This window comes from Aquarana catesbeiana, linkage group LG01 (assembly GCF_042186555.1).
Source record: "Aquarana catesbeiana isolate 2022-GZ linkage group LG01, ASM4218655v1, whole genome shotgun sequence".
NCBI lineage: Eukaryota > Metazoa > Chordata > Amphibia > Anura > Ranidae > Aquarana > Aquarana catesbeiana.
Window position 1 is genome coordinate 960,282,679 of NC_133324.1, and position 72,089 is coordinate 960,354,767.

Consider the following 72,089-nt stretch of genomic DNA (forward strand, 5'->3'; position numbering starts at 1 on the left):
TTTTCTTTTCTCCATTTTCTCTTCCCTTTAGAGCCCTTTCACACTGAAAGCGCGGCACTTTTCCGTTATTTTAGAGGTACTTTTTGGCCACTAGCGGCGCACTTTTAACCCCCGCTAGCGGCCGAATAAAGGGTTAAAAGCGCCGCTACCACGGCACTTTGCAGGGTGCTTCGGCGCACTGCCCATTGATTTCAATGGGCAGGGGCCCTTTAGGAGTGATGTATACATTGCTCCTAAAGTGCCCCAAATATATGCTGCTTGCAGGACTTTTTTGAACATCCTGCCAGTGCAGTGCCCCAGTGTAAAAGCACTCGGGCGTTTGCACTGGGACTGCAGATGAGGCACTTTTCAGGCGCTTTACAGTCGCTATTTTTAGCGCTAAAGTACTTGAAAAACGCCTCCAGTGTGAAAGGGGTCTTATTAAATCTTTATTTCTAGTGAATGGTATTGTGAAAACCTCTTCTGGGTAAAAGAAAAAAAAAAAAAACACCAAGGTCCTGCAAGGCCTATATGAAATATAAATTGCTTGTGAAATAAACAATTCTGTAATTCCCCCTGTACAATAATATTGTGGGTTACTGTAGATGTGAGATTCATAGGGAGGTCGAATAAGATAGAAGAGGAGGCAATATAAATTGAAATCCCAGTCTACAGTATAAGGCCAATGAACACATAGCCACTCTGCATCCAAATGACCACACACAAATTAAAAATAAATAAATAAAAAGAGTAAAGGTGGTGGGTAGTGATGAACCAACCACACCTGGGGGGTGGTTGAACAGGGTTCAGTGAACAGGTTTGTGTGCCTAATTTGAACCCCTTTGCAGTCAATGGGAGCCGAATGTTAAAAATACATTTCTGGACATTTCCTGACCTAATAGGCAAGAGAATTCAAACAAATGAGATGGGGGTTGGGCACTGACCTTGGAGACATGTACCAAAGCAATTTTTTTAATGCCATTAGTTGCAGAACTGGGCACTGCCCTTAGAGACATATAGCAAAGAAAAAAAATCTAAAAATTCAATTTGGTTGGGAAGAGCTTTAATAAACGCTTATTTAAACATTAAAAATGCGACCCCCCCCATCATCATGTCTGGAGTTGTGTTGCCACAGCATCCCTTAAATCCAGGACACATATTAATTAAACAGGTTCTGAGGCTGATTTAATGCAGATAAGGCACCAAATGAGTTTAATTACCACCTTAACCACTTCCCGCCCAGCCCATAGCAGATGATGGCCGGGCGGTGGTTCAGTTATCCTGACTGGGCGTCATATGACGTCCAGCAGGATAACATGCACCGCGGCGATCGGTGTGTCAGTCTGACACACTGCTACACCAATCTTGGTAAAGAGCCTCCGGCAGAGGCTCTTTACCACGTGATCAGCCGTGTCCAATCACGGCTGATCACGATGTCAATTGGAAGAGCCGTTGATCGGCTCTTCCTCACTCGCGTCTGACAGACGCGAGTAGAGGAGAGCCGATCGGTGGCTCTCCTGGCAGGGGGGGTCTGCACTGATTGTTTATCAGCGCAGCACCCCATCAGATCACCACACTGGACCACCAGGGATCGCCACTAGGACCACCAGGGAAGGGGCAACATGTGGATGGCCAGGTATGTACCCCATGGCCATCCACATGTGCCAAGTCAATGTCCAATCTGTGCCAATCAGTGCCCACAAATGGGCACTGATTGGTACCATTATATAGCACTGATGCCCAGCAATGCCACCCTTAGGGGCATCAGTGTCATCAGTGCCCATCCGTGCCACCTGTCAGTGCCCATCCGTGCCACCTGTCAGTGCCCATCCTTGCCACCTGTCAGTGCCAACTATCAGTGCCACCTATCAGTGCCGCCTATCAGTGCCCGTCAGTGCTACCTCATCTGTGCCCATCAGTGCCCGTCAGTGCAGCCATATCAGTGCCCATCAGTGCAGCCATATCAGTGCCCGTCATTGAAGAAGAAAACATAGTTATTTACAAACATTTTTAACAGAAACAAAGAAAAACTTGTTTTTTTTTTCAAAATTTTCAGTCTTTTTTTATTTGTTGCACAAAAAATAAAAACCGCAGAGGTGATCAAATACCTCCAAAAGAAAGCTTTATTTGTGGAAACAAAATGATAAAAAATTTGTTTGGGTACAGTGTTGCATGACTGCGCAATTGTCATTCAAATTGCGACAGCGCTGAAAGCTGAAAATTGGCCTGGGCGGGAGGGTGTCTAAGTGCCCGGTATTGAAGTGGTTAATCAACAACAGAACCTGTGTAATTAATGTGTGTCCTGGATTAAAAGGATGATGTGGCAACCCTAGTCTGGGGGTGACCTGACCCTGCTTGTGAAGTGTTGTATCTGTACAATGTACGCAACCTACTACAGGAACACCGACATTTACAAAAAATAAAGCACATTTTAATTGCAGCAAAAAATGATCGTTCCCAGCAGCTTTGTTCTGTTTTCAACCACTTTGTACCCGGAGCAATTCTGACACTGACATGCTAGAAAATTACTCAAGACCCCCAAACATTTTATATATATATATATTTTTTTTTTGGAAAAAACACTTTTATGAATTAAAAAAAAAAAAAAAAAAAAAACCTCTAAAGTTAGCCTTTTTTGTGAAAGGTTATGCTAGGCTGAGTAAATAGATACTTAACATAAATAGATACCTAACATGTCACAATTTAAAATTGCGCACACTCCTGAAATGGCACCAAACTTTTCTACTTAAAAATCTCCATCGGCTACGCTTTAAAATATTTTACAGCTTACAAGTTTAGAGTCCCAGAGAAGGTCTAGAGCTAGAAATATTGCTTTAATTCTAATGTTTGCAGCGTTACCTCACGTGTGAGGTTTGAATGTAGTTTAAGTGTACGGGTGCAACCTACGTATGCGTTTGTTTCTGTGTGCGAGCACACAGGGACGGAGGGTTTTTTGGTTTTTTTTGTTTTTTTTTGTTTTTATTTTTACATTTTCCTTTTAATTTTTAAATTTTTGGTCACTTATTTTTATTACAAGGATAGTAAACATCCTTTATAAAAGGAATAGTGCATGACAGGTCCTCTTTATGGAGAAATGTGGGGTCTATAGGACCCCACATCTCTCCTCTAGGCTGGAAAGCCTGAGATTTAAAAAAAAAAAAAATCTCAGGCTTTTTTAACAAAAAAAAGACAGTGTTTACATCTGCTGGCGCCGGAAGTGACATCATAGCATTGCTTCCATCCCCTGAGAGTCATAGAGATGACGGGGCACCATGTGGTCTTTGGTCAGCTCTATGGTAAACTTCCACAACTGGCCGGTTCATTCTCTGGCTCGTCCATCGCACGGGCGAGACGAAGAAGCACCAGAAGGCGGTGGGGGGGACGTCCCCTGCCACCACCTGTAGAAACAATCAAGCGGCGACACAGCTGCTATGAATGTTTCTATTGTGCAGAGGATCGCCTGCTGAAAAGAATAGCTGGATGATGCCTGCAGCTGCACCCATCATTCAGATATCGCCACTTCAAGTCCCCAACGTCATATGACGTAAACCCGGGTGAAGTAATTAAACAACTGGGGATTCCAGTCATCTATACCAGACCCTATATTAGGATGGAGATGTTAATGGGAAACCCCACAAAAAACACATAGGGCCCCCCCCAATTTATAGCAGACCCTTTAGTTCCTGTCTCTGGGATATACATAAAGTGCCGCAGCGGCGCTGTCATTTACTAAGGAAAACTGTTGCTCAAACCAGCAAATGATATGTCATTGACCTCTTCATTGTGTTAAAGCATAATGACCCCTCCAAGGGTCTGCTGTGTATTTTAGGAGGCTTGTTTGAGTTGTCTGTGTGCTCTGTGTGGGTTTTGTTTGTTTTTTTTTTAAATAAGCTGCCAATAAATGTCCTTTGTTGGAAATTTAAACGGTATGATGTATTCTTTGTAAATTTCTTTGTAAATAGCACATCCTACAAAGAGAATGAAACAAAAAACAATGCCTAGGACCCCCCCAAAGAACAAAAATGCATAATCGCTTTGAATCTGATATGAGTTTTAAGGGGAAGCATACACAAAATCCCAAAAAGGTGAAAGGTCCCCCTAAAAAAAAAACAAAAAACTACCAGACCAGTAATTCAAGTGCTCAGCCTGACTGGCCAGGAAGGGGGATAAGCTTGTAACCCCCCCAAATCATACTCTCAACAAAGGGGGCCATGCTAGGGGCACATTATCCACAAGTTGATAAGAGCAAGGGCCTCTTCCCCATAACACTGGCTGGTGGTTGTAGGGGATGTATCAATATTTTGAAAACCCCCTTTAATAATTTAGGGGCCCCATTGATATCGGCCGAAGTGCCCCTTATCATCCACAAAAAAAGTTCCAACCAAGATATAAAGACACACAAACATTTTCCAAGTCCTCTATTTAAAAAAAAAATACACTCAAAATGTTTCCAATTTAAATCTATTGTCAATTGATCTCGATGGTACATGTAGCTGAATGACAGCTCCCCAAACTATCATCAGCTATATGTTTAATTAGTTTCAGTATAAATCACACAAATAGGAAACATGAAGGGAACACAAAGACACTGAATTTCAAAAAGAGCCAACTTCCCTAAACTACAAACCTTGCTAAAAGGCATAAATTGGGATAAAATATTAGGAACAAAGAATACGGAGGAGAGATGGGTTTGCTTTAAGAGCATATTAAATAAGGGCATTAGCCAATGTATCCCATTGGGTAATAAATTTAAGAGAGCGAACAAAAATCCTGGATGACTTAACTCCAATGTTAAAATGCATATAAAAACAAAGGAGAAGGCCTTCAAAAAATACAAGGTTGAGGGATCATCCTCAGCAATCAGACTTTATAAAGAATGCAACAAGAAATGTAAGGGTGCAATTAGCACGGCTAAGATAGAACATGAAAGACACATAGCGGAGGAGAGCAAAAAAAATCCCAAGAAATTCTTTAAGTATGTAAAGAGTAAAAAAGGGAGGACAGACCATATTGGCCCCATAAAGAATGAGGAAAGACATCTGGTTACAAAGGATGGGGAGATGGCAAAGGTATTGAATTTATTCTTCTCCTCAGTCTTCACAAGTGAATCGGGGGGCTTCAGTAACCAAAACTGCAGTGTTTATCCTCATGACACAACACAGGAAGCACCTCCATGGTTAACAGAGGACGGAATTAAAATTAGACTTGAGAAACTTAACATTAATAAATCACCGGGACCAGATGGCTTGCATCCGAGGGTACTTAGGGAACTCAGTCAGGTGATTGCCAGACCGTTGTTCCTAATTTTTACAGACAGCCTATTGACTGGAATGGTACCAGCTGATTGGAGAAAAGCCAATGTAGCACCAATATTTAAAAAGGGCCCAAAAAACATCCCTGGGAATTACAGACCAGTTAGCCTAACATAAATAGTATGTAAACTCTTGGAGGGGATGATAAGGGACTATATACAAGATTTTAGTAATAAGAACGATATCATTAGCAGTAATCAGCATGGATTCATGAAGAATCGTTCTTGCCAAACCAATCTATTAACCTTCTATGAGGAGGTGAGTTGCCATCTAGATAAAGGAAGGCCCGTAGACGTGGTGTATCTGGATTTTGCAAAAGCATTTGACACAGTTCCCCATAAACCTTTAAATATAACAAAAAGCACAGCGCTGGATATAAATGCAAAAATACAACAAAAATTGATATTACTATTAAAGCACCAACAACTTTCATATGTGATAAAAGAAAAAAATAGAAATGAACAATAACATGAATGCTTCACTATAGTGATATATATGCATGAACAATAACATGAATGCTATAGTGATATATATGCATGAACAATAACATGAATGCTTCACTATAGTGATATATATGCGTGACTATTCCCAGTTTTTTATCCACACATTTAAAAAAAGTCCAAAGATGCAAAAATTATGTCAAAACAAATGTCCAAAAAAGCAATTAAACGTGACTTTGAATAATAAATCCGTGACTGTCACCGTGTTGAAATCCCGTCACCTGGTATAGATTGAAGGCTTACCAGATAGCCTCTGATCAGAGGCATAGAGCTAACAGCTTGGGGTTTGCCCTCCACAGCGGCTGGAACTTTAGCTGGGATGATGGATGTAGATCCACAAACGATCGCCACAGGCTTCCAGACAGCGGTACAATCAGGGAAGAGAGCTCTCACCGATATGGAAGCGTTTAAAAGAAAAGAGAAAACTCCAATGGTGTAGAACGTTTTATCTCTTGTTTATTAAAAAGTCGCCTCACTGGCATCCATAAAAACACTTTTCCTTGCAAGGAACCAATACAGCTTTAAAACAAAAACTCCGCGCATGCGCCGTCGGTATGAGCGTGTCTATCCTTTACCTTTACTGTACAAAATAAGGTCCGTTGGCATGGACCGTAGGGTGAGTACATGGATTGAAAACTGGCTACAAGGGCGAGTTCAGAGGGTGGTGATAAATTGGGAGTACTCAGAATGGTCAGGGGTGGGTAGTGGGGTTCCCCAGGGTTCTGTGCTGGGACCAATCCTATTTAATTTGTTTATAAACGACCTGGGGGATGGGATAAACAGTTCAATCTCTGTATTTGCAGACGATACTAAGCTAAGCAGGGCAATAACTTCTCGGCAGGATGTGGAAACCTTGCAAAAAGACCTGAACAAATTAATGGGGTGGGCGACTACATGGCAAATGAGGTTCAATGTAGAAAAATGTAAAATAATGCATTTGGGTGGCAAAAATATGAATGCAATCTATACACTGGGGGGAGAACCTCTGGGGGAATCTAGGATGGAAAAGGACCTGGGGGTCCTAGTAGATGATAGGCTCAGCAATGGCATGCAATGCCAAGCTGCTGTTAATAAAGCAAACAGAATATTGGCATGAATTAAAAGGGGGATCAACTCCAGAGATAAAACAATAATTCTCCCGCTCTACAAGACTCTGGTCCGGCCGCACCTAGAGTATGCTGTCCAGTTCTGGGCACCAATCCTCAGGAAGGATGTACTGGAAATGGAGCGAGTACAAAGAAGGGCAACAAAGCTAATAAAGGGTCTAGAGGATCTTAGTTATGAGGAAAGGTTGCGAGCGCTGAACTTATTCTCTCTGGAGAGGAGACGCTTGAGAGGGGATATGATTTCAATTTACAAATACTGTACTGGTGACCCCACAATAGGGATAAAACTTTTTCGCAGAAGAGAGTTTAATAAGACTCGTGGCCACTCATTACAACTAGAAGAAAAGAGGTTTAACCTTCAACTACGTAGAGGGTTCTTTACTGTAAGAGCGGCAAGGATGTGGAATTCCCTTCCACAGGCGGTGGTCTCAGCGGGGAGCATTGATAGCTTCAAGAAACTATTAGATAATCACCTGAATGACCGCAACATACAGGGATATGTAATGTAATACTGACACATAATCACACACATAGGTTGGACTTGATGGACTTGTGTCTTTTTTCAACCTCACCTACTATGTAACTATATATTGTATGTGTCTGATTCTGAAGAAGGACACTATCGGTAAAGCCCGAAACCGTTATGCTTTTAACACTGAATGGAATTTGAATTGATATATTTTTCTAATACATTTTAAGTGCATCAATCCCATCTGATTATATATATGTATACTGATAGTTTCTGGGCCAGGAGCTGGAGGAAGTGGTCAATATAGATAGAAAAAAAAAACTGGTGACGCTTTCCTTGGCTGCAACAATGGGACAACAGCTGGTGGGGGATTTTGAAGACTTTTGTGGATTTTGGGTAGGTGGTAAATATAATGCCCTGTACACGGATCGTGTGTACACAATTCCGACGCACAAAGTTCCACTCATGCTCGGACTCAAGCAGTAGAGCCGCACTGGCTATTGAACTTAATTTTTCTCGGCTTGTCGTACGTGTTGTACGTCACCGCGTTCTTGACGTTCGGAATTTCCGACAAGATTTGTCTGACTGTGTGTATGCAAGACAAGTTTGAGCCAACATCCGTCGGAAAAAATCCATGGATTTTGTTGTCGGAATGTGCGATCGTGTGTACGGGGCATATGGCATACTATAGCGTTCTATTTTCAAAAAACAGGCTCCTGCTTTGTTGATGATGTCCTCACTTGGTGCATTGTTGACCAATGTTTATGCTTCCTCACTATACTGGGATAGGGTATCATATTGTAGTCAAATATAGTTGTTGGTATCCGATATTAGATTATATGTGCTTCTTCAGGGTTTGATCCCTGTCTTGTACAACAATCCCTCCACTTTTGTCAGCTGGTTAGATAATGATACTGAAATGATTAGATAGACTGTTGAGAGCTAGTTTTTCTTTTGGGGTGAGATTGGAATATGCAGGAGAGTGGGTAGAGGTTTGTTTGCACATCTGTAGGATCTCAGAGTAGACCATGTGGTAGAAATTTTGCATGTAAGGTCCCTTCACATGCATAGGGCTAAAGATAGATTTAGTTCTAAATGCTGTGTGTTGTACTGGAGGAGAGGTGTGAGTAAGGCTACATACACGTAATTGTCATCTGTGTAAAGGTCCTCCAAGTGCACTAGTAGGCACGTAGAATCTCGTGAATTGTCATGTGTAATATCAGTAGTGATTAGGTCTATACCAGGATTTGGCTTCTTTGTTATCAATCTTCTTTTTATTATTTTTTTTTTTTTAAAAGACAAGTATTACATATCATACCATCTTCAAAAATACATATATTAAAAATTCCTTTTACATAATAAATAATCTTAATGATACCCACTTCCTCCTGTTTCTATAGAACCATCTAACTAAATTCCTATTACTCATACATACCTCAAAACATGCATTTCCTATTGCTCATACATACATCCAAACATTCAAAAAAAAATTTCCTCCCCTTCCTTTTTTTTTTCTTTTTCCTTTCCTCCCCCTTCTTCCTTCCCTCCCCCTTCTTACTTCCTTCTTACTTCCCTTTCATCCCATATCCTTCCCATTCCCCTCCAATTTTAAATACTCCATCAATCTATTCGATGACCGAAATTCCTCCCATTTTTGCCATATTTCTGGCATCTGACCCCCTACATACCCTTCTTCTCTTATCTGTTTTTCCATATATTCAATTTTGTTCATTTCACATATCCATTCCAACACAGTTGGCTTAATTGTTTTTTTTTTTCCAATTTTGCGCTATAATTGTTCTAGCTGCAGTTGTCATGTGGTGAAGAATATCTATTTTGATTACCCTTATTGTATCTGATGTAAGGGAAATCAACGAGGTGCTTATATTTGGACTCCTTTCTACTCCTGACACTTTCTGATATATCTCAAATATTTTGTCCCAGAAGCTCCTCACTCCTTGACAACTGTACCATACATAATCCATAGTCCCTCTTTCTACCTCACATCTCCAACACGTTCCTGTATTAACTTTGTTAACTATATTTAAAGCTACTGGGCTCCAATACCATCTCGTTGCGATCTTATCATTTCTTTCTTAATATTTATTTGCTATAGATGATTTATGTATTATTTCAAAGATGTTCTCCCATTCCTCCTCTGATATAGGATTTTCTATTTCCTTTTCCCATTTCTTCATTCCTATTAATTCTCTAAGGGAACCGGAGGGGAGTAATAAGTTCTGCTAATATTTTTTTTCAAATTTTGTTTTTGGTCTATTTAACAAAGGTATTTTGAACTCAATGAATGTGTTTAATTGATAATATTGTAACCATTTGCCCAAGTCCTGCAATTTTGGTAGTTTACCATCCACTAGGATCTGTTCCACCCTTGCGTTCTCCAAAATATTCCATGTTAAGTAATTTGTGGTTTCTAAAGCTGGCGGAAATTCAGGGTTGGAGAACAAAGGTGTCATAGGACTCGTCATAGTGGAAAGTTTCCCCCTTTTTATTATAGTATCCCATATTTTTAATGTAGCATTTACAAAAATTGTTAATTCTTTTTTCTTTGGTCTTAAATGGGGTTTAATCCAAGGCAGGAACCTAAGTTGTGGTCCTATAAATTCCTCTTCTAGATTTACCTATTGTTTAGTTTCCTTATTAAGATGCCAATCAATAATGCTAGTTAATGATGCTGCTTGTAAGTATTTTGTAAAATCTGGTAATGCTAAACCTCCATTTTTTTTTATTTCTAATTAAAATTTCTCTCTTTATTTGAGGGGTTTTATGTGCCCAAATAAAGCTCACTATTGCTTTTCTCAGTTCCATCATCAGTTTCTTAGGAGGGACTAGGTGAACTATTTGAAAAATGTATAATATTTTTGGTAATATATCCATTTTTATTATGTTAATTCTTCCCATCCATGAATATGTTATTTTATCACATTTTTGTAATAGTTTAATTACTTTTCGGATCGTTGCATTGTAATTCAACTCCTGTAGTTGATTCAGGTCCTCAGGAATAAATATTCCTAGATATTTAATTGCTTCTTAATTCCATTTAAATCGAAAATCTTTTTTTGCAAAAGTGTGTATGTTTTTTTTCTTGATAATGATATATTTAGTACCTCTGATTCATCATAATTTAACTTTAAAGTTACTCAATTCCCCAAATCTTTTAAATTCTTTTATTAAGTTTGGAATTGTTATGATAGGATTAGTTACATATATTAACAAATTGTCTGCACATATGGCTGTCTTAAATTCTATATCTTTGATCTTTATCCCATTAATATCCTTATTTTTTCTTATTGCCGTGATAAGATGTTCCATTACCAATATATATATATATATATATATATATATAATGAAGGGGAAAGAGGACATCCCTGTCGGGTTCCATTTGATATTTTTATATATTCTGATAATATTCAATTTACTCTTACCTTAGCTCTTGAGTTGGAGTACAATGCAAGGATCCTACTAAGCATTTTGGGAACCATTCCTATCTGGATTAGTGTTTCCTCCAAGAACCGCCATCCCACTCTGTCAAATGCTTTTTCCGCATCAACGGCCAGAAGACATGGCGGTTCTCTGAACATATTCCACCAAAGTGCAAGTTTTTATTATATTATCCCTAGTCTCTCTTCCCTTCGTGAACCCAGTTTGATCTAGGATTTGGATTCTTTGATATTGTAATAACGTTACAATATCAAAACAAACAACTTAATATTTTTTGCTAGAAAATTGCTTAAAACTCCAAAACATGATACAATGGAGGTCCCTTCCTATTCTGAGATTATCATGCAAATTTGGCATTTCCTGAGGGTCACAGATGGACCCCACCAGTCCCAACAATGCAGATTGGCTGCCATAAACATGATCATTGTGATGGAAACCGTAGTGGCAGCCACACCTAAGCCAGGTATTCTACCTCCTCTTTAACATATCAATTTACAAGCCCATGACCATTGAGATGATCCTTTGTGTCCAGGGTGTGACAGTTCTCTCTATATTCTGTGGATAGTCATTGTCAGATAGTTTAAGCAAAACTAAAATTCTATTTTTAGTGAATAACACAATCTCAGTTGTATTTTTTTAATTATCCAAATGTTTAAATGGTTGCCGGTTTATATTTTTCACTACATTTTAGATTTTCAGGTTCTTCTTTTAGTGGCCATCTCCATGCAGTCGGCATTTCTGATGAACAACATGTGACATAAAGGGGAAGCTACACAGCAAGTGTATTGCTTTTATACAGTCTATTCAGGCTGGTAAAACTTTGAGGTGAGAAGAAGTAAAACAAAATATGACAATTTGGAATCAGATTCTCTATATAGAATGAGTCATTGTGACTCCCTTCTTGTAAATATCAGCATTTTTATTCTACTTGAAGCAAAGCTAAACACCTTTGTTTGAAAAATAAATGCTAGCAGGTAGGTTTTAATGTCAGAAGAGACACCATATAGCTCTTGCGCTACGGAAGCTCTTTCTTTGTCTACTAGATTTATGTTCTGAATTGTACATGGACTGCCATACAGAACAACTCAACAAGCAATCTCTGCATAGCAGGAATAGGTGCCAAAACAAAGTTACATCAAACCCAGCCGCTAAAGACTCTGGACCCAGAAGACGGAAGAAGGTGGCAATAGAGCGACTAGGTGCAGCATGGACATCATATTTTTTCTATAATGTGCTAAAATAATGTGCTTACATGACGTGCTACATTATAACAATAGCCATGTGGTCCCTTATGTTTAGTTTTATTTTAAACTGATCACATATAATGTATGTTTCTCCTATATAAATGTATAAATACATTTTTGGATTATCCAAACCATCCTTTCTCAAACTCTTCAAAATGGAGGAACCCCTGAGATTACCGTATTTATCGGCGTATAACACGCACTTTTTTCCCCTTAAAATCAGGGGAAAATCGCGGGTGCGTGTTATACGCCGATCCCCTGCGATCCTGACCTGTCAGAATTAAAAAATCGCTGACCGCGATTTGAAAATGGCACCGCCGGCGCCGAAATACACAGTGCCGGTCCTCGGCTCTTCTCGGCGGCTTTCGGTTTCACTCGAGCGCCGCCCGAACCTAGCCGAGTATACTCGGCTAGTTTCGGATAGCTCCGCTCACCGTCCGAGTGGAACCGAAAGTAAACGAGAGCCGCTGAGAAGAGCCGAGGACCGGCTCTGTGTATTTCGGCGCCGGCGGCGCCATTTTCAAATCGCGGTCGGCGATTTTGAAGCTCACAGGCTTCAGCAAGACTGCACTGGGGCAAGGCTGGACTGGGGCAAGGCTGGACTGGACACTGGGGAAGGCTGCACTGACATGGCTGCACTGACATGGCTGCACTGACATGGCTGCACTAGCAAGGCTGCACTGACATGGCTGCACTGATGTGGCTGCACTAGCAAGGCTGCACTGACATGGCTGCACTGACATGGCTGCACTAGCAAGGCTGCACTGACATGGCTGCACTGGCAAGGCTGCACTGGCAAGGCTGCACTGGCAAGGCTGCACTGACATGGCTGCACTGACATGGCTGCACTGACATGGCTGCACTGGCAAGGCTGCACTGACATGGCTGCACTGACAAGGCTGCACTGACAAGGCTGCACTGGGCAAGGCTGGACTGGGGCAAGGCTGCACTGAGAAGGCTGCAATGATGGGCATTTAAATGTAAGTTTTTTTCCCTTCAACTTCCCTCCTAAAAGTTTTTTTTCCTTAAAATTCCCTCCTAAATTGAGGTGCGTGTTATATGCCGGTGCGTGTTATACGCCGATAAATACGGTACTTTTCAAATCTCAGAGATCCCCTTCTAAAGACTATTATATCCAAAGCTCTGTGTACATTAGTGTGATGGTTGGTGGAATAAATGTTCCCTATATTTGTGATCAGTGAGAAAAATCTTCCTTACAGATATCTAGAAAGATCAATGGTGTTGGTTGCTACTTATCATCAAAGTAGAAATTCCATTTTGGTCAAGGAACCCTTAGCAACCTCTGGAGGAACCTTATATATACATGGAACCCTGGACATGAAAAGCTGATCTAGACTAATTCTCTTCTCGTGGGAATTAAGTTTCCAGCAGTTAAAGAAATTCATAGTTTTTGCCAATGAGTTCATTCTGTAGTGAAACTATGATTTAAGGCTTCCTAATGCCATGGCAAACTCTACTGTTGTGTTAATGGTTAGAATAGTTATGTACAAACCTTTTTTTTTTTTTTTTTTTAATGGGTATTCAGAAGCAGCAGCATTTTTAAAAGGTTGTTGCTTTTGAAGGCGCTAGCTAACGATTTTTTCCATCCTTGTCTCGATACTTGTCATTCACCCAGAACATCATGTCAGTATGATATTTTCTATTCCTAGATATACCCATAATTGTTCGAGGTCGGTGACTAACCAAGTAATGAAGACATAATCAGGATGTTTGGAGATGAATCTCTAGAAAAATGCCCAGACATGGCAGCTCCAATAGTCCAATCCTGACAGGTCCTTTTAATCTTCATAACTATATTTTTATATTGATATAGCAATTTTTATTTTTTATTTTTTTCAATAAAGTCCCTTTTTAACTAAACTTATTGGTGTACAATATTATTAGAAATAAGACATAATGGTACAAAATAACCCGCAAGAACCTATACAGCCAATGTTACATTTTTTTCTCAATAAATATCTGGTTAGTACGCCATCATGTATTAGTTACTCAAACTAGAATTAGATAAAAAAAAATATATAAAACCAAAAATTACCATTTTCTAGTTAATATGGTGGAAAGTTTAAATTTAAAACTCAAAAACTAAAAATTTAAACGTTTTAAAAAAAATTTGGTTTCAGCGTGTTTAATTTTATCACCTGTTCTGTAGAAAACCTGTTTATATGCAAATTGGCAAAAACAATGTGGAGTTATTTACACAGCATTTCCATTAGAAGTCAGCCAATGGAACTCCTTCATTCTCTGCCTTCCCCGCCCATCTCCCTTATATAAAGCGGAACTCTCCCTTCTCTGATCAGTGACTCTACATTCAGAGATTCCCGTATACTGATCTATTACAGCCTAGCTGGAGATTTGGTTGTCCGGTGTTGAACTGCAGAGGAACAGAATTTTCAGAAAAATTAACCCGACTATATCACCGCTGAATACCCATCACATTAAGGTAAGGAACTTTCTAACCAATCATTGGATATTTATTATTTATTGAACATTTTGATAGCAATTCTCCAGAGATGTATGAGGTGTATGTGAAAAAATATATAAAAAACTATATATGAATTCCTGAGAAAATGGGCAATGGGTTGAGGTTCAGGATAAGATAATATGTAATACAATGTATACAGAAGACAGGATAGACATTGGAGGCTTGCCATGATCACCCTGATGAAAAAGTTGTTAGTAATATGGAATATGTAATAAAAATTGAGGATGTAATTTGTGTGATGCAATACAATGGGAAACAGATGAGTTTTGTGGCCAAGTAATGTATAATTTATATAAGGCTCCTCTTACAAGTATATTCCAATCTGTACAAAAAAAATGCCTTGAAAATGATTAAGGGTGCCTGAAAATTGAGGGATGTGGAAATTGAGTGTTTGGTTATTGTGGGTCATTCTAGGACTTTAACGTTATGAGGAGAATGATTTAAGTAAGTGTCAGTAATATCGTCTGATGGCCTTTAGCATGGCCTCTGCTGTCTTCTATTGAGTACAAAAGGTGAAGCAACCATTTCCATATTTTACATGATAGTTCTGATGAAAATTACACTTCCTATCTGGCTGAGCTCTGTGTTCATCCTCCTGACTTTCTGTAATGAAACTGAAACTCTGCATAGCTATTTGGCAACAAGAAAGCAGGGTATCTTTTGTAGGTCATCCTTATGGTATGTTTAGTGTTTTAATGACCGAATCTGCCAAAAATATGAAGGTCACCAAGCTGCATCTGGCAGCAGATACACCACATGTTTCCTGAAGGACACTTCAAGATAAAATTAGTCTTTTGACCCAGTTCTAGAGAGCCCCCTCCTCCCCACACACACACACATACACAATTGAACTGGAAGCTACTGGATATATCCTGCTATTTATTTATGTATTATATGTCTTGGGTTTTCCTTTTGTTTTTGGTACTTGCTCAAGGTCCTTTAGCTGTACTAAATATATTTCTGTTGTGTTCAATCTCTATATTTAGTGTCCAACTTGTATTCCCAAATATTATACATGTAGATATGGTGGTCTACTACGCATTTTGTTTTTATAGGTTTATAACTGCAGGTAACAGTATTTTATATTTGACACATTTCTAAAGTTTCTTTTCAAAGGTTTTTTTCTTGCTTATTAATGTAACAAGTTTTAATGTTTTACTCTGCAGGACACTATGGCCTCTGCTGACCATAATGTGGAAGGTCTTCTGGATAGAATGGTGTCTTTCTATGCACAAGAACTACAGCAGATCGACTTTGAAGAGTACTTCCTCATTGAGGAGGAGCTTGGAAAAGGCAGCTATGGAAATGTATTCTTGGTGAACGACAAGCAAACAGGTGAGTGAATTAATCTAGCCGCTATTTCAGTAACCTCTGTATATATGGATGTAAATTCAATCTGCAATATACAGGCTTTTTCCAGAGGTCACTAGCTGTAGACTTTGTTTAAAATAAAAGGAGTAATAAAGTATATTCACTGTGCAACACTCGTAATAAAGAATAGCAGGTAAATGCAGTGAGCAAATATGGCCCATTACATGAAATTATTACATCGTTATGAATAGAAAATGTTTCAAATATTAATGTTGGAAAAATTATTTAGAGACTAAATTATTGGGCTGTTTCTTGGGAGGAGTTATGCAAATATCAAAATGTCTTGATGGGTACATATCTGTCTGGAAGAGTGGGCTTTCCTAGATGGACTGTATTTGTATGCAGAACACCATAGATTATGATCACATGTGATGTTAAGTCCAATGAATAAAAGGAAGGGGTTGGGAACAGTCAGACTGGGGATCATATGATGCTGGATGTCCTCTAGTCAAGAAATGAGGTGGGCTCTATCTGGAGAAGTTCTTGTACAGCTGATTGCTGGTAAGGCAGTAGTTTAGCTTCCAATGAAGCATGGTACAGTCTCAATCTGGCATGAACATATCTTCTTAAAATATTGAATATTTTCAAGTTAAAGATATAAAAATTACCAATTGAACATTTCTAGTTCTTGATCTAAGTTATTTCATTTTTTCACAGGTCAAAGAATGGCAATGAAGGTTATGGATAAGGACAAAACCAGTCAGCGGTCTTTCCTCCATAAATTCAGTATTTCATATTTACTGTCTTCTCATCAAAATATCATCGGATGTTTTGGCTTCTTCTTCTCCACCATTGACTATTTTGTGATTGCCCAGGAACTGGCACCTGTTGGAGATCTGTTCTCCATGATCTTTCCAAATGTAAGTACATTAAGTTGTAGGAATGGCCAATTCTTTATTAAATCCTTTTAAAAAAAAGTTAAAACTAATAATTTGAATTTCCCATCACTTTTTCTAAATGTCTTGGTGACCACTGAAAATTAAGACAAAGCAAATCTCCCTGGGGGTGACACGTTGAACAATAAAATCCATCCCTAGCCTAAAATAAATAAATGAAAACCTTTATGGCCATACATGTATGCTTTTAACTGATTCTTTATTCATCCTTATATTCTCCCCTACTGTATTTAACATGTATTATGTTTTTGGATTTTTTCTAGGTGGGAATTCCAGAAGACGCAGCAAAGAGGTGTGCTGTGCAGATTTCCAGTGCTCTGGAATTTATATCTGAGAGAGGTTTTGTACACATGGACCTCAAACCAGAAAATGTTCTTGTTTTTGACCAGGACTGCCATTGTGTCAAGATCACGGACTTTGGACTCACTAAGGTCACAGGGACAGTTATTAGAGCAAGATGTGGAAGCAAATCTTACATGGCCCCAGAGATGTTTAACCTGAACATTTCAGATGGACTGGCTGTAGATGGCAGCCTTGATGTGTGGGCATTTGGTGTTGTCATTTACTGCCTAGTCACAGGAGAGTTTCCATGGCGGGTGGCCATGCTTGATGATGAATCATATAAACAGTATGTTGACTGGCAAAATGATTTCCGGGAGGTTAATCCTCCAGAAACATGGGAAAAGGTTCCTGCTGGCATACAAAGAATGTTTTTGGATCTTTTGGCAATTGATCGCGCCAAAAGAAGTAAAACTTCAGTAGTCTTAAAATACCTGGGTGAAAGCTGGAAAGAAGAAACTCCAGAGTTGACTTTAACCAATTACCAAACCGGCCAATTCTGACCCTTCACTCCTACATGTAAAGATCATCATTTTTTTTGCTAGAAAATTACACAGAACCCCCAAACATTATATATGCTTTTTTAGCAGAGACCCTAGAAAATACAATGGCAGTCATTGCAACCTTTTATCTTGCACGGTAGCAATTTTTCAAACGCGTTTTTTTTTTTTGGAAATGCTTTAAAAAAAATAAACAGTAAAGTTAGCCCAATTTTTTTGCATAATGTGAAAGATGAATTTGCGCCGAGTAAATAGAAATCTAACATGTCATGCTTCAAAATTGCACACGCTCATGAAATGGTGCCAAACTTCGGTACTTAAAAATCCCCATAGGCAATGCTTTAAAATTTCTAACTGCTTACATGTTTTGAGTTACAGAGGAGGTCTAGGGCTAGAATTATTGCTCTTTCTCTAACATTCGTGGCGACACCTCACATGTGTGGTTTCAACACCGTTTTCATATGTGGGCGAGACTTATGTATGCGTTCGCTTCTGCGTGCGACACTTTTTGAAAAAAAAAAAATTTGATCACTTTTATTCCTATTACAAGGAGTGTAAATATCCCTTGTAATATGAATATGGCATGACAGGACCTCTTTACAGTGAGATATGGGGTCAATAAGACCCCACATCTCACCTCTAGGCTGGGAAGCCTAAAAGCAAAAGAAAAATAAAACGATCACAGATTCCCAGCCAAAGCGGCACTGTTTTTTTGAATGCAGAGGCTGGGCGTGACATTATAGCATCGCGCCCGGCCTCCGACAATCATAGAGACTCTGGCGACCATCTGGTCTGCCGGAAATCTCTATGGTGGACATCCGATGCCGGTGGATCCGTTCTCCGACTCACCGATTGCAGAGGTGAGTCGGTAGAAGCATCGCAGGGCGGCAGAAGGGGGGGACATCCCCTCTCGCTGCTCGTAAGAACGACCAAGCGGCTGACCCGCTGCTATGATCATTCCTATGGTGTAGGGAATCGCCGGCTGAAAACGACAATATCTGAATGATGTCTCTAGCTGCAGGCATCATTCAGATATACCCCCCACAAACCCAGGACGTCCTACGGTCAGCAAGTGGTTAATACAAGAGGAGGGGGATTCCATTGAAAGGATTTCTTCAGTCCAGTCTGAGCTGACATTGGCTTCCCACCTGAACACGTCACAGAGCAGTGTATCCATCTCATTAACTATCAGCACCTTGTCTTAGCTTCTGACCACAAACCCCTCTGGATCTCAGTCTGAGATGATTCCAGAGCCACAGAAGGACAACATGTCAGAGGCACCAATTTATGTTTGATGAGGAATATTGGTGAGTGATGGCTCATCTAAAACATCATCACATAGGTTCAACTTTTATCAGGTATGTGACTTTCTTGGTGAAATAATTTGATCATAACATTCTATATGTATTTTATAGTCCACTCCAACTTTTAGGACCATGTCACACTAGCAGTTCTTCAATAAGTGTGTAGTCACTACTCTTATCTATATCCCCACTAATATTCCTGTGTTACTAAAGGCATGGAATCTTCATCCAAAGCATATAGTGAGATTACTTCTTTTTTTGGAAATAGATCCCTCTGACCTCCTCAGTTGTCCCTCTTCTGCTGTACAGATCTCCAAAGAAATGTACTATTTCACTACCAATAATGTTGTGGCGGAGTAAATCTTTCATCCAGCGATTAAACTATTGCGAACATGGCACTGGCACATTTTATACGTACATACTTTGTGCTATTTGTCCTTCCCTTTCATCTCAGAAAGTTGGGAGATATTGCAATGACACATATAACTTTTGTTAGCCATTCTCAGAGTGGTGGGGCTAAGCCTTGCAGTTAAGATTATTAAAGCAAAACTAGAATCAAGTAGGTTGATATAAAAGGTCTTCTAGCTTACAATGGTAATAGCAGGACTCTTGTTGGGTATGTTCTGATCATTTTGTGATTAATTATTTTAAATGATTTACTGATTAATTTTAATATGACATTGCCAAGAACATTTTTTACATATTTGGTGGAGTAATTCATAGGAACCTGAGTTTGTTTTTTATCAATCTAGAAGAGTAGAACTAGTAAAGGATCGTTTCTTTTTGGATGATTTAGGTCTCTATTCCTTTTGTTTATTGTCTCATTAACTAAGATTAGCTATTCCAGGGCTGTTTTCTAATTTACACAAAACACCTATGTAGTCAGTGTCTGTAACCTTATAAATGTTTAGCATTTCATATATCATTATTTACTGCAGGATAATCAGTCATTCTATAAGGAAGAAATCTTTCAGAACTGACCATGTGCATTTTTTTATTATTAATTCTATATTCATGTTTGCTGTTCACAGATCATTTTCTTTATTTTACTCCAACAATATTTCTTTATATTTTTTAGATGACAAGTCTGGACTATTTCCAGGGGTTGAACAAGACCCCTGCCTGGTACATGGGGGATGTAACTTGTACATATATAAGTAGTTACTCCTCCTGTACACTGGGTGGTGCTCTTGAATTTTCTCCATACACAAAAATACCTGTTGATCCTGCCAGAAATCCAGCGAACCCCTAAATTCCTGTTTGAACTGACAACCCTGGAGGAGTTATGCAATTAGGAAAATGTCTTGATGGGTGGATGTCAGTCTGGAGGAGTGGGTATAATTATTATTATTATTAATTTTTTTTAAGTACATTGAGAAGATAGTGTGTTTTTCTTTTCTCCCTTTTCTCTTTCCTTTAGAGCTCTTTCATACTGACAGCGCGGCACTTTTCCTTTATTTTAGAGGTACTTTTCAGCCACTAGCGGCGCGCTTTTAACCCCCGCTAGCGGCTGAATAAAGGGTTAAAAGTGCTGCTACCACGGCACTTTGCAGGGCGCTTCGGCGCGCTGCCCATTGATTTCAATGGGCAGGGGTCCTTTAGGAGTGGTGTGTACATTGCTCCTAAAGTGCCCTAAAGATATGCTGCTTGCAGGACTTTTTTGAACGTCCTGCCAGTGCAGCGCCCCAGTGTAAAAGCACTCGGGCTTTCGCACTGGGACTGCAGATGAGGCAATTTTCAGGCGCTTTACAGTCACTATTTTTAGCGCTAAAGTACTTGAAAAACGCCTCCAGTGTGAAAGGGGTCTTATTAAATCTTTTTTTCTAGTGAATGGTATTGTGAAAACCTCTTCTGGGTAAAAGAAAAAAAAAAAAAAACACCAAGGTCCTGCAAGGCCTATATGAAATATAAATTGCTTGTGAAATAAACAATTCTGTAATTCCCCCTGTACAATAATATTGTGGGTTACTGTAGATGTGAGATTCATAGGGAGGTCGAATAAGATAGAAGAGGATGCACTATAAATTGAAATCCCAGTCTACAGTATAAGGCCAATGAACATAAAGCCACTCTGCATCCAAATGACCACCCACAAATTAAAAATAAATAAATAAAAAGAGTAAAGGTGGTGGGTAGTGATGAACCAACCACACCTGGGGGGTGGTTGAACAGGGTTCGGTGAACAGGTTTGCGTGCCTAATTTGAACCCCTTTGAAGTCAATGGGAGCCAAATGTTAAAAATACATTTCTGGATATTTCCTGACCTAATAGGCAAGCGAATGTCAAATAAATTAAACGCTACGAGGTGCCGCGGTGCACGGAGAAGCCCAGAAAGAAAACACAGGAACTGAATCCACTGGATGTGACGTTGGCAACCCGGAACTCGAGCTGACGCTGAACCCGGCTGTGAAGGAGGGCTATATAGCCCCGGACTCCTCCCACAGATCCAGGCTGGCCTGCGGCCAGCCTTTCTGCGTAGTGCACCCCCTTAGGAGCCACAGATAAACTGGAACCCCCCACTCCTGCACAGCCAGGCACACTGAATTTCACAGGCACTCCCAGGCAGATTCAGAGAAGAGTCTGTGACTTTGTTTTTGTTAATTATTAAGGGTTAATAACTTGGATAGGGATGGGAGATTATGGGATACCCACTTGAATTCAACAACAAAACTTAAGGGACATTCTTATTTTATACATGTCTCTATATACAGCTCCAACTTCTTTCTTCAACACACACTTGCTTGTTCCAGCTATGTCACTTTATGATGATCTGACAGCCTCCAGTCAAATGTAACCACAGCCCCTTACAGGCAGGGACTCGCAGCCCCTATGAGTGTAGAACAGTGGAGTGACACAGCTTATACTTTCACATCAATTCCTTTCTGTGGTCACTGATCCCAGCACCACCGCTTCAGGTACTGCCAACCCACCTGGCTGCATCTGCCTCTTTCATTAGCCCTCCAGGCTAACTTCTCCACAGCAGCCTACCAAACTGACTCTCACCAGCCCACCCAGCTGACTCTCAGGAGATCTCCTAGGAAAGGTTGAAGACTTAAGCACAGCACAGTCTTCAGGCAGAACTGTCTAGATGTGGCAGTCTTCCCTCTTATTAGCCCCCAGTAGTGGTGACCTACTCACGCTCTCCTCTTTCCTGCTCCCGTGTCTCCAGGAAGGGCTTCCTCAGAGTGTTATGGCAAGATACTTCCAGCACCTGAGCCCCAGCCCAAGGTCACCCCCCCAGACTAGGGAGTACCCCTCAGGGCCTCCGACAGCCTTCACAGCACTATATCTTTCACCCGACTCTCCTGCTGGCATGGCCCATGTCTATTTAGGAGGTTGATGTTAAGTGAAGATTGTTTACCCCTAGAAGCAGTGTATGCTTCATGTACTAAAGGTGTGGGATATCATTTAACTTTTGTTTCAGGAGGTGACCTTGTGTCAAGTATTTGTTACGTGTACAATTATGTTTAAGTCAATGAAATTGACTTTTTGGGATGTTGGCTGTCCACATAGAATGGTAGTAGCTATGGAATTGTAGAAAATAATTGTCTGTGGTTGTTTTAACAATTGTTTGCATATATAGTCTGCTTCGCATGGCACAATTTTAAATCCAAAAAGGTCAGATTGGATCGCATACAGATGTAAATGAGAGGCCTAGGGTGTTTGGAGTTCCAATATGTAACAGATTTCTCTACCAAGAATCGCAGGCCATCTCAAATGAAGATATCATCAATAGAACAACCAAAAAAAAGACTATATTTCTTGAATAGGGGTTGTTGTTCCAGATAGACTGGTGTTCCTATAGGCCCATGGTCAAATTTGCATAGCTAGGGGCAACATTTGCCCCCATAGCTGTGCCCTGTATTTGTAAAAAAATAGTCACCTTATAAGGCAAAATAGTTGTGTGTAAAAACACACAAAAAGATAAGTGGCATCCATTACAAATTGGGCTTGGCTGAGATTTGAGTGGGTCTTGGATGAGAAAGTATTGCTCTGCTCTAAGTCTGAACTCATGGGTGATTGAGGTATATAGGGAATTAACATTTAGGGATATCCACAGTTTTCAAGGTGTCTATAAGGTGGATACCATCATATGTGTCTGTGTGTGTTCTACACACACACACACACACACACACACACTATAACAAGTGTTGAGGCTGGAGTGCACATGATCCAATGTAGCAGTGCTAAGCAATCAGACCCTTCCACAGGCCATATATAGAAAGAAAATCAGATGGGATTGCTGCACTTAAACGTTATTAGAAAAATATATAAATTCAAATTCCATTCAGTGTTAAAAACATGATAGTTTTGGGCTATACAGATAGCGCCCTTCAGAATAAGACACATGCAATGATAGTGGTCTTTACAAGTCTATCTATCAATATATATATATATCTATATATCTATATATCTATATATAGATATATAGATATATAGATCTATATAGATATATATTGTGGGAAGATTTAGCTCGTGGGGATCACCTTTTCTGAAGGACAGTCACCAAACAGGCATTTTCTTAAAAATCTGGCGGATGCCAGGTTTATTTACAAGGATGTTTGCAAAATAAAAATTATCAAAACAGTAAAGTAAATCCTTGCTGTCCGGCGCTAACTAAACAGTCTCCTCTCTAGACAGTGCAGGGCTGGTCCGGTCAACCACAAAATATGCGGTAAAGCAAACCTTATAGTCCAATAGCCAGAGCTCCTCTTACTCAGGTTCCTTCCTGAGACTCAAAACCAGAGCCCTGTTGAGCTCTCTTCCTGGTTATTTAAAGTCCACCTGGGTTTGGGCTCAAGTGGACCAGAACATCCAGACCGGAACCTAGCCTGCCACATAGGCTGGAAAAACCCGGGCCGGATTCTGATTCAATCCCTTACAACAGAATGAATGTGAGGTGAAATATAGCGATTATCCACTATATCGCCTTACATACCGTCACAATATATATATATATATAAATACACACTCTTCTCTCATATGGGATTAAACATTCAAAGCCAGTAAGGGTAATTAACAAATCGAAAAAACATGTAGACATATATGGAATCATGGGTCATCCAGGTGCTATCAAACACATATAGTGAATGTATGTGTGTGTGTATGTGTGTATATATATATATATATATATATATATATATATATATATATATATATATATTCTTAAGATCATTGTATGTGTCTGATTCTGAAGGACACTATCGGTGAAGCCCGAAACCGTTATGCTTTTAACACTGAATGGAATTTGAATTGATATATTTTTCTAATACATTTTAAGTGCATCAATCCCATCTGATTATATATATGTATACTGATAGGTTCTGGGCCAGGAGCTGGAGGAAGTGGTCAATATAGATAGAAAAAAAAGCTAGTGACGCTTTCCTTGGCTGCAACAATGGGACAACAGCTGGGGGGGGTTTTGAAGACTTTTGTGGATTTTGGGTAGGTGGTAAATATAATGCCCTGTACACGGATCATGTGTACGCAATTCCGACACACAAAGTTCCACGCATGCTCAGAATCAAGCAGAAGAGCCGCACTGGCTATTGAACTTAATTTTTCTCGGCTCGTCGTACGTGTTGTATGTCACCGCATTCTTGACATTGGGAATTTCCGACAAGATTTTTCTGACTGCGTGTATGCAAGACAAGTTTGAGCCAACATCCGTCGGAAAAAATCCATGGATTTTGTTGTCGGAATGTGTGATCGTGTGTACGGGGCATATGGCATACTATAGCATTCTATTTTCAAAAAAGAGGCTCCTGCCTTGTTGATGATGCCCTCACTTGGTGCATTGTTGACCAATGTTTATGCTTCCTCACTATACTGGGATAGGGTATCATATTGTAGTCAAATATAGTTGTTGGTATCCAATATTATATTATATGTGCTTCTTCAGGGTTTGATCCCTGTCTTGTACAACAATCCCTCCACTTTTGTCAGCTGGTTAGATAATGATACTGAAATGATTAGATAGACTGTTGAGAGCTAGTTTTTCTTTTGGGCTGAGATTGGAATATGCAGGAGAGTGAGTAGAGGTTTGTAGGATCTCAGAGTAGACCACTTGGTAGAAATTTTGCATGTAAGGTCCCTTCACATGCATAGGGTTAAAGATAGATTTAGTTCTAATTGCTGTGTGTTGTACTGGAGGAGAGGTGTGAGTAAGGCTACATACACGTAATTGTCATCTGTGTAAAGGTCCTCCAAGTGCACTAGTAGGCACGTAGAATCTCGTGAATTGTCATGTGAAATATCAGTAGTGATTGGGTCTATACCAGGATTTGGCTTCTTTGTTATCAATCTTCTTTTTATTTTTTTTTTTTTAAAAGACAAGTAATACATATCATACCATCTTCAAAAATACATACATTAAAAATTCCTTTTACATAATAAATAATCTTAATGATACCCACTTCCTCCTGTTTCTATAGAACCATCTAACTAAATTCCTATTACTCATACATACCTCAAAACATGCATTTCCTATTGCTCATTCATACATCCAAACATTCAAAAAAAAAAAAAATCCCTCCCCTTCCTTTTTTTTTTTTTTTTTCTTTTTCCTTTCCTCCCTCTTCTTCCTTCCCTCCCCCTTCTTCCTTCCCTTTCATCCCATATGCTTCCCATTCCCCTCCAATTTTAAATACTCCATCAATCTATTCGAGGACCGAATTCCTCCCATTTTTGCCATATTTCTGGCATCTGACCCCCTACATACCCTTCTTCTCTTATCTGTTTTTCCATATATTCAATTTCGTTCATTTCACATATCCATTCCAACACAGTTGACTTAATTGTTTTTTTTTCCAATTTTGCGCTATAATTGTTCTAGCTGCAGTTGTTATGTGGTGAAGAATATCCATTTTGATTACCCTTATTGTATCTGATGTAAGGGAAAATAACGAGGTGCTTATATTTGGACTCCTTTCTACTCCTGACACTTTCTGATATATCTCAAATATTTTGTCCCAGAAGCTCCACACTCCTTGACAACTGTACCATACATGATCCATAGTCCCTCTTTCTACCTCACATCTCCAACACGTTTCTGTATTAACTTTGTTAACTATATTTAAAGCTACTGGGCTCCAATACCATCTCATTGCGATCTTATAATTTCTTTCTTGATATTTATTTGCTATAGATGTTTTATGTATTATTTCAAAGATGTTCTCCCATTCCTCCTCTGATATCGGATTTTCTATTTCCTTTTCCCATTTCTTCATTCCTATTGATTCTCTAAGGGAAACCGGATGGGAGTAATAAGTTATATATCTTTGATCATTTTTTAGTTGGTTCTTGTTCCTCTACTAATATTTTTTTTCAAATTTTGTTTTTGGTCTATTTATCAAAGGTATTTTTAACTCAATGAATGTGCTTAATTGATAATATTGTAACCATTTGCCCAAGTCCTGCAATTTTGGTAGTTTAACATCCACTAGGATCCGTTCCTCCCTTGCGTTCTCCAAAATATTCCATTTTAAGTAATTTGTGGTTTCTAAAGCTGGCGGAAATTCAGGGTTGGAGAACAAAGGTGTCATAGGACCATTCATAGTCGAAAGTTTCCCCCTTTTTATTATAGTATCCCATATTTTTAATGTAGCATTTACAAAAATTGTTAATTCTTTTTTTCTTTGGTCTTAAATGGGGTTTAATCCAAGGCAGGAACCTAAGTTGTGGTCCTATTAATTCCTCTTCTAGATTTACCTATTGTTTAGTTTCCTTATTATGATGCTGCTTGTAAGTATTTTGTAAAATCTGGTAATGCTAAACCTCCATTTTTTTTTTATTTCTAATTAAAATTTCTCTCTTTATTTGAGGGGTTTTATGAGCCCAAATAAAGCTCACTATTGCTTTTCTCAGTTCCATCATCAGTTTCTTAAGAGGGACTAGGGGAACTGTTTGAAAAATGTATAATATCTTTGGTAATATATCCATTTTTATTATGTTAATTCTTCCCATCCATGAATATGTTATTTTATCACATTTTTGTAATAGTTGAATTACTTTTCGGATCATTGCATTGTAATTCAACTCCTGTAGTTGATCCAGGTCCTCAGGAATAAATATTCCTAGATATTTAATTGCTTCTTAATTCCATTTAAATGGAAAATCTTTTTTGCAAAAGTGTGTATTTTTTTTCTTGATAAAGATATATTTAGTACCTCTGATTCATCATAATTTAACTTTAAAGTTACTCAATTCCCCAAATCTTTTAAATTCTTTTATTAAGTTTGGAATTGTTATGATAGGATTAGTTACATATATTAACAAATTGTCTGCACATATGGCTGTCTTATATTCTATATCTTTCATCTTTATCCCATTAATATCCTTATTTTTTCTTATTGCCGTGATAAGATGTTCCATTACCAATATTTATATATAATAAAGGGGAAAGGGGACATCCCTGTCGGGTTCCATTTGATATTTTTATATATTCTGATAATATTCAATTTACTCGTACTTTAGGTCTTGAGTTGGAGTACAATGCAAGGATCCTACTAAGCATTTTGGGACCCATTCCTATCTGGATTAGTGTTTCCTCCAAGAACCGCCATCCCACTCTGTCAAATGCTTTTTCCGCATCAACGGCCAGAAGACATGGCGGTTCTCTGAACATATTCCACCAATGTGCAAGTTTTCATTATATTATCCCTAGTCTATCTTCCCTTTGTGAACCCAGTTTGATCTGGGATTTGGCTTCTTTGATATTGTAATAACGTTACAATATCAAAACAAACAACTTAATATTTTTTGCTAGAAAATTGCTTAAAACTACAAAACATTATCCCTTCCTATTCTGAGATTATCATGCAAATTTGGCATTTCCTGAGGGTCACAGATGGACCCCACCAGTCCCAACAATGCAGGTTGGCTGCCATAAACATGATCATTGTGATGGAAACCGTAGTGGCAGCCACACCTGAGCCAGGTATTCTACCTCCTCTTTAACATATCAATTCACTAGCCCATGACCATTGAGATGATCCTTTGTGTCCAGGGTGTGATAGTTCTCTCTATTTTCTGTGGATAGTCATTGTCAGATAGTTTAAGCAAAACTAAAATTCTATTTTTAGTGAATAACACAATCTCAGTTGTATTTTTTTAATTATCCAAATGTTTAAATGGTTGCCGGTTTATATTTTTCACTACATTTTAGATTTTCAGGTTCTTCTTTTAGTGGCCATCTCCATGCAGTAGGCATTTCTGATGAACAACATGTGACATAAAGGGGAAGCTACATAGCAAGTGTATTGCTTTTATACAGTCTATTCAGGCTGGTAAAACTTTGAGGTGAGGAGAAGTAAAACAAAATATGACAAGATGGAATCAGATTCTCTATATAGAATGAGTCATTTTGACTCCCTTCTTGTAAATATCAGCATTTTTATTCTACTTGAAGCAAAGCTAAACACCTTTGTTTGAAAAATAAATGCTAGCAGGTAGATTTTAATGTCAGAAGAGACACCATATAGCTCTTGTGCTACGGAAGCTCTTTCCTTGTCTACTAAATTTATTTTCTGAATTGTACACTGACTGCCATACAGAACAACTCAACAAGCAATCTCTGCATAGCAGGAATAGGTGCCAAAACAAAGTTACATCAAACCCAGCCGCTAAAGACTCTAGACCCAGAAGACTTGAAGAAGGTGGCAATAGAGCGACTAGGTGCAGCATGGACATCATATTTTTTCTATAATGTGCTAAAATAATGTGCTTACATGACGTGCTACATTATAGCAAGAGCCATGTGATCCCTTATGTTTAGTTTTATTTTAAACTGATCACATATAATGTATGTTTCTCCTATATAAATGTATAAATACATTTTTGGATTATCCAAACCATCCTTTCTCAAACTCTTCAAAATGGAGGAACCCCTGAGATTACTTTTCAAATCTCAGAGATCCCCTTCTAAAGACTATTATATCCAAAGCTCTGTGTACATTAGTGTGATGGTTGGTGGAATAAATGTTCCCTTTATTTGTGGTCAGTGAGAAGAATCTTCCTTACAGATATCCAGAAAGATCAATGGTGTTGGTTGCTACTTATCATCAAAGTAGAAATTCCTTTTTGGTCAAGGAACCCTTAGCGACCTCTGGAGGAACCTTATATATACATGGAACCCTGGACATGAAAAGCTGATCTAGACTAATTCTCTTCTCGTGGGAATTAAGTTAAAGAAATTCATAGTTTTTGCCAATGAGTTCATTCTGTAGTGAAACTATGATTTAAGGCTTCCTAATGCCATGGCAAACTCTACTGTTGTGTTAATGGTTTGAATAGTTATGTATAAACCTTTTTTTTTTTTTTTTTTTTTTTAATGGGTATTCAGAAGCAGCAGCATTTTTAAAAGGTTGTTGCTTTTGAAGGCGCTAGCTAACGATTTTTGCCATCCTTGTCTCGATACTTAATTTGTCATTCACCCAGAACATCATGTCAGTATGATATTTTCTATTACTAGATATACACATAATTGTTCGAGGTCGGTGACTAACCAAGTAATAAAGACATAATCAGGATGTTTGGAGATGAATCTCTAGAAAAATGCCCAGACATGGCAGCTCCAATAGTCCAATCCTGACAGGTCCTTTTAATCTTCATAACTATATTTTTATATTGATATAGCAAATTTTATTTTTTATTTTTTCAATAAAGTCCTTTTTTAACTAAACTTATTGGTGTACAATATTATTAGAAATAAGACATAATGGTACAAAATAACCCGCAAGAACCTATACAGCCAATGTTACATTTTTTTCTCTATAAATATCTGGTTAGTACGCCATCATGTATTAGTTACTCAAACTAGAATTAGATAAAAAAAAATATATAAAACCAAAAATTACCATTTTCTAGTTAATATGGTGGAAAGTTTAAATTTAAAACTCAAAAACTAAAAATGTAAAAGTTTTTAAAAAAATTCGGTTTCAGCGTGTTTAATTTTATCAACTGTTCTGTAGAAAACCTGTTTATATGCAAATTGGCAAAAACAATGCGGGGTTATTTACGCAGCATTTCCATTAGAAGTCAGCCAATGGAACTCCTTCATTCTCTGCCTTCCCCGCCCATCTCCCTTATATAAAGCGGAACTCTCCCTTCTCTGATCAGTGACTCTACTTTCAGAGATTCCCGTATACTGATCTATTACAGCCTAGCTGGAGATTTGGTTGTCCGGTGTTGAACTGCAGAGGAACAGAATTTTCAGAAAAATTAACCCGACTACATCACCGCTGAATACCTACAACATTAAGGTAAGGAACTTTCTAACCAATCATTGAATATTTATTATTTATTGAACATTTTGATAGCAATTGTCCAGATATGTATGAGGCGTATGTGAAAAAATATATAAAAAACTATATATGTATTCCTGAGAAAATGGGCAATGGGTTGAGGTTCAGGATAAGATAATATGTAATACAATGTATAAAAAAGACAGGATAGACATTGGAGGCTTGCCATGATCACCCTGATGAAAAAGTTGTTAGTAATATGGAATATGTAATAAAAATTGAGGCTGTAATTGGTGTGATGTAATACAAAGGGAAACAGATGAGTTTTTGTGGCCAAGTAATGTATAATTTATATAAGGCTCCTCTTACAAGTATATTCCAATCTGTACAAAAAAAAATGCCTTGAAAATGATTAAGGGTGCCTGAAAATTGAGGCATGTGGAAATTGAGTGTTTGGTTATTGTGGATCATTCTAGGACTTTAGCGTTATGGGGAGAATGATTTAAGTAAGTGTCAGTAATATCGTCTGATGGCCTTTAGCATGGCCTCTGCTGTCTTCTATTGAGTACAAAAGGTGAAGCAACCATTTCCATATTTTACATGATAGTTCTGATGAAAATTACACTTCCTATCTGGCTGAGCTCTGTGTTCATCCTCCTGAATTTCTGTAATGAAACTGAAACTCTGCATAGCTGTTTGGCAACAAGAAAGCAGGGTATCTTTTGTAGGTCATCCTTATGGTATGTTTAGTCTTTTAATGACCGAATCTGCCAAAAATATGAAGGTCACCAAGCTGCATCTGGCAGCAGATACACCACATGTTTCCTGAAGGACACTTCAAGATAAAATTAGTCTTTTGACCCAGTTCTAGAGAGCCCCCCCCTCCCCACACACACACACATACACAATTGAACTGGAAGCTACTGGATATATCCTGCTATTTATTTATGTATTATATGTCTTGGGTTTTCCTTTTGTTTTTGGTACTTGCTCAAGGTCCTTTAGCTGTACTAAATATATTTCTGTTGTGTTCAATCTCTATATTTAGTGTCCAACTTGTATTCCCAAATATTATACATGTGGATATGGTGGTCTACTACGCATTTTGTTTTTATAGGTTTATAACTGCAGGTAACAGTATTTTATATTTGACACATTTCTAAAGTTTCTTTTCAAAGGTTTTTTTCTTGCTTATTAATGTAACAAGTTTTAATGTTTTACTCTGCAGGACACTATGGCCTCTGCTGACCATAATGTGGAAGGTCTTCTGGATAGAATGGTGTCTTTCTATGCACAAGAACTACAGCAGATCGACTTTGAAGAGTACTTCCTCATTGAGGAGGAGCTTGGAAAAGGTGGCTATGGAAATGTATTCTTGGTGAACGACAAGCAAACAGGTGAGTGAATTAATCTAGCCGCTATTTCAGTAACCTCTGTATATATGGATGTAAATTCAATCTGCAATATACAGGCTTTTTCCAGAGGTCACTAGCTGTAGACTTTGTTTAAAATAAAAGGAGTAATAAAGTATATTCACTGTGCAACACTCGTAATAAAGAATAGCAGGTAAATGCAGTGAGCAAATATGGCCCATTACGTGAAATTATTACATCGTTATGAATAGAAAATGTTTCAAATATTAATGTTGGAAAAATTATTTAGAGACTAAATTATTGGGCTGTTTCTTGGGAGGAGTTATGCAAATATCAAAATGTCTTGATGGGTACATATCTGTCTGGAAGAGTGGGCTTTCCTAGATGGACCGTATTTGTATGCAGAACACCATAGATTATGATCACATGTGATGTTAAGTCCAATGAATAAAAGGAAGGGGTTGGGAACAGTCAGACTGGGGATCATATGATGCTGGATGTCCTCTAGTCAAGAAATGAGGTGGGCTCTATCTGGAGAAGTTCTTGTACAGCTGAGTGCTGGTAAGGCAGTAGTTTAGCTTCCAATGAAGCATGGTACAGTCTCAATCTGGCATGAACATATCTTCTTAAAATATTGAATATTTTCAAGTTAAAGATATAAAAATTACCAATTGAACATTTCTAGTTCTTGATCTAAGTTATTTCATTTTTTCACAGGTCAAAGAATGGCAATGAAGGTTATGGATAAGGACAAAACCAGTCAGCGGTCTTTCCTCCATGAATTCAGTATTTCATATTTACTGTCTTCTCATCAAAATATCATCGGATGTTTTGGCTTCTTCTTCTCCACCATTGACTATTTTGTTTTTGCCCAGGAACTGGCACCTGTTGGAGATCTGTTCTCCATGATCTTTCCAAATGTAAGTACATTAAGTTGTAGGAATGGCCAATTCTTTATTAAATCCTTTTAAAAAAAAAATTTAAAACTAATAATTTGAATTTCCCATCACTTTTTCTAATGTCTTGGTGACCACTGAAAATTAAGACAAAGCAAATCTCCCTGGGGGTGACACGTTGAACAATAAAATCCATCCCTAGCCTAAAATAAATAAATGAAAACCTTTATGGCCATACATGTATGCTTTTAACTGATTCTTTATTCATCCTTATATTCTCCCCTACTGTATTTAACATGTATTATGTTTTTGGATTTTTTCTAGGTGGGAATTCCAGAAGACGCAGCAAAGAGGTGTGCTGTGCAGATTTCCAGTGCTCTGGAATTTATATCTGAGAGAGGTTTTGTACACATGGACCTCAAACCAGAAAATGTTCTTGTTTTTGACCAGGACTGCCATTGTGTCAAGATCACGGACTTTGGACTCACTAAGGTCACAGGGACAGTTATTAGAGCAAGATGTGGAAGCAAATCTTACATGGCCCCAGAGATGTTTAACCTGAACATTTCAGATGGACTGGCTGTAGATGGCAGCCTTGATGTGTGGGCATTTGGTGTTGTCATTTACTGCCTAGTCACAGGAGAGTTTCCATGGAGGGTGGCCATGCTTGATGATGAATCATATAAACAGTATGTTGACTGGCAAAATGATTTCCGGGAGGTTAATCCTCCAGAAACATGGGAAAAGGTTCCTGCTGGTATACAAAGAATGTTTTTGGATCTTTTGGCAATTGATCGCGCCAAAAGAAGTAAAACTTCAGTAGTCTTAAAATACCTGGGTGAAAGCTGGAAAGAAGAAACTCCAGAGTTGACTTTAACCACTTACCAACCCGGCCAATTCTGACCCTTCACTCCTACATGTAAAGATCATCATTTTTTTTGCTAGAAAATTACACAGAACCTCCAAACATTATATATGCTTTTTTAGCAGAGACCCTAGAAAATACAATGGCAGTCATTGCAACCTTTTATCTTGCACGGTAGCAATTTTTCAAACGTGTTTTTTTTTTTTGGAAATGCTTTAAAAAAAATAAACAGTAAAGTTAGCCCAATTTTTTTGCATAATGTGAAAGATGAATTTGCGCCGAGTAAATAGAAATCTAACATGTCATGCTTCAAAATTGCACACGCTCATGAAATGGTGCCAAACTTCGGTACTTAAAAATCCCCATAGGCAATGTTTTAAAATTTCTAACTGCTTACATGTTTTGAGTTACAGAGGAGGTCTAGGGCTAGAATTATTGCTCTTTCTCTAACATTCGCGGCGACACCTCACATGTGTGGTTTCAACACCGTTTTCATATGTGGGCGGGACTTATGTATGCGTTCGCTTCTGCGTGCGACACTTTTTGAAAAAAAAAAAATTTGATCACTTTTATTCCTATTACAAGGAGTGTAAATATCCCTTGTAATATGAATATGGCATGACAGAACCTCTTTACAGTGAGATATGGGGTCAATAAGACCCCACATCTCACCTCTAGGCTGGGAAGCCTAAAAGCAAAAGAAAAATAAAACAATCACAGATTCCCAGCCAAAGCGGCACCGTTTTTTTGAATGCAGAGGCTGGGCGTGACATTATAGCATCGCGCCCGGCCTCCGACAATCATAGAGACTCTGGCGACCATCTGGTCTGCCGGAAATCTCTATGGTGGACATCCGGTGCCGGTGGATCCGTTCTCCGACTCACCGATTGCAGAGGTGAGTCGGTAGAAGCATCGCAGGGCGGCAGGAGGGGGGAACATCCCCTCTCGCTGCTCGTAAGAACGACCAAGCGGCTGACCCGCTGCTATGATCATTCTAATGGTGTAGGGAATCGCCGGCTGAAAACGACAATATCTGAATGATGTCTCTAGCTGCAGCCATCATTCAGATATACCCCCCACAAACCCAGGACGTCCTACGGTCAGCAAGTGGTTAATACAAGAGGAGGGGGATTCCATTGAAAGGATTTCTTCAGTCCAGTCTGAGCTGACATTGGCTTCCCACCTGAACACGTCACAGAGCAGTGTATCCATCTCATCAACTATCAGCGCCTTGTCTTAGCTTCTGACCACAAACCCCTCTGGATCTCAGTCTGAGATGATTCCAGAGCCACAGAAGGACAACATGTCAGAGGCACCAATTTATGTTTGATAAGGAATATTGGTGAGTGATGGCTCATTTGAAACATCATCACATAGGTTCAACTTTTCTCAGGTATGTGACTTTCTTGGGGAAATAATTTGATCATAATATTCTATATGTATTTTTTAGTCCACTCCAACTTTTAGGACCATGTCACACTAGCAGCTCTTCAATAAGTGTGTAGTCACTACTATTGTCTATATCCCCACTAATATTCCTGTGTTACTAAAGGTATAGAATCTTCATCCAAAGCATATAGCGAGATTACTTCTTTTTTTGGAAATAGATCCCTCTGTCCTCCTCAATTGTCCCTCTTCTGCTGTACAGATTTTCAAAGAAATGTACTATTTCACTACCAATAATGTTGTGGCGGAGTAAATCTTTCATCCAGCGATTAAACTATTGCAAACATGGCACTGGCACATTTTATACATACATACTTTGTGCTATTTGTCCTTCCCTTTCATCTCAGAAAGTTGGGAGATATGCCAATGACACATATAACTTTTGTTAGCCATTCTCAGAGTGGTGGGGCTAAGCCTTGCAGTTAAGATTATTAAAGCAAAACTAGAATCAAGTAGGTTGATATAAAAGGTCTTCTAGCTTACAATGGTAATAGCAGGACTCTTGTTGGGTATGTTCTTATCATTTTGTGATTAATTATTTTAAATGATTTACTGATTAATTTTAATATGACATTGTCAAGAACAATTTTTAGATATTTGGTGGAGTAATTCATAGGAACTTGAGTTTGTTTTTTATCAATCTAGAAGAGTAGAACTAGTAAAGGATTGTTTGTTTTTGGATGATTTAGGTCTCTATTCCTTTTGTTTATTGTCTCATTAACTAAGATTAGCTATTTCAGGGCTGTTTTCTAATTTACACAAAACACCTATGTAGTCAGTGTCTGTAACCTTATAAATGTTTAGCATTTCATATATCATTATTTACTGCAGGATAATCAGTCGATCTATAAGGAAGAAATCTTTCAGAACTGACCATGTGCATTTTTTTATTATTAATTCTATATTCATGTTTGCTGTTCACAGATCATTTTCTTTATTTTATTCCAACAATATTTCTTTATATTTTTTAGATGACAAGTCTGGACTATTTCCAGAGGTGGAACAAGACCCCTGCCTGGTACATGGGGGATGTAACTTGTACATATAGAAGTAGTTACTCCTCCTGTGCACTGGGTGGTGCTCTTGAATTTTCTCCATACACAAAAATACCTGCTGATCCTGCCAGAAATCCAGTGAGCTCAAAAATTCCTGTTTGAACTGACAACCCTGGAGGAGTTATGCAATTAGGAAAATGTCTTCATGGGTGGATGTCAGTCTGGAGGAGTGGGTGTAATAATGTTTTTTTTTTTTTTAAGTACATTGAGAAGATAGTGTGTTTTTCTTTTCTCCCTTTTCTCTTTCCTTAAGAGCCCTTTCATACTGACAGTGCTGCACTTTTCCTTCATTTTAGAGGTACTTTTCGGCCACTAGCGGCACACTTTTAACCCCCGCTAGTGGTCAAATAAAGGGTTAAAAGGCACTTTGCAGGGCGCTTCGGCGCGCTGCTCATTGATTTCAATGGGCAGGGGTCCTTTAGGATTGGTGTATACATTGCTTCTAAAGTGCCCTAAAAATATGCTGCTTGCAGGACTTTTTTGAACATCCTGCCAGTGCAGCGCCCCAGTGTAAAAGCACTCGGGCTTTCGCACTTGGACTGCAGATGGGGCATTTTTCAGGCGCTTTACAGTCGCTATTTTTAGCGCTAAAGTGCCTGAAAAACGCCTTCAGTGTGAAAGGGGTCTTATTAAATCTTTTTTTCTAGTGAATGATATTGTGAAAACCTCTTCTAGGTAAAAGAAAAAAAAAACACACCAAGGTCCTGCAAGGCCTATATGAAATATAAATTGCTTGTGAAATAAACAACTCTGTAATTCCTCCTCTACAATAATAGTGTGGGTTACTGTAGATGTGAGATTCATATTGAGGTCGAATAAGATAGAAGAGGATGCAATATAAATTGAAATCCCAGTCTACAGTATAAGGCCAATGAACATAAAGCCACTCTGCATCCAAATGACCACCCACAAATTAAAAATAAATAAATAAAAAGAGTAAAGGTGGTGGGTAGTGATGAACCAACCACACCTGGGGGGTGGTTGAACAGGTTTCGGTGAACAGGTTTGCGTGCCTAATTTGAAACCCTTTGAAGTCAATGGGAGCCAAATGTTAAAAATACATTTCTGGACATTTCCTGACCTAATAGGCAAGAGAATGTCAAATAAATTAAACGCTACGAGGTGCCGCGGTGCACGAAGAAGCCCAGAAAGAAAACACAGGAACTGAATCCACTGGATGTAACATTGGCAACCCGGAACTCGAGCTGACGCTGAACCCGGCTGTGAAGGAGGGCTATATAGCCCCGGACTCCTCCCACAGATCCAGGCTGGCCTGCGGCCAGCCTTTCAGCATAGTGCACCCCCTTAGGAGCCACAGATAAACTGGAACCCCCCACTCCTGCACAGCCAGGCACACTGAATTTCACAGGCACTCCCAGGCAGATTCAGAGAACAGTCTTTGACTTTGTTTTTGTTAATTATTAAGGGTTAATAACTTGGATAGGGATGGGAGATTATGGGATGCCCACTTGAATTCAACAACAAAACTTAAGGGACATTCTTATTTTATACATGTCTCTATATACAGCTCCAACTTCTTTCTTCAACACACACTTGCTTGTTCCAGCTATGTCACTCTATGATGATCTGACAGCCTCCAGTCAAATGTAACCACAGCCCCTTACAGGCAGGGACTCGCAGCCCCTATGAGTGTAGAACAGTGGAGTGACACAGCTTATACTTTCACATCAATTCCTTTCTGTGGTCACTGATCCCAGCACCACCGCTTCAGGTACTGCCAACCCACCTGGCTGCATCTGCCTCTTTCATTAGCCCTCCAGGCTAACTTCTCCACAGCAGCCTACCAAACTGACTCTCACCAGCCCACCCAGCTGACTCTCACCAGCCCACCCAGCTGACTCTCAGGAGATCTCCTAGGAAAGGTTGAAGACTTAAGCACAGCACAGTCTTCAGGCAGAACTGTCTAGATGTGGCAGTCTTCCCTCTTATTAGCCCCCAGTAGTGGTGACCTACTCACGCTCTCCTCTCTCCTGCTCCCGTGTCTCCAGGAAGGGCTTCCTCAGAGTGTTATGGCAAGATACTTCCAGCACCTGAGCCCCAGCCCAAGGTCACCCCCAGACTAGGGAGTACCCCTCAGGGCCTACGACAGCCTTCACAGAACTATATCTTTCACCCGACTCTCCTGCTGGCATGGCCCATGTCTATTTAGGAGGTTGATGTTAAGTGAAGATTGTTTACCCCTAGAAGCAGTGTATGCTTCATGTACTAAAGGTGTGGGATATCATTTTTCATTTAACTTTTGTTTCAGGAGGTGACCTTGTGACAAGTATTTGTTACGTGTACAATTATGTTTAAGTCAATGAAAATGACTTTTTGGGATGTTGGCTGTCCACATAGAATGGTAGTAGCTATGGAATTGTAGAAAATAATTATCTGTGGTTGTTTTAACAATTGTTTGCATATATAGTCTGCTTCGCATGGCACAATTTTAAATCCAAAAAGGTCAGATTGGATTGCATACAGATGTAAATGAGAGGCCTAGGGTGTTTGGAGTTCCAATATGTAAAAGATTTCTCTACCAAGAATCGCAGGCCATCTCAAATGAAGATATCATCAATAGAACAAATAAAAAAACAAAAGACTATATTTCTTGAATAGGGGTTGTTGTTCCAGATAGACTGGTGTTCCTATAGGTACATGGTCAAATATGCATAGCTAGGGGCAAAATTTGCCCCCATAGCTGTGCCCTGTATTTGTAAAAAATAGTCACCTTATAAGGAAAATTAGTTGTGTGTAAAAACACACAAAAAGATAAGTGGCTTTGGGCTTGTCTGAGATTTGAGTGGGTCTTGGATGAGAAAGTATTGCTCTGCTCTACGTCTGAACTCATGGGTGATTGAGGTATATAGGGAATCAACATCAAGGGATACCCACAGATATGGTGGTTCCCAGGTATGTTTTCAAGATGTCTACAAGGTGGATACCATCATATGTGTTTGTGTGTGTTCTATATATACACACACACAGTATAACAAGTGTTGAGGGTGGAGTGCACATGCTCCAATGTAGCAGTGCTAAGCAATCAGACCCTTCCACAGGCCATATATAGAGAGAAAATCAGATGGGATTGCTGCACTTACACATTATTAGAAAAATTCAAATTCCATTCAGTGTTAAAAACATGATAGTTTTGGGCTATACAGATAGCGCCCTTCAGAATAAGACACATGCAATGATAGTGATCTTTACAAGCTTATCTATCTATCTATCTATCTATCTATCTATCTATCTATCTATCTATCTATCTATCTATCTATCTATCTAGTTATATATATGGTGGGAAGATTTAGCTCGTGGGGATCACCTTTTCTGAAGGACAGCCAGCAAACGGGCATTTTCTAAAAAATCTGGCGGATGCCAGGTTTATTTACAAGGATGTTTGCAAAATAAAAATTAACAAAACAGTAAAGTAAATCCTTGCCGTCCAGCGCTAACTAAACTGTCTCCTCTCTAGACAGTGCAGGGCTTGTCCCGTCACCCACAAAATATGCGGTAAAGCAAACCTTATAGTCCAATAGCCAGAGCTCCTCTCATTCAGGTTCCTTCCTGAGACTCAAAACCAGAGCCTTGTTGAGCTCTCTTCCTGGTTTTTTAAAGTCTACCAGGGTGTGGGCTCAAGTGGACCAGAACATCCAGACCAGAATCTAGCCTGTCACATAGGCTGGAAAAACCCGGGCCGGATTCTGATTCAATCCCTTACAACAGAACAAATGTGAGGTGAAATATAGCGATTATCCACTATATCGCCTCACATACCGTCACTATTTATATATATATATATATATATATATATATATATATATATATATATATATATACACACACTCTTCTCTCATATGGGATTATGGGTCATTCAGGTGCTATCGCCTTTCTCATTACATTCGATATGCACTAAAGAAGAACAAACACAAATAGTGAATGTATGTGTGTATATATATATATATATATATATGTATATATATATATTCACTATAAGGGTTTGTTCTTCTTTAGTGCATGATTGATCCCATATGAGAGAAAAGTGTGTGTGTGTGTGTGTGTGTGTGTGTGTGTATATATATACTTAAGATCATTGTACGTGTCTGATTCTGAAGAAGGACACTATCGGTAAAGCCCGAAACCGTTATGCTTTTAACACTGAATGGAATTTGAATTGATATATCTTTCTAATACATTTTAAGTGCATCAATCCCATCTGATTATACATATGTATACTGATAGGTTCTGGGCCAGGAGCTGGAGGAAGTGACGCTTTCCTTGGCTTCAACAATGGGACAACAGCTGGGGGGGGATTTTGAAGACTTTTGTGGATTTTGGGTAGGTGGTAAATATAATGCCCTGTACACGGATCCGTGGGAAAAAATCCATGGATTTTGTTGTCGGAATGTGTGATCGTGCGTACGGGGCATATGGCATACTATAGCATTCTATTTTCAAAAAAGAGACTCCTGCCTTGTTGATGATGCCCTCACTTGGTGCATTGTTGACCAATGTTTATGCTTCCTCACTATACTGGGATAGGGTATCATATTGTAGTCAAATATAGTTGTTGGTATCCAATATTAGATTATATGTGCTTCTTCAGGGTTTGATCCCTGTCTTGTACAACAATCCCTCCACTTTTGTCAGCTGGTTAGATAATGATACTGAAATGATTAGATAGACTGTTGAGAGCTAGTTTTTCTTTTGGGGTGAGATTGGAATATGCAGGAGAGTGAGTAGAAGTTTGTAGGATCTCAGAGTAGACCTCTTGGTAGAAATTTTGCATGTAAGGTCCCTTCACATGCGTAGGGTTAAAGATAGATTTAGTTCTAATTGCTGTGTGTTGTACTGGAGGAGAGGTGTGAGTAAGGCTACATACACTTAATTGTCATCTGTGTAAAGGTCCTCCAAGTGCACTAGTAGGCACGTAGAATCTCGTGAATTGTCATGTGTAATATCAGTAGTGATTAGGTCTATACCAGGATTTGGCTTCTTTGTTATCAATCTTCTTTTTATTATTTTTTTTTTTTAAAAGACAAGTAATACACATCATACCATCTTCAAAAATACATACATTAAAAATTCCTTTTACATAATAAATAATCTTAATGATACCCACTTCCTCCTGTTTCTATAGAATCATCTAACTAAATTCCTATTATTCATACATACCTCAAAACATGCATTTCCTATTGCTCATACATACATCCAAACATTCAAAAAAAAAAAAAATTCCCTCCCCTTCCTTTTTTTTTTCTTTTTCCTTTCCTCCCCCTTCTTCCTTCCCTCCTCCTCCCCCTACATACCCTTCTTATCTTATCTGTTTTTCCATATATTCAATTTTGTTAATTTCACACATCCATTCCAACACAGTTGGCTTAATTTTTTTTTTGTTTTTTTTCCAATTTTGCGCTATAATTGTTCTAGCTGCAGTTGTTATGTGGTGAAGAATATCTATTTTGATTACCCTTATTGTATCTGATGTAAGGGAAAACAACGAGGTGCTTATATTTGGACTCCTTTCTACTCCTGACACTTTCTGATATATCTCAAATATTTTGTCCCAGAAGCTCCTCACTCCTTGACAACTGTACCATACATGATCCATAGTCCCTCTTTCTACCTCACATCTCCAACACGTTTCTGTATTAACTTTGTTAACTATATTTAAAGCTACTGGGCTCCAATACCATCTCATTGCGATCTTATAATTTATTTCTTGATATTTATTTGCTATAGATGATTTATGTATTATTTCAAAGATGTTCTCCCATTCCTCCTCTGATATAGGATTTTCTATTTCCTTTTCCCATTTCTTCATTCCTATTAATTCTCTAAGGGAACCGGAGGGGAGTAATACGTTATATATCTTATATATCTGATCATTTTTAGTTGGTTCTTGTTCCTCTACTAATATGTTTTCAAATTTTGTTTTTGGTCTATTTATCAAAGGTATTTTTAACTCAATGAATGTCTTTAATTGATAATATTGTAACCATTTGCTTTTATATTCAGACCCCAAGTCCTGCAATTTTTGGTAGTTTACCATCCACTAGGATCTGTTCCACCCTTGCGTTCTCCAAAATATTCCATTTTAAGTAATTTGTGGTTTCTAAAGCTGGCGAAAATTCAGGGTTGGAGAACAAACGTGTCATAGGACCAGTCATAGTGGAAAGTTTCCCCCTTTTTATTATAGTATCCCATATTTTTAATGTAGCATTTACAAAAATTGTTCATTCTTTTTTCTTTGGTCTTAAATGGGGTTTAATCTAAGGCAGGAACCTAAGTTGTGGTCCTATTAATTCCTCTTCTAGATTTACCCATTGTTTAGTTTCCTTATTATGATGCCAATCAATAATGGTAGTTAATGATGCTGCTTGTAAGTATTTTGTAAAATCTGGTAATGCTAAACCTCCATTTTTTTTTATTTCTAATTAAAATTTCTCTCTTTATTCGAGGGGTTTTATGAGCCCAAATAAAGCTCACTATTGCTTTTCTCAGTTCCATCATCAGTTTCTTAGGAGGGACTAGGGGAACTGTTTGAAAAATGTATAATATCTTTGGTAATATATCCATTTGTATTATGTTAATTCTTCCCCATCCATGAATATGTTATTTTATCAAATTTTTGTAATAATTTAATTACTTTTCGGATCGTTGCATTGTAATTCAACTCCTGTAGTTGATTCAGGTCCTCATGAATAAATATTCCTAGATATTTAATTGCTTCTTAATTCCATTTAAATGGAAAATCTTTTTGCAAAAGTGTGTATGTTTTTTTTCTTAATAATGATATATTTAGTACCTCTGATTCATCATAATTTAACTTTAAAGTTACTCAATTCCCCAAATCTTTTAAATTATTTTATTAAGTTTGGAATTGTTATGATAGGATTTGTTACATATATTAACAAATCGTCTGCATATACGGCCGACTTATATTCTATATCTTTGATCTTTATCCCATTAATATCCTTATTTTTTCTTATTGCCGTGATAAGATGTATATAATAAAGGGGAAAGGGGACATCCCTGTCGGGTTCCATTTGATATTTTTATATATTCTGATAATATTCAATTTACTCTTACCTTAGCTCTTGAGTTGGAGTACAATGCAAGGATCCTACTAAGCATTTTGGGACCCATTCCTATCTGGATTCGTGTTTCCTCCAAGAACTGCCATCCCACTCTGTCAAATGCTTTTTCCGCATCAACGGCCAGAAGACATGGCGGTTCTCTGAACATATTCCACCAATGTGCAAATTTTTATTATATTATCCTAGTCTCTTCCCTTCGTGAACCCAGTTTGAGCTAGGATTTGGCTTCTTTGATATTGTAATAACATTACAATATCAAAACAAACAACTTAATACTTTTTGCTAGAAAATTGCTTAAAACTCCAAAACATGATATATATATATATATATATATATATATATATATATATATATATATATATATATTATACACACTGTATAATGAGATCCAAAAATCTAGACAATGGAGGTCCCTTCCTATTCTGAGATTATCATGCAAATTTGGCATTTCCTGAGGGTCTCAGATGGACCCCACCAGTCCCAACAATGCAGGTTGGCTGCCATAAACATGATCATTGTGATGGAAACCGTAGTGGCAGCCACACCTGAGCCAGGTATTCTACCTCCTCTTTAACATATCAATTCACTAGCCCATGACCATTGAGATGATCCTTTGTGTCCAGGGTGTGACAGTTCTCTCTATTTTCTGTGGATAGTCATTGTCAGATAGTTTAAGCAAAACTAAAATTCTATTTTTAGTGAATAACACAATCTCAGTTGTATTTTTTAAATTATCCAAATGTTTAAATGGTTGCCGGTTTATATTTTTCACTACATTTTAGATTTTCAGGTTCTTCTTTTAGTGGCCATCTCCATGCAGTCGGCATTTCTGATGAACAACATGTGACATAAAGAGGAAGCTACACAGCAAGCGTATTGCTTTTATACAGTCTATTCAGGCTGGTAAAACTTTGAGGTGAGGAGAAGTAAAACAAAATATGACAAGATGGAATCAGATTCTCTATATAGAATGAGTCATTGTGACTTCCTTCTTGTAAATATGAGCATTTTTATTCTACTTGAAGCAAAGCTAAACACATTTGTTTGAAAAATAAATGCTAGCAGGTAGGTTTTAATGTCAGAAGAGACACCATATAGCTCTTGTGCAACGGAAGCTCTTTCCTTGTCTACTAGATTTATTTTCTGAATTGTACACTGACTGCCATACAGAACAACTCAACAAGCAATCTCTGCATAGCAGGAATAGGTGCCAAAACAAAGTTACATCAAACCCAGCCGCTAAAGACTCTGGACCCAGAAGACTGGAAGAAGGTGGCAATAGAGCGACTAGGTGCAGCATGGACATCATATTTTTTCTATAATGTGCTAAAATAATGTGCTTACATGACGTGCTACATTATAGCAAGAGCCATGTGGTCCCTTATGTTTAGTTTTATTTTAAACTGATCACATATAATGTATGTTTCTCCTATATAAATGTATAAATACATTTTTGGATTATCCAAACCATCCTTTCTCAAACTCTTCAAAATGGAGGAACCCCCGAGATTACTTTACAAATCTCAGAGATCCCCTTCTAAAGACTATTATATCCAAAGCTCTGTGTACATTAGTGTGATGGTTGGTGGAATAAATGTTCCCTATATTTGTAGTCAGTGAGAAGAATCTTCCTTACAGATATCTAGAAAGATCAATGGTGTTGGTTGCTACTCAATCATCAAAGTAGAAATTCCTTTTTGGTCAAGGAACCCTTAGCAACCTCTGGAGGAACCTTATATATACATGGAACCCTGGACATGAAAAGCTGATCTAGACTAATTCTCTTCTTGTGGGAATTAAGTTTCCAGCAGTTAAAGAAATCCATAGTTTTTGCCAATGAGTTCATTCTGTAGTGAAACTATGATTTAAGGCTTCCTAATGCCATGGCAAACTCTACTGTTGTGTTAATGGTTTGAATAGTTATGTATAAACCTTTTTTTTTTTTTTTTTTAATGGATATTCAGAAGCAGCAGCATTGTTAAAAGGTTGTTGCTTTTGAAGGCGCTAGCTAACGATTTTTGCCATCCTTGTCTCGATACTTAATTTGTCATTCACCCAGAACATCATGTCAGTATGATATTTTCTATTACTAGCTATACACATAATTGTTCGAGGTCGGTGACTAACTAAGTAATGAAGACATAATCAGGATGTTTGGAGATGAATCTCTAGAAAAATGCCCAGACATGGCAGCTCCAATAGTCCAATCCTGACAGGTCCTTTTAATCTTCATAAATATATTTTTATATTGATATAGCAATTTTTATTTTTTATTTTTTTCAATAAAGTCCATTTTTAACTAAACTTATTGGTGTACAATATTATTAGAAATAAGACATAATGGTACAAAATAACCCGCAAGAACCTATACAGCCAATGTTACATTTCTTTCTCTATAAATATCTGGTTAGTACGCCATCATGTATTAGATACTCAAACTAGAATTAGATAAAAAAAATAAATAAAACCAAAAATTACCATTTTCTAGTTAATATGGTGGAAAGTTTAAATTTAAATCTCAAAAACTAAAAATTTAAAAGTTTTAAAAAAAAATTGGTTTCAGCGTGTTTAATTTTATCACCTGTTCTGTAGAAAAACTGTTTATATGCAAATTGGCAAAAACAATGCGAGGTTATATACACAGCATTTCCATCAGAAGTCAGCCAATGGAACTCCTTCATTCTCTGCCTTCCCCGCCCATCTCCCTTATATAAAGCGGAACTCTCCCTTCTCTGATCAGTGACTCTACATTCAGAGATTCCCATATACTGATCTATTACAGCCTAGCTGGAGATTTGGTTGTCCGGTGTTGAACTGCAGAGGAACAGAATTTTCAGAAAAATTAACCCGACTATATCACCGCTGAATACCCATAACATTAAGGTAAGGAACTTTCTAACCAATCATTGGATATTTATTATTTATTGAACATTTTGATAGCAATTCTAAAGAGATGTATGAGGTGTATGTGAAAAAATATATAAAAAACTATATAAGAATTCCTGAGAAAATGGGCAATGGGTTGAGGTTCAGGATAAGATAATATGTAATACAATGTATAGAAAAGACAGGATAGACATTGGAGGCTTGCCATGATCACCCTGATGAAAAAGTTGTTAGTAATATGGAATATGTAATAAAAATTGAGGCTGTAATTTGTATGACGTAATACAATGGGAAACAGATGAGTTTTTCTGGCCAAGTAATGTATAATTTATATAAGGCTCCTCTTACAAGTATATTCCAATCTGTACAAAAAAATGCCTTGAAAATGATTAAGGGTGCCTGAAAATTGAGGGATGTGGAAATTGAGTGTTTGGTTATTGTGGGTCATTCTAGGACTTTAACGTTATGGGGAGAATGATTTAAGTGTCAGTAATATCTTCTGATGGCCTTTAGCATGGCCTCTGCTGTCTTCTATTGAGTACAAAATGTGAAGCAACCATTTCCATATTTTACATGATAGTTCTGATGAAAATTACACTTCCTATCTGGCTGAGCTCTGTGTTCATCCTCCTGACTTTCTATAATGAAACTGAAACTCTGCATAGCTGGTGGGCAACAAGAAAGCAGGGTATCTTTGTAGGTCATCCTTATGGTATGTTTAGTCATTTAATGACAGAATCTGCCAAAAATATGAAGGTCACCAAGCTGCTTCTGGCAGCAGATACACCACATGTTTCCTGAAGTACACTTCAAGATAAAGTGAGTCTTTTGACCCAGTTCTAGAGAGCCCCCCCCCCCCCCCCCCCCATGCACACATACACAATTGAACTGGAAGCTACTGGATATATCCTGCTATTTATTTATGTATTATATGTCTTGGGTTTTCCTTTTGTTTTTGGTACTTGCTCAAGGTCCTTTAGCTGTACTAAATATATTTCTGTTGTGTTCAATCTCTATATTTAGTGTCCAACTTGTATTCCCAAATATTATACATGTAGATATGGTGGTCTACTACGCATTTTGTTTTTATAGGTTTATAACTGCAGGTAACAGTATTTATATTTGACACATTTCTAAAGTTTCTTTTCAAAGGTTTTTTTTTTTGCTTATTAATGTAACAAGTTTTAATGTTTTACTCTGCAGGACACTATGGCCTCTGCTGACCATAATGTGGAAGGTCTTCTGGATAGAATGGTGTCTTTCTATGCACAAGAACTACAGCAGATCGACTTTGAAGAGTACTTCCTCATTGAGGAGGAGCTTGGAAAAGGCAGTTATGGAAATGTATTCTTGGTGAACGACAAGCAAACAGGTGAGTGAATTAATCTAGCCGCTATTTCAGTATCCTCTGTATATATGGATGTAAATTCAATCTGCAAGATACAGGCTTTTTCCAGAGGTCACTAGCTGTAGACTTTGTTTAAAATAAAAGGAGCAATAAAGTATATTCACTGTGCAACACTCATAATAAAGAATAGCAGGTAAATGCAGTGAGCAAATATGGCCCATTACGTGAAATTATTACATCGTTATGAATAGAAAATGTTTCAAATATTAATGTTGGAAAAATTATTTAGAGACTAAATTATTGGGCTGTTTCTTGGGAGGAGTTATGCAAATATCAAAATGTCTTGATGGGTACATATCTGTCTGGAAGAGTGGGCTTTCCTAGATGGACCGTATTTGTATGCAGAACACCATAGATTATGATCACATGTGATGTTAAGTCCAATGAATAAAAGGAAGGGGTTGGGAACAGTCAGACTGGGGATCATATGATGCTGGATGTCCTCTAGTCAAGAAATGAGGTGGGCTCTATCTGGAGAAGTTCTTGTACAGCTGAGTGCTGGTAAGGCAGTAGTTTAGCTTCCAATGAAGCATGGTGCAGTCTCAATCTGGCAGGAACATATCTTCTTAAAATATTGAATATTTTCAAGTTAAAGATATAAAAATTACCAATTGAACATTTCTAGTTCTTGATCTAAGTTATTTCATTTTTTCACAGGTCAAAGAATGGCAATGAAGGTTATGGATAAGGACAAAACCAGTCAGCGGTCTTTCCTCCATGAATTCAGTATTTCATATTTACTGTCTTCTCATCAAAATATCATCGGATGTTTTGGCTTCTTCTTCTCCACCATTGACTATTTTGTTTTTGCCCAGGAACTGGCACCTGTTGGAGATCTGTACTCCATGATCTTTCCAAATGTAAGTACATTAAGTTGTAGGAATGGCCAATTCTTTATTAAATTCTTTTAAAAAAAAGTTAAAACTAATAATTTGAATTTCCCATCACTTTTTCTAAATGTCTTGGTGACCACTGTAATTAAGACAAAGCAAATCTCCCAGGGGGTGACACGTTCAACAATAAAATCCAACCCTAGCCTAAAATAAATAAATGAAAACCTTTATGGCCATACATGTATGCTTTTAACTGAATCTTTATTCATCCTTATATTCTCCCCTACTGTATTTAACATCTATTATGTTTTTGGATTTTTTCTAGGTGGGAATTCCAGAAGACGCAGCAAAGAGGTGTGCTGTGCAGATTTCCAGTGCTCTGGAATTTATATCTGAGAGAGGTTTTGTACACATGGACCTCAAACCAGAAAATGTTCTTGTTTTTGACCAGGACTGCCATTGTGTCAAGATCACGGACTTTGGACTCACTAAGGTCACAGAGACAGTTATTAGAGCAAGATGTGGAAGCAAATCTTACATGGCCCCAGAGATGTTTAACCTGAACATTTCAGATGGACTGGCTGTAGATGGCAGCCTTGATGTGTGGGCATTTGGTGTTGTCATTTACTGCCTAGTCACAGGAGACTTTCCATGGCGGGTGGCCATGCTTGATGATGAATCATATAAACAGTATGTTGACTGGCAAAATGATTTCCGGGAGGTTAATCCTCCAGAAACATGGGAAAAGGTTCCTGCTGGCATACAAAGAATGTTTTTGGATCTTTTGGCAATTGATCGCGCCAAAAGAAGTAAAACTTCAGTAGTCTTAAAATACCTGGGTGAAAGATGGAAAGAAGAAACTCCAGAGTTGACTTTAACCACTTACCAACCCGGCCATTTCTGACCCTTCACTCCTACATGTAAAGATCATCATTTTTTTTTGCTAGAAAATTACACAGAACCCCCAAACATTATATATGGTTTTTTAGCAGAGACCCTAGAAAATACAATGGCAGTCATTGCAACTTTTTATCTTGCACGGTAGCAATTTTTCAAACGCGTTTTTTTTTTTTGGAAATGCTTTAAAAAAAAAAAAAAAAAAAACAGTAAAGTTAGCCCAATTTTTTTGCATAATGTAAAAGGATGAATTTGCGCCGAGCAAATAGAAATCTAACATGTCATGCTTCAAAATTGCACACGCTCGTGAAATGGTGCCAAACTTCGGTACTTAAAAATCCCCATAGGCAATGCTTTAAAATTTCTAACTGCTTACATGTTTTGAGTTACAGAGGAGGTCTAGGGCTAGAATTATTGCTCTTTCTCTAACATTCGCGGCGACACCTCACATGTGTGGTTTCAACACCGTTTTCATATGTGGGCGGGACTTATGTATGCGTTCGTTTCTGCGTGCGACACTTTTTGAAAAAAAAAAATTGATCACTTTTATTCCTATTACAAGGAGTGTAAATATCCCTTGTAATATGAATATGGCATGACATGACCTCTTTACAGTGAGATATGGGGTCAATAAGACCCCACATCTCACCTCTAGGCTGGGAAGCCTAAAAGCAAAAGAAAAATAAAATGATCACAGATTCCCAGCCGAAGCGGCACCCTTTTTTTGAATGCAGAGGCTGGGCTTGACATTATAACATCACGCCCGGCCTCCGACAATCATAGAGACTCTGGCGACCATCTGGTCTGCTGGAAATCTCTATGGTGGACATCCGGCGCCGGCGGATCCGTTCTCCGACTCACCGATTGCAGAGGTGAGTCGGTAGAAGCACCGCAGGGTGGCAGGAGGTGGGGACATCCCCTCTCGCTGCTCGTAAGAACGACCAAGCGGCTGACCCGCTGCTATGATCGTTCTTATGGTGTTGGGTAATCGCCGGCTGAAAATGACTATCTGAATGATGTCTCTAGCTGCAGGCATCATTCAGATATACCTCCACAAACCCAGGACGTCCTACGGTCAGCAAGTGGTTAATACAAGAGGAGGGGGGTTCCATTGAAAGGATTTCTTCAGTCCAGTCTGAGCTGACATTGGCTTCCCACCTGAACACGTCACAGAGCAGTGTATCCATCTCATCAACTATCAGCGCCTTGTCTTAGCTTCTGACCACAAACCCCTCTGGATCTCAGTCTGAGATGATTCCAGAGCCACAGAAGGACAACATGTCAGAATCACCAATTTATGTTTGATAAGGAATATTGGTGAGTGATGGCTCGTCTGAAACATCATCACATAGGTTCAACTTTTCTCAGGTATGTGACTTTCTTGGGGAAATAATTTGATCATAACATTCTATATGTATTTTGTAGTCCACTCCAACTTTTAGGACCATGTCACACTAGCAGTTCTTCAATAAGTGTGTAGTCACTACTCTTGTCTATATCCCTACTAATATTCCTGTGTTACTAAAGGCTTGGAATCTTCATCCGAAGCATATAGTGAGATTACTTCTTTTTTTGGAAATAGATCCCTCTGTCCTCCTCAGTTGTCCCTCTCTGCTGTACAGATTTTCAAAGAAATGTACTATTTCACTACAAATAATGTTGTGGCGGAGTAAATCTTTCATCCAGCGATTAAACTATTGCAAACATGGAACTGGCACATTTTATACATACATACTTTGTGCTATTTGTCCTTCCCTTTCATCTCAGAAAGTTGGGAGATATGCCAATGACACATATAACTTTTGTTAGCCATTCTCAGAGTGGTGGGGCTAAGCCTTGCAGTTAAGATTATTAAAGCAAAACTAGAATCAAGTAGGTTGATATAAAAGGTCTTCTAGCTTACAATGGTAATAGCAGAACTCTTGTTGGGTATGTTCTTATCATTTTGTGATTAATTATTTTAAATGATTTACTGATTAATTTTAATATGACATTGCCAAGAACAATTTTTACATATTTGGTGGAGTAATTCATAGGAACTTGAGTTTGTTTTTTATCAATCTAGAAGAGTAGAACTAGTAAAGGATGGTTTCTTTTTGGATGATTTAGGTCTCTATTCCTTTTTGTTTATTGTCTCATTAACTAAGATTAGCTATTCCAGGGCTATTTTCTAATTTACACAAAACACCTATGTAGTCAGTGTCTGTAACCTTATAAATGTTTAGCATTTCATATATCATTATTTACTGCAGGATAGTCAGTCATTCTATGAGGAAGAAATCTTTCAGAACTGACCATGTGCATTTTTTAATTAATAATTATATATCCATGTTTGCTGCTCACAGATAATTTTCTTTATTTTACTCCAACAATATTTCTTTATATTTTTTAGATGACAAGTCTGGACTATTTCCAGGGGTTGAACAAGACCCCTGCCTGGTACATGGGGGATGTAACTTGTACATATATAAGTAGTTACTCCTCCTGTGCACTGGGTGGTGCTCTTGAATTTTCTCCATACACAAAAATACCCGCTGATCCTGCCAGAAATGCAGTGAGCTCCTAAATTCCTGTTTGAACTGACAACTCTGGAGGAGTTATGCAATTAGGAAAATGTCTTGATGGGTGGATGTCAGTCTGGAGGAGTGGGTGTAAATATTATCTATATATATTTTTTTAAGTATATTGAGAAGATAGTGTGTTTTTCTTTTCTCCCCTTTCTCTTTCCTTTCGAGCCCTTTCATACTGACAGCGCGGCACTTTTCCGTCATTTTAGAGGTACTTTTCTGCCACTAGCGCCGCACTTTTAACCCCCGCTAGCGTCCGAATATAGGGTTAAAAGCGCCACTACCACGGCACATTGCAGGGCGCTTCGGCGCGCTGCCCATTGATTTCAATTGGCAGGGGCCCTTTAGGAGTGGTGTATACATTGCTCCTAAAGTGCCCCAAAGATATGCTGCTTGCAGGACTTTTTTGAACGTCCTGCCAGTGCAGAGCCCCAGTGTAAAAGAACTCGGGCTTTCGCACTGGGACTGCAGGTGAGGCATTTTTCAGGCGCTTTACAGTCGCTATTTTTAGCGCTAAAGTGCCTGAAAAACGCCTCCAGTGTGAAAGGGTCTTATTAAATCTTTTTTTTCTAGTGAATGGTATTGTGAAAACCTCTTCTAGGTAAAAGAAAAAAAAAAAAAAAACACACCAAGGTCCTGCAAGGCCTATATGAAATATAAATTGCTTGTGAAATAAACAATTCTGTAACTCCTCCTGTACAATAATAGTGTGGGTTACTGTAGATGTGAGATTCATAGGGAGGTTGAATAAGATAGAAGAGGAGGCAATATAAATTGAAATCCCAGTCTACAGTATAAGGCCAATGAACATATAGCCACTCTGCATCCAAATGACCACCCACAAATTAAAAATAAATAAATAAAAAGAGTAAAGGTGGTGGGTAGTGATGAACCAACCACACCTGGGGGGTGGTTGAACAGGGTTCGGTGTGCCTAATTTGAACCCCTTTGAAGTCAATGGGAGCCGAATGTTAAAAATACATTTCTTGATATTTCCTGACCTAATAGGCAAGAGAATGTCAAACAAATGAGATGGGGGTTGGGCACTGACCTTGGAGACATGTACCAAAGCAATTTTTTTAATGCCATTAGTTGCAGAACTGGGCACTGCCCTTAGGGACATACAGCAAAGAAAAAAAAATCTAAAAATTCAATTTGGTTGGGAAGAGCTTTAATAAACGCTTATTTAAACATTACAAATGCAAACCCCCCATTTAACATCATGTCTGGGGTTGTGTTACCACAAAATCCCTTTAATCCAGGACACATGTTAATTGAACAGGTTCTGAGGCTGATTTAATGCAGATAAGGCAACAAATGAGTTTAATTACCACCTTAATCAACCACAGAACCTGTGTAATTATTGTGTGTCCTGGATTAAAGGGATGATGTGGCAACCCTAGTCTGGGGGGTGACCTGACCCTGCTTGTGAAGTGTTGTATCTGTACAATGTATGCAACCTACTACAGGAACACCGACATTTACAAAAAGAAAGCACGTTTTAATTGTAGGAAAAGATGATTGTTCCCAGTAGCTTTGTTCTGTTTTCAACCACTTTGTACCCGGAGCAATTCTGACACTTCTCCTAACATTTAAAAAATCATCATTTTTTTTGCTAGAAAATTACTCAAGACCCCCAAACACACACACATACATATATATATATATATATATATATATATATATATATATATATATATACCGTATTTATCGGCGTATAACACGCGCCGGTGTATAACACGCACCCAAGTTAAGGAGGGAATTTTAAGGAAAAAAACTTTTAGGAGTAAAGTATAAGGAAGAAAAACTTACATTAAAATGCCCATCAATGCAGCGTTATCGGTGTCCATCTGCAGCCTTGTCAGTGTCAGTGCAGCCTTGCCCCAGTGTCCATTGCAGCCTTGTCAGTGCAGCTTTGCCTCAGTGCAGCCTTGTCAGTGCAGCCATGTCAGTGCAGCCTTGTCAGTGCAGCCTTGTCAGTGCAGCCATGTCAGTGCAGCCTTGTCAGTGCAGCTTTTCTCCAGTGCAGCCTTGCCCCAGTGCAGCTTTGCCCCCATGCAGCCTTGCCCCCCCGTGCAGCCTTGCCCCAGTGCAGCTTTGTGGGATCGCCGTGATCCCTGCCGTCATACACAGCCCTGTGTAAATTTAAATATGGCGCCGAGACTGCAGGGACTCGGCGGAGCGCTGATACACATAGCCGAGAGTCCTCGGGTTTTCTCGGCGCCGCTTACAGTCCCGCCCAGTTCCACCCTTTGGGCGGGACTGTAAGCGGCGCCGAGAAAACCCGAGGACTCTTGGCTATGTGTAGCTCCGCTCCGGCGAGTCCCTGCAGTCTCGGCGCAGTATTTGAATTTCCACACGGCTGTGTATGTCGGCGGCGATCGCGGCAATTGCCGCGATCGCTTCGATCACACACAATTGGGGGGGGGGGTCGGCCTATAACACGCACCCACGATTTTCCCCTGATTTTCAGGGGAGAAAAGTGCGTGTTATATGCCGATAAATACGGTATATATATATATATATATATATATATATATATATATATATATATATAGATAGATAGCAAACATTTTTGGGAAAAAAACAATTTTATGCATAAAAAAAAAAAAACAACTCTAAAGTGAAAGATAGTGCTAGGCCGAGTAAATAGATACCTAACATTTTAAAATTGTGCACACTCCTGGGATGGGACCAAGCTTTTCTACTTAAAAATCTCCATCAGCTACGCTTTAACATATTTTACAGATTACAAGTTTAGAGTCCCAGAGAAGGTCTAGAGCTAGAAATATTGCTTTAATTCTAATGTTTGCAGCGCTACCTCACATGTAAGGTTTGAATGTAGTTTAAGTGTACGGGTGCAACCTACGTATGCGTTTGTTTCTGTATGCGAGCACACAGGGATGGCGGGGGTTATTTTTACACTTTCCCTTTTAATTTTTACATTTTTGATCACTTTTATTTTTATTACAAGGATAGTAAACATCCTTTGTAAAAGGAATATTGCATGACAGGTCCTCTTTATGGAGAAATGTGGGGTCTATAGGACCCCACATCTCTCCTCTAGGCTGAAAAGCCTGAGATTTAAAAAAAAAAAAAAAAAAATTAACAAAAAAAGACAGTGTTTACATTTGCTGGCGCCGGAAGTGACGTCATGGCATTGCTTCCAGCCCCTGAGAGTCATAGAGATGACGGGGCACCATGTGGTCTTTGGTCAGCTCTATGGTAAACTTCCGCAACTGGCCGGTTCATTCTCTGGCTCGTCCATCGCACGGGGGAGATGGAGAAGCACCAGAAGGCGGTGTGGGGGGGGACGTCCCCTGCCGCCACCTGTAGAAACAATCAAGCGGTGAAACAGCTGTTATGAATGTTTATATTGTGCAGGGAATTGCCTGCTGAAAAGAATAGCTGGATGATGGCTGCAGCTGCACCCATCATTCAGATATCACCACTTCAAATCCCCAACGTCATATGACGTAAACCCGGGTAAAGTAATTAAACAACTGGGGATTCCAGTCATCTATCAGACCCTATATAAGGATGGAGATGTTAATGGGAAGCCCCACAAAAAACACAGGGGTCTCCCCCAATTTATAGCAGACCCTTCAGTTCCTGCCTCTGGGATATACATAAAGTGCCGCAGCGGCGCTGTCATTTACTAAGGAAAACTGTTGCTCAAACCAGCAAATGATATGTGATTGACCTCTGCATTGTGTTAAAGCATAATGACCCCTCCAAGGGTCTGCTGTGTATTTTAGGAGGCGTGTTTGAGTTAGAGGTGTCTGTGTGGGTTTTGTTTGTTTTTTTTGTTTTGTTTTTTTAAATAAACTGCCAATGAATGTCCTTTTGTTGGAAATTTAAACGGTATCATGTATTCTTTGTAAATTTCTTTGTAAATAGCACATCCTACGATGAGAATGAAAAAAAAATGCCTAGGACCCCCCCCACCCCAAAGAAAAAAAAAAAAATTTTATACTTACCTAACAGTAATTTTCCTTTCCTGATGCAAGCATGACAGCATATACGTGTGGTTAGGCTCCGCCCCCTGCCCCATCACAGGACCAGTTATACTATAATACTATACTATATACAAGCCACATTGCCCCGGCACCCCCCAAGCCATCGAAGAGGGCCCCCCCTCACCTACCTTCCACCCACCAGACTGGATAAACGCTATGAGGTGCCGCGTTGCACTTAGAAGCCCAGAAAGAAAACACACAGGAATTGAATCCACTGGATGTGACGTCGGCAACCCGGAACTCAAGCGGACGCTTAACCCGGCTGTGAATGGAGGGCTATGTAGCCCCGGACTCCTCCCACAGATCCAGCCTGGCCTCCAGCCAGCCTTTCAGCATAGTGCACCCCCTTAGGAGCCACAGATAAACTGGAACCCCCCACTCCTGCACAGCCAGGCACACTGAATTTCACAGGCACTCCCAGGAAGATTCAGAGAACAGTCTGTGACTTTGTTTTTGTTAATTATTAAGGGTTAATAACTTGGATAGGGATGGGAGATTATGGGATGCCCACTTGAATTCAACAACAAAACTTAAGGGACATTCTTATTTTATACATGTCTCTATATACAGCTCCAACTTCTTTCTTCAACACACACTTGCTTGTTCCAGCTATGTCACTCTATGATGATCTGACAGCCTCCAGTCAAATGTAACCACAGCCCCTTACAGGCAGGGACTCGCAGCCCCTATGAGTGTAGAACAGTGGAGTGACACAGCTTATACTTTCACATCAATTCCTTTCTGTGGCCACTGATCCCAGCACCACCGCTTCAGGTACTGCCAACCCACCTGGCTGCATCTGCCTCTTTCATTAGCCCTCCAGGCTAACTTCTCCACAGCAGCCTACCAAACTGACTCTCACCAGCCCACCCAGCTGACTCTCAAGAGATCTCCTAGGAAAAGGTTGAAGACTTAAGCACAGCACAGTATTCAGGCAGAACTGTCTAGATGTGGCAGTCTTCTCTCTTATTAGCCCCCAGTAGTGGTGACCTACTCACGCTCTCCTCTTTCCTGCTCCCGTGTCTCCAGGAAGGGCTTCCTCAGAGTGTTATGGCAAGATACTTCCAGCACCTGAGCCCCAGCCCAAGGTCACCCCCCCAGACTAGGGAGTACCCCTCAGGGCCTCCGACAGCCTTCACAGCACTATATCTTTCACACGACTCTCCTGCTGGCATGGCCCATGTCTATTTAGGAGGTTGATGTTAAGTGAAGATTGTTTACCCCTAGAAGCAGTGTATGCTTCATGTACTAAAGGTGTGGGATATCATTTTTCATTTAACTTTTGTTTCAGGAGGTGACCTTGTGACAAGTATTTGTTATGTGTACAATTATGTTTAAGTCAATGAAATTGACTTTTTGGGATGTTGGCTGTCCACATAGAATGGTAGTAGCTATGGAATTGTAGAAAATAATTGTCTGTGGTTGTTTTAACAATTGTTTGCATATATAGTCTGCTTCGCATGTGTTGTGAATTCATGAAGAAATATATTTTATATTTACGGGCAGAAACATGAGAGATGCTTAGGCCTCACCAAGTCAATGAACTGTGATGCTAAATAGTTGAACTGTTGCCCTCTTGGGGACTTTTAGGATAAAATGGATATTCTCATGTTTGACCAAGCCTGTCTCTACTACCTCAAATATTCAAGACTTTTACAAGCATGTATTGTAAAGGAAGCTGTTGGAACAAAGACTATTCCTGTCACAAAACAAGGAGATATTTACATGGTATTGTGAAGAAACAAAAGCTGCCACAGGACACAAGGTGACATAGACTTTTCTAGCATAGAGATAGCATCACTCATTGTGTTCGAGTGGAGAACTGTTTAAATAGCTAACACCTTGGTTAACAGAACCATTGTATGAACTTTTTAGGATGGTTTAGACAAACAAGTCAGTTCTAAACACCTAGTGAGAATGTTCAAGGTCCCTCTCAACACATTAGAGAAAGTTGAATATTGTGCTAGTCAAAAATAATATAAGGTATCAATAAGGTTATCATAAGTCATTTTAAACTATCTCTGACATTGTAGGTCACAGAGACATTATAATGTTGACGTCTGCGGACCCAACAACTTTGCTATGAAGAAAATGTATATAAAAGTGTGATTTTATAAGTAGAAGTGTTTTAAGTAACGAATTAGTATTAGGAAAAACATATAATCATGATTATAATCTTATAAGATTGTAGCCTACACTTAAGATAAACAAATGTTCAGTGGAGATACCAGAAGTTATACAGTTATCCATATAGACAATCATTTTTATGTAGTATTGATGAAATATATAACAATGTGTGTATTTCCTAGATAGACCAGTTTACAGATATACATTTATAGAGATACAGTTATATAACCAAGTTATGTAATGATGATTAATCAAACTTATACTGAGTGTATTTTACATTAGACCGAGTACCAGAATATGTAAAGGTATATACTTATCCTCACCATTATACACCTTATGAAAATAGGACGTATTAATTTAAAAGGAGGGACTCAAAACATGTGTGAGACACCTGGTGGTTGAAGGTGGTATTATTTGAACTCACTAAGTTTCCAGAGGAAGTTAATCATTACGTCTCCTAACCCAATGGGAAGTGAACCACCTCCTTTTGGGCAGAGCCATTATAATTTTTATGGTCTTATTATCTGAAATGGTATTTAGAGGCAAGGTAGAGGGAACCAACGGACCAACAAACGGAAGGAGGAGAGAGCTCAGGGGGAGAGCTCAGGGATCCACCCTGAGGGGGGACACTGGGAGACACACACACTCCCAGACTGACACTCATGCACTATGCATGAATACATATCTTTACATTCATGAGATTCCTCAACACCTAATACTTAGAACTCGGAGGTCACAAGAAGTAAATCCTCTTTAGGAGTATCCATTTTGAAACTACGGCAGCCATCTTAACTCTGGTAACTAGCCCATAGGAACTGCAGCCATCCTGGAATGGGTAATTATATCATGTTGATTTTATCTTGTATGTTCTCTCAAATATTGATATGTTCTCACAGATATTGATGTATTGAATATTATACAGTTGATAATCATTCTCCCGAATCAATAACCGCCTTGTAGATTTTTCTCTAAAGATTCAGATTTTTTCATTATATTTTTCTTTTTGCATAGTTGCCACATTTATTGACAAAGCAAACATCTAATTTATTTCACAATTTTAACCACTTACTTACCTGCAGTATAGTAACGGTTGCACATGTGAAATACAGATGTTCTGTTTAAGTGTCAAGTTCACAAGGTTATTGATTCTACCGAGAAGTTATCATGGTGGTATTAGGTCAAAGGGACGGTACGTGTAACGCAATCTGTATCTTAATTTCATGTGATTATTTGTGTTTGTTTACCAATAAAATTTCTATTTTGTGTGACCACACGTCTCCGTGAATAAGTTTCACAAGTATAGACTGTGTCATCCTGATTGATTTTGTATCTTAAAAATATCTTCGTTAAAAATTACTCAAGGATAATTATTGTGCGGGAAACCTGTCCTTAAAAAGGCACAACTTATTCTGACTGAAAATTCACGACACATGGCACAATTTTAAATCCAAAAAGGTCAGATTGGATCGCATACAGATGTAAATGAGAGGCCTAGGGTGTTTGGAGTTCCAATATGTAACAGATTTCTCTACCAAGAATCGCAGGCCATCTCAAATGAAGATATCATCAATAGAACAAATAAAAAAACAAAAGACTATATTTCTTGAATAGGGGTTGTTGTTCCAGATAGACTGGTGTTCCTATAGGTCCATGGTCAAATTTGCATAGCTAGGGGCAAAATTTGCCCCCATAGCTGTGCCCTGTATTTGTAAAAAATAGTCACCTTATAAGGAAAAATAGTTGTGTGTAAAAACACACAAAAAGATAAGTGGCTTTGGGCTTGTCTGAGATTTGAGTGGGTCTTGGATGAGAAAGTATTGCTCTGCTCTACGTCTGAACTCATGGGTGATTGAGGTATATAGGGAATTAACATCAAGGGATACCCACAGATATGGTGGTTCCCAGGTATGTTTTCAAGATGTCTACAAGGTGGATACCATCATATGTGTTTGTGTGTGTTCTATATATATACACACACACACAGTATAACAAGTGTTGAGGGTGGAGTGCACATGCTCCAATGTAGCAGTGCTAAGCAATCAGACCCTTCCACAGGCCATATATAGAGAGAAAATCAGATGGGATTGCTGCACTTACACATTATTAGAAAAAGATATAAATTCAAATTCCATTCAGTGTTAAAAACATGATAGTTTGGGGCTATACAGATAGCGCCCTTCAGAATAAGGTACATGCAATGATAGTGATCTTTACGCCTGGTTTCACACATGTGCGGTGCGAATTGAAGCTCAGGTTTCACTGGGGAGATAACAATCTCCTGTTCAACAGATTCATTGCGTTTTTGCTCAGGATTAGAGAGCAGGGAGAGGGGGAGGGGGGGGAGAAGGGGAGGTGTAGTGAGGAGAAAGAGAAAATCCTTGTTCAGAACGCAATGCATCTGCGAATCAGATGTGTTCCCATAGGAGATAATAGGCTTGCAGTTCGCACCGCAATGCCCAAAAAACGCACACGTTTTTTGTGCAATGCGCAGTGCGAATGCAACGCACATATGTGAACCAGATGCATTCATATGAATGTATTTTAAAATGTCCTGCGAATTAGATGCGGTGTAAGCCGCATCTAATTCGCATAGGTGTGAACCCGGGCTACAAGCTTATCTATCTATCTATCTATCTATCTATCTATCTATCTATCTATCTATCTATCTATCTATCTATAGTTATATATAATGTGGGAAGATTTAGCTCGTGGGGATCACCTTTTCTGAAGGACAGCCAGCAAACGGGCATTTTCTAAAAAATCTGGCGGATGCCAGGTTTATTTACAAGGATGTTTGCAAAATAAAAATTAACAAAACAGTAAAGTAAATCCTTGCCATCCAGCGCTAACTAAACCGTCTCCTCTCTAGACAGTGCAGGGCTGGTCCCATCACCCACAAAATATGCGGTAAAGCAAACCTTATAGTCCAATAGCCAGAGCTCCTCTCATTCTGGTTCCTTCCTGAGACTCAAAACCAGAGCCTTGTTGAGCTCTCTTCCTGGTTTTTTAAAGTCCACCTGGGTGTGGGCTCAAGTGGACCAGAACATCCAGACCGGAATCTAGCCTGCCACATAGGCTGGAAAAACCCGGGCCGGATTCTGATTCAATCCCTTACAACAGAACGAATGTGAGGTGAAATATAGCGATTATCCACTATATCGCCTCACATACCGTCACTATTTATATATATATATATATATATATATATATATATATATATATATATATATATATATATATATATATATACACCCTCTTCTCTCATATGGGATTATGGGTCATTCAGGTGCTATCGCCTTTCTCATTACACTTGATATGCACTAAAGAAGAACAAACACAAATAGTGAATGTATGTGTGTATATATATATATATATTCACTATAAGGGTTTGTTCTTCTTTAGTGCATGATTGATCCCATATGAGAGAAAAGTGTGTGTGTGTGTGTATATATATACTTAAGATCATTGTATGTGTCTGATTCTGAAGAAGGATACTATCGTTAAAGCCCGAAACCGTTATGCTTTTAACACTGAATGGAATTTGAATTGATATATTTTTCTAATACATTTTAAGTGCATCAATCCCATCTGATTATACATATGTATACTGATGGATTCTGGGCCAGGAGCTGGAGGAAGTGACGCTTTCCTTGGCTGCAACAATGGGACAACACCTGGGGGGGATTTTGAAGACTTTTGTGGATTTTAGGTAGGTGGTAAATATAATGCCCTGTACACGTATCCGTCGGAAAAAATCCATGGATTTTGTTGTCGGAATGTGTGATCGTGTGTATGGGGCATATGGCATACTATAGCATTCTATTTTCAAAAAAGAGGCTCCTGCCTTGTTGATGATGCCCTCACTTGGTGCATTGTTGACCAATGTTTATGCTTCCTCACTATACTGGTATAGGGTATCATATTGTAGTCAAATATAGTTATTGGTATCCGATATTAGATTATATGTGCTTCTTCAGGGTTTGATCCCTGTCTTGTACAACAATCCCTCCACTTTTGTCAGCTGGTTAGATAATGATACTGAAATGATTAGATAGACTGTTGAGAGCTAGTTTTTCTTTTGGGGTGAGATTGGAATATGCAGGAGAGTGGGTAGAGGTTTGTAGGATCTCAGAGTAGACCTCTTGGTAGAAATTTTGCATGTAAGGTCCCTTCACATGCGTAGGGTTAAAGATAGATTTAGTTCTAATTGCTGTGTGTTGGAGGAGAGGTGTGAGTAAGGCTACATACACTTAATTGTTATCTGTGTAAAGGTCCTCCAAGTGCACTAGTAGGCACGTAGAATCTCGTGAATTGTCATGTGTAATATCAGTAGTGATTAGGTCTATACCAGGATTTGGCTTCTTTGTTATCAATCTTCTTTTTATTATTTTTTTTTTTTTTTTAAAGACAAGTAATACGCATCATACCATCTTCAAAAATACATACATTAAAAATTCCTTTTACATAATAAATAATCTTAATGATACCCACTTCCTCCTGTTTCTATAGAATCATCTAACTAAATTCCTATTATTCATACATACCTCAAAACATGCATTTCCTATTGCTCATACATACATCCAAACATTAAAAAAAAAAAAAAAAAAAAAAATTCCCTCCCCTTCCTTTTTTTTTTCTTTTTCCTTTCCTCCCCCTTCTTCCTTCCCTCCCCCTTCTTACTTCCCTTTCATCCCATATCCTTCCCATTCCCCTCCAATTTTAAATACTCCATCAATCTATTCGATGACCAAAATTCCTCCCATTTTTGCCATATTTCTGGCATCTGACCCCCTACATACCCTTCTTCTCTTATCTGTTTTTCCATATATTCAATTTTGTTCATTTCACATATCCATTCCAACACAGTTGGCTTAATTGTTTTTTTTTTTTTTCCAATTTTGCGCTATAATTGTTCTTGCTGCAGTTGTCATGTGGTGAAGAATATCTATTTTGATTACCCTTATTGTATCTGATGTAAGGGAAAACAACGAGGTGCTCATATTTGGACTCCTTTCTACTCCTGACACTTTCTGATATAGCTCAAATATTTTGTCCCAGAAGCTCCTCACTCCTTGACAACTGTACCATACATGATCCATAGTCCCTCTTTCTACCTTACATCTCCAACACGTTTCTGTATTAACTTTGTTAACTATATTTAAAGCTACTGGGCTCCAATACCATCTCGTTGCGATCTTATAATTTCTTTCTTAATATTTATTTGCTATATATGATTTATGTATTATTTCAAAGATGTTCTCCCATTCCTCCTCTGATATAGGATTTTCTATTTCCTTTTCCCATTTCTTCATTCCTATTAATTCTCTAAGGGAACCAGAGGGGAGTAATAAGTTATATATCTTTGATCATTTTTTAGTTGATTCTTGTTCCTCTGCTAATATTTTTTTTCAAATTTTGTTTTTGGTCTATTTAACAAAGGTATTTTTAACTCAATGAATGTGTTTAATTGATAATATTGTAACCATTTGCCCAAGTCCTGCAATGTTGGTAGTTTAACATCCACTAGGATCTGTTCCACCCTTGCGTTCTCCAAAATATTCCATTTTAAGTAATTTGTGGTTTCTAAAGCTGGCGGAAATTCAGGGTTGGAGAACAAAGGTGTCATAGGACCAGTCATAGTGGAAAGTTTCCCCCTTTTTATTATAGTATCCCATATTTTTAATGTAGCATTTACAAAAATGGTTAATTCTTTTTTCTTTGGTCTTAAATGGGGTTTAATCCAAGGCAGGAACCTAAGTTGTGGTCCTATTAATTCCTCGTCTAGATTTACCTATTGTTTAGTTTCCTTATTATGATGCCAATCAATAATGCTAGTTAATGATGCTGCTTGTAAGTATTTTGTAAAATCTGGTAATGATAAACCTCCATTTTTTTTATTTCTAATTAAAATTTCTCTCTTTATTCGAGGGGTTTTATGAGCCCAAATAAAGCTCACTATTGCTTTTCTCAGTTCCATAATCAGTTTCTTAGGAGGGACTAGGGGAACTGTTTGAAAAAATGTATAATATCTTTGGTAATATATCCATTTTTATTATGTTAATTCTTCCCATCCATGAATATGTTATTTTATCAAATTTTTGTAATAGTTTAATTACTTTTCGGATCGCTGCATTGTAATTCAACTCCTGTAGTTGATTCAGGTTCTCAGGAATAAATATTCCTAGATATTTAATTGCTTCTTAATTCCATTTAAATGGAAAATCTTTTTGCAAAAGTGTGTATGTTTTTTTTTCTTAATAATGATATATTAATACCTCTGAGTCATCATAATTTACTTTAAAGTTACTCAATTCCCCAAATCTTTTAAATTATTTTATTAAGTTTGGAATTGTTATGATAGGATTCGTTACATATATTAACAAATCGCCGACTTATATTCTATATCTTTGATCTTTATCCCATTAATATCCTTATTTTTTCTTATTGCCGTGATAAGATGTTCCATTACCAATATATATAATAAAGGGGAAAGGGGACATCCCTGTCTGGTTCCATTTGATATTTTTATATATTCTGATAATATTCAATTTACTCTTACCTTAGCTCTTGAGTTGGAGTATATATATATATATATATATATATATATATATATATATATATATATATATATATATACACACTGTATAATGAGATCCAAAAATCTAGACAATGGAGGTCCCTTCCTATTCTGAGATTATCATGCAAATTTGGCATTTCCTGAGGGTCACAGATGGACCCCACCAGTCCCAACAATGCAGGTTGGCTGCCATAAACATGGTCATTGTGATGGAAACCGTAGTGGCAGCCACACCTGAGCCAGGTATTCTACCTCCTCTTTAACATATCAATTCACTAGCCCATTACCATTGAGGTGATCCTTTGTGTCCAGGGTGTGACAGTTCTCTCTATTTTCTGTGGATAGTCATGGTCAAATATTTTAAGCAAAACTAAAAGTCTATTTTTAGTGAATAACACAATCTCATTTGTATTTTATAATTATCCAAATGTTTAAATGGTTGCTGGTTTATATTTTTCACTACATTTTAGATTTTCAGGTTCTTCTTTTAGTGGCCATCCCCATGCAGTAGCCATTTCTGATGAACAACATATGACATAATGGGGAAGCTACATAGAAAGTGTATTGCTTTTATACAGTCTATTCAGGCTGGTGGGAATTAAGTTTCCAGCAGTTAAAGAAATTCATAGTTTTTGCCAATGAGTTCATTCTGTAGTGAAACTATGATTTAAGGCTTCCTAATGCCATGGCAAACTCTACTGTTGTGTTAATGGTTAGAATAGTTATGTATAAACCTTTTTTTTTTTTTTTTTTTTTAATGGGTATTCAGAAGCAGCAGCATTTTTAAAAGGTTGTTGCTTTCGAAGGCGCTAGCTAACGATTTTTGCCATCCTTGTCTCAATACTTAATTTGTCATTCACCCAGAACATCATGTCAGTATGATATTTTCTATTACTAGATATACACATAATTGTTCGAGGTCGGTGACTAACCAAGTAATGAAGACATAATCAGGATGGTTGGAGATGAATCTCTAGAAAAATGCCCAGACATGGCAGTTCCAATAGTCCAATCCTGACAGGTCCTTTTAATCTTCATAAATATATTTTTATATTGATATAGCAATTTTTATTTTTTATTTTTTTCAATAAAGTCCCTTTTTAACTAAACTTATTGGTGTACAATATTATTAGAAATAAGACATAATGGTACAAAATAACCCGCAAGAACCTATACAGCCAATGTTACATTTTTTTCTCTATAAATATCTGGTTAGTACGCCATCATGTATTAGTTACTCAAACTAGAATTAGAATAAAAAAAATATAAAACCCAAAATTACAATTTTCTAGTTAATATGGTGGAAAGTTTAAATTTAAAACTCAAAAACTAAAAATTTAAAAGTTTAAAAAAAAATTTGGTTTCAGCGTGTTTAATTTTATCACCTGTTCTGTAGAAAACCTGTTTATATGCAAATTGGCAAAAACAATGCGGGGTTATTTACACAGCATTTCCATTAGAAGTCAGCCAATGGAACTCCTTCATTCTCTGCCTTCCCCGCCCATCTCCCTTATATAAAGCAGAACTCTCCCTTCTCTGATCAGTGACTCTACATTCAGAGATTCCCGTATACTGATCTATTACAGCCTAGCTGGAGATTTGGTTGTCCGGTGTTGAACTGCAGAGGAACAGAATTTTCAGAAAAATTAACCCGACTATATCACCGCTGAATACCCATAACATTAAGGTAAGGAACTTTCTAACCAATCATTGGATATTTATTATTTATTGAACATTTTGATAGCAATTCTCCAGAGATGTATGAGGTGTATGTGAAAAAATATATAAAAAACTATATCTATATATGAATTTCTGAGAAAATGGGCAATGGGTTGAGGTTCAGGATAAGATAATATGTAATACAATGTATAGAAAAGACAGGATAGACATTGGAGGCTTGCCATGATCACCCTGATGAAAAAGTTGTTAGTAATATGGAATATGTAATAAAAATTGAGGCTGTAATTTGTATGACGTAATACAATGGGAAACAGATGAGTTTTTGTGGCCAAGTAATGTATAATTTATATAAGGCTCCTCTTACAAGTATATTCCAATCTGTACAAAAAAAATGACTTGAAAATGATTAAGGGTGTCTGAAAATAGAGGGATGTGGAAATTGAGTGTTTGGTTATTGTGGGTCATTCTAGGACTTTAACGTTATGGGGAGAATGATTTAAGTGTCAGTAATATCTTCTGATGGCCTTTAGCATGGCCTCTGCTGTCTTCTATTGAGTACAAAAGGTGAAGCAACCATTTCCATATTTTACATGATAGTTCTGATGAAAATTACACTTCCTATCTGGCTGAGCTCTGTGTTCATCCTCCTGACTTTCTATAATGAAACTGAAACTCTGCATAGTTTCAGTTTCATTATGGTCACCAAGAGTTAACAGGTATGCCACATAATTTATACGGGGGGTAAATTATCATTAATAGGTACCATCATCCTGAATATGAATAAGACCAATAATAAAAAGTCCTATGAAGGACAATTATTGTATACATTCATAATTTAACATACACAAACAATAGTAATTGTTTACAGCATTGTTGATACTAAATCGGTATATTTGATGCCCACACAGATATATGGACAAAGGTTATATGGTGTGATACTTGCAGACGTGACCTCTACAGTTTCGCGGTCACAGCCGCTTCTTCAGGAGGCGTCTGATAGTATATAATCTATGAGGAAACACAGTACATTATCAACATGACAAGCAAAAATACATATATAATTAATTTTCAAGGGATACACAATTGATATTGGAGAACATACTTAAAATTTTGAAATTGCACTCACCAAATTATAACCTTGAGGGTTTTCTGGAGCGATACTGTGAGACGCCCTCAAAAGGCGTTCTCCCGGGGGCGGTCCAGGGAGGCAAATTGGGGTAGTACTATTCTAAAAAATCAACAGGGTAAAGTTTTTTATATATATATAGTGTGTTCTATTTAGGAAATCGCCCAGGAGTGCCAGAGTTGGAGAGATGGGTTAATCAAAAACCAAAGCCAAGAAGTAAGGTGGGGAAAGGGAGAGAAGAGGAGGGGGGGTGAAGGGGGAGAAAAGGGGGGAAAAAAGGAAAGAAAGAGGGAAGAAGGGAAAAAAGGAGCCTAGATGAGAATTGATAGGGTGGGATAGAGTGAAGGAGGGGGGGGAGGGGAAAAGGGGAGGGGGGGAGGGGAAAAGGGGAGGGGGGGGGAAGGGGGGGGGTTTGGAAAGGTTGTTTGGAAAGGAATGCAAAGAGGAAAAGGGGGGGGAAGGGGGAAAGAGGGTAGTAAAGGAGAAAGAAGAGGGGAAAAAGAAAAAGAAAGAAGGAGGGAGTGGAGTGAGGCAAATGTCCCAATGTACCTAGTAAGGGAAATAAGAAACACACAAAGCTGACAAAAGGAAAATTTTATGATGGCAAAGAAATTTTACTTTACCTATCGTAGCTGTAATAAAAGCCTAGGCTCAAAGGCTGCTCGTACCCAGAATGACGTGACTAGTGTAATCAGTGGCCACAGCGCCACATCGCACTGTCACAAGGAGTCACTGTACAAAATATAAATCAGTAGGAAAGATATTACAGGGTGATTTAAGAAATAAATGTAGATCACAAAGTATTCCATGCCAAGAAAGGGTAATGAACATCCCTGTCCGGCATGGGAAACGCTGCATGAGTACTTACAGGGGCTCCAGATAGCGTCAGTCAAATGCTGGGTGTCCGCCTGAGACGGTGGGCAGCTGAGTCAAGGCACGGACTCCTCGGACTCCGCGTCCAACTATTCCCTACAATTAAAGACCCCTCTGCAGATTTCAAAAAATCCTGGGAAAATACGTTAACTACTTGTAGTATCGAACTCATGTCAAAACTGACTACTCAGTATCGTTCTGACATGATGTTTCTTGATGCAGAAATTGATAGATTACTCAATCAGTTTCCTAAAATCCAAGAGTCAAGTTCCTTCCCAAATAAATGGAAGAAAATACGAGACAAAATTGAAGATCTTAATAAAGATATCATTATCAAAAAACAAAGAAAATTTTACCAGGATAAACTGGCATTTTCAGAGGGCTTTGCATACAAGTGGTCCGGGAAATCATTCCCTTACAAACATAAGCGTCAAAATCGGCAATTTCCTGTCCCGACGGCAACAGATTACACGGAATCTGACTCATCGATATCTTCTGTATCCTCACAGATCACTACCCGTTCCACCCTATCACGAACACCAGGTGTTCCTCGAAAAAGGTCCCTCACTGGCGATAATTCCACTACTAAACACCCTAAAAAAGGAAAACAACATGGTAAAGCACTAAAGGCACCACAAACACCAAAGCCGGGTGGACAGACCCCCTCCACAGGCTCTCTTCACCCCACTCTACGCAATATTATCCCGAAACTTTTACAACCAAACATCCAAACACTCTTATCACAGCCAGGTTTTTTAGTACAACCAGGCCCAGAGCCCTCCAAACAAGGGAATTTGGACACGTTCGTGCAGAAGGCCCCAATCCCAAGCACGTCTCACGAGTAATCACCCCCACTAATGTTAATGATTCTCACTCCCTTAATATCATTAATCTCACACCTCACCGGCTGACTCCGGAGGAGGAACAGGTCCTCCATTTAGGCCTGGGCTTCTGTCCTTCGGAGCCAATCGATATCTATGAGACAATTAAAGACCTTTATTTATTTGCCCGTAAATTAACTTTTAATTTTATGTTTGATCCTGACCGTAAACGGGTTAATCTGGAAAAGGAATTAGCGGAAAGAACCAAGAGCTTTACGATAGCGGAGTCCAGAGCATTAAGGGACCTCATGCTACTTTTCGATGTAGGTGAGGTCGAATCGGACACCCTAGTTGGCAATTCCGACTCTCCCTCTACATGCCAAACGGTTAGTACCTCCCAACCCCAACATCCCATCCCCAAAACCTCCCTAAAAATGAAGTCCAAAGCTTTCCCTGATTTACTGACTTGCCCCTCCATCTGGGCTTTTTTGCACGAATGCATCCTCTCCCTTAAACGAGAACGATGGCAAACATTACCTTCAAATTTGACCCCACAACAATCTCGAGCAGTCATCAGACTGCAGAAAAATACCGATTTGGTCATCAAGCAATCTGATAAAGGTGGAAACCTGGTACTGATGACTCATCATCAATACCAGACCATGTGTCTCAAAATTCTTTCTAACGCTAAATGGTATCTACCCATTGAAAACCATTTCATTCAACAAACCATTGATGAATTTAGGGGACTCATCGGTGGGGCCTTCCTCGAGGGCCTCATCGATGACGACACCTATAAATTCATCAATGTACAATACCCACGTACTCCTACGTTTTATGCCCTGCCGAAAACTCATAAAAATCTCTCTGCACCTCCAGGTCGACCTATTGTCTCTGGCAAAGGTTCACTAACGGAAAACGCCAGCAAATTGGTGGACACCTTTCTCCTACCCCATGTTATGAGACTACCCTCTTATGTCAGGGATACAACTGACCTGTTGAAACACATCGAGGGGGTCCAGCTCCCTCCGGACGCCCTCCTCGTGGCTATTGATGTCGAGGCTCTATACTCGAGCATCCCCCACGAGCAGGGCGTCCGGATGGTTGGTTCCTTCTTGATGGAACAGGACCACCACACCTGGCCTACTAATACTTTCATCTTAAAACTTCTAGAGTTTATTTTGTCCAAAAATTATTTCCTATTTATGGACCAAATGTACCTTCAAATTCAAGGCGTTGCAATGGGCACGTCTTGTGCCCCCTCATACGCGAACTTATACCTTGGCGGTTGGGAGCAAGCTGTCTTCAGCAATGACCATATGGAACCATTCCTGGACCATGTTTTAGGATGGTTCAGGTTCATTGATGACCTCTTGGTCATCTGGACAGGCACAGAGCAATTGTTGCGGACCTTTATTGCAGAGCTAAACATTAACTCTTTCAACCTTCATTTTACTTTCTCTTATGATAGACAAAGCATCCCGTTTTTGGATGTACAAATTACCAAGGACTCTACTGGTCACTTAACCACGGACCTTTATCGTAAACTCACTGCAGGCAACACTTTGTTGCACGCCTCCAGTCTTCATCCCCGTCCTCTGGTTCGCAGTATTCCTTTTGCTCAGTATCTTAGACTGAGAAGGAACTGCACAGAGGACGGGGATTTCCATAAACAAGCCAATGCTCTTCGTACACGACTGTTGGCTAGAGGCTACAAACGTACTGTGCTAAGAAAAGCTTTTAACAAGGCCTTAGCCCTAGATCGACAAACACTATTATATGGCCCTCCACGCCCCAAACGACCTTATATGACTAAGATCATTACTAAATTCTCCTCACACCATCAGCAATTACGAAAAATACTGTCCAATCATTGGCATATCTTGACCGATCACCACACTCTCAAAAAATACATCAAACCAACCCCTGACTTTTAGAAGGGCCACCTCTTTGAGGGATAGATTAACACACAGTCATTATAGGATCCCTTCTTCTGGTCCTTCGGAACCCAGGGGCACTTTCAAGTGTGGCAACTGTCCACACTGCCCCTGGATTCAAGAAGGACAACATTTTTTACTTCCCAATGGTGAAATGTTTTTCCCCAAACATTCAGCCCATTGCGGCACGCACGGGGTAATTTACCTCATGATATGCGCCTGCAGTGCCTTTTATGTGGGGAAAACAATTAGAGAGTTACGGCAGAGACTGGGGGACCACTTATACGCCTCTACAAATGGTAAGCTTACCACTGTAGGCCGCCACATTGGCATCCACCATCGCTTCAATCTTGATTATATTCGGTTTACTGTGTTAGACGTTGTCCCTGAAGACCCTCGCGGGGGCAATTGGGACCGCGAAATTCTAAAACGTGAATCCCTATGGATTGAGCGACTAAATGCATGTGTTCCTCCTGGTATAAATGAGGCACACTCATACAAATACTTTCTTGAATAACTAACTTATAGGCCTTCCCCCAGTCTCCGCCGTGATTAAATCACATATATATAAAAAACCACAAACAACCAAAAAATACCATAAAAACACAAATAAAACCACATAAATAAACTGTTGGGCTTTGTTCTACCAGACTCCAGGCTTTTTTCCTATGACTGTACACCAGTGGACTCTTTTTGTATATAGTGGATTACCACTGTATCAAAAACTTTTTATTCTTTAATGTTCCCCCTTTTTTTGTGGCTGATTCCAATTTTCCAGTAGATTGCTTACTTTATTAATTAAAGTTATGTATATTTGGATTATATCTTTTTATATATGTCCTGGGATGGGGGATGATGCATATCCCCTTAACTGTGGGATCCTTGGTGTCCCCATTATTGGAGACTATGCATCGTTTTTTTTTTTCCCCCTCTCAGTTTACGTTTTGTGTAACATCATTTGCATTGTAGTCATTATCAAAATTGCACTGGCCATTTTTGTTCTGGAGGGATGTGAGGAGTTAATTCTCTTCCCGTGGCGGGCCTGCGCTCCTCCGGCGGCAGGCGGGGCTATGCAGAGCCCCGCTGCCGCCTCGTTAGGATCATTGCATAGGCACTGATCATTGTTGAGCTGTGCGCCTGCGCTGGTGGGACCTTCCCGCGCATGCGCACAGTGGAGGACCGGACCCGGAAGCAATCGCGGCGGCTGTTTCTGCCGTTGAACTTCCGGGTTGGAGGCATTTAAGATGCCTTGACTCAGCTGCCCACCGTCTCAGGCAGACACCCAGCATTTGACTGACGCTATCTGGAGCCCCTGTAAGTACTCATGCAGCGTTTCCCATGCCGGACGGGGATGTTCATTACCCTTTCTTGGCATGGA

At 38.7% G+C, this 72,089-nt stretch overlaps 2 protein-coding genes across 2 annotated transcripts; both read left to right on the top strand.

Annotated features, from left to right (window-relative positions):
• Positions 1-31,459: 31,459 nt before the first annotated feature.
• Positions 31,460-37,471, top strand: LOC141128606 (serine/threonine-protein kinase SBK1-like). Its single transcript, XM_073615994.1, has 5 exons — positions 31,460-31,622; positions 32,316-32,518; positions 32,819-33,251; positions 35,777-35,836; positions 37,389-37,471. The coding sequence occupies exons 1-5, from the start codon at positions 31,460-31,462 to the stop codon at positions 37,469-37,471; spliced, it is 942 nt and encodes a 313-aa protein (XP_073472095.1).
• Positions 37,472-38,674: 1,203 nt separating this feature from the next.
• Positions 38,675-51,278, top strand: LOC141128613 (serine/threonine-protein kinase SBK1-like). The gene is made up of 5 exons (XM_073616006.1): positions 38,675-38,773; positions 47,050-47,218; positions 47,912-48,114; positions 48,413-48,907; positions 51,237-51,278. Exons 1-5 carry the CDS (start codon positions 38,675-38,677, stop codon positions 51,276-51,278), a joined length of 1,008 nt encoding a protein of 335 aa, XP_073472107.1.
• The last annotated feature ends 20,811 nt before the right edge of the window (positions 51,279-72,089 follow it).

Bases quoted from the DNA above. Each gene is read 5' to 3' on its own strand.
- LOC141128606 (XM_073615994.1), top strand. From the start codon at position 31,460: ATGGCCTCTGCTGACCATAATGTGGAAGGTCTTCTGGATAGAATGGTG. The intron at 32,519-32,818 runs GTAAGTACATTA...GATTTTTTCTAG, and splicing joins TCTCCATGATCTTTCCAAAT to GTGGGAATTCCAGAAGACGC. The intron at 35,837-37,388 runs GTAACTTGTACA...CTCTATATACAG, and splicing joins CTGCCTGGTACATGGGGGAT to CTCCAACTTCTTTCTTCAAC.
- LOC141128613 (XM_073616006.1), top strand. From the start codon at position 38,675: ATGAGAAAGTATTGCTCTGCTCTACGTCTGAACTCATGGGTGATTGAG. The intron at 38,774-47,049 runs GTATGTTTTCAA...TTTACTCTGCAG, and splicing joins ACAGATATGGTGGTTCCCAG to GACACTATGGCCTCTGCTGA. The intron at 48,908-51,236 runs GTAGTCTTAAAA...TATTTACTGCAG, and splicing joins CCAAAAGAAGTAAAACTTCA to GATAGTCAGTCATTCTATGA.